Genomic DNA, 64,603 nt, shown 5'->3' on the forward strand with positions numbered 1-64,603 from the left:
TCCCAGCGGTATACGAGGGGCTGTCCCAGTGGGATACGAGGGCAGATATGAGGGGCTGTCCCAGCGGTATACGAGGGCTGTCCCAGCAGGATACGAGGGGCTGTCCCAGCGGTATACGAGGGGCTGTCCCAGCAGGATACGAGGGGCTGTCTCAGCGGTATACGAGGGGCTGTCCCAGCGGTATACGAGGGGCAGATACGAGGGGCTGTCCCAGCGGTATACGAGGGGCTGTCCCAGCGGTATACGAGGGGCTGTCCCAGCAGGATACGAGGGGCTGTCTCAGCGGTATACGAGGGGCTGTCTCAGCGGTATACGAGGGGCTGTCTCAGCGGTATACGAGGGGCTGTCTCAGCGGTATACGAGGGGCTGTCCCAGCGGTATACGAGGGGCTGTCCCAGCGGTATACGAGGGGCAGATATGAGGGGCTGTCTCAGCGGTATACGAGGGGCTGGCCCATAACAGTATGTATTCTCTGTTCTCGCTCCATAGACCCAGGAGGATGGCAGTGCTGCCAACCCGTATGTCCTGTCTAACCCCGTGACCCCTGCTCTGCCAGCCTTCCCCGGGTCACCAACACCTACGGCTCCTACCAGGATGCCAACATCCCCTTCCCTCGTACCTCCGGGGCTCGCTTCTGTGGCACCGGCTGCTTGGTGTACTTCACAAGACCCATCACTATGCACGCTCGGTACCACCCACTGAACCCACACCCAGGTACACTTTATACTGCTGCACTCATTCATGTGTGTGTGTTGACCTGTTATCTGTGTGTGTTGACTTGTGTGTGTGTGTGTTAACCTGCCTCTGTGTGTCCCCCAGGTCCCTGTCGGCCCTGTCTGCGTACCACGTTGGGGTCCTTGTTAACCTGCCTCTATGTGTCCCCCAGGTCCCTGTCGGCCCTGTCTGCGTACCACGGTGGGGTCCTTGTTAACCTGCCTCTGTCCCCCAGGTCCCTGTCGGCCCTGTCTGCGTACCACAGTGGGGTCCTGACTCCTATGAAGATGCGTAGTGAGTCTCAGAGCTCTCTGAGGCTGTACAGTGGCAGCCCCACCCACACGGACAAGGACCATGTCTCCATATCATCATTCTACTACAAAGAACGGGTGAGACACACACTGGGGAGCGAAGGACACACACTGGGGAGCGAAGGACACACCCTGGGGAGCGAAGGACACACACTGGGGAGCGAAGGACACACACTGGGGAGTGTAGGACACACACTGGGGAGTGTAGGACACACACTGGGGAGTGTAGGACACACACTGGGGAGTGTAGGACACACCCTGGGGAGTGTAGGACACACCCTGGGGAGTGTAGGACACACACTGGGGAGTGTAGGACACACCCTGGGGAGTGTAGGACACACACTGGGGAGTGTAGGACACACACTGGGGAGTGTAGGACACACACTGGGGAGTGTAGGACACACACTGGGGAGTGAAGGACACACACTGGGGAGTGTAGGACACACACTGGGGAGTGTAGGACACACACTGGGGAGTGTAGGACACACTGGGGAGTGTAGGACACACACTGGGGAGCGAAGGACACACTGGGGAGTGTAGGACACACACTGGGGAGCGAAGGACACACACTGGGGAGTGTAGGACACACACTGGGGAGTGTAGGACACACACTGGGGAGTGTAGGACACACACTGGGGAGTGTAGGACACACACTGGGAGTGTAGGACACACTGGGGAGTGTAGGACACACTGGGGAGTGTAGGACACACACTGGGGAGTGTAGGACACACACTGGGGAGTGTAGGACACACCCTGGGGAGTGTAGGACACACCCTGGGGAGTGTAGGACACACCCTGGGGAGTGTAGGACACACACTGGGGAGTGTAGGACACACACTGGGGAGCGAAGGACACACACTGGGGAGTGTAGGACACACACTGGGGAGCGTAGGACACACACTGGGGAGCGTAGGACACACACTGGGGAGCGTAGGACACACACTGGGGAGCGTAGGACACACACTGGGGAGCGTAGGACACACTGGGGAGCGTAGGACACACTGGGGAGCGTAGGACACACACTGGGGAGCGAAGGACACACACTGGGAGCGAAGGACACACTGGGGAGCGTAGGACACACTGGGGGAGCGTAGGACACACACTGGGAGCGAAGGACACACACTGGGGAGCGTAGGACACACACTGGGGAGTGTAGGACACACACTGGGGAGTGTAGGACACACACTGGGGAGTGTAGGACACACACTGGGGAGTGTAGGACACACACTGGGGAGTGTAGGACACACACTGGGGAGTGTAGGACACACCCTGGGGAGTGTAGGACACACACTGGGGAGTGTAGGACACACCCTGGGAGTGTAGGACACACACACACTGGGAGTGTAGGACACACACTGGGGAGTGTAGGACACACACTGGGGAGTGTAGGACACACACAACACACACACTGGGGAGTGTAGGACACTGGGGAGTGTAGGACACACACACAACACACACTGGGAGCGAAGGACACACACTGGGAGTGTAGGACACACTGGGAGTGAAGGACACACTGGGGAGTGTAGGACACACACTGGGGAGTGTAGGACACACACTGGGGAGTGTAGGACACACACTGGGAGTGTAGGACACACACTGGGGAGTGTAGGACACACACAACACACACTGGGGAGTGTAGGACACACACTGGGGAGTGTAGGACACACACTGGGGAGTGAAGGACACACACTGGGGAGTGTAGGACACACACTGGGGAGTGTAGGACACACACTGGGGGAGTGTAGGACACACACTGGGGAGTGTAGGACACACTGGGGAGTGAAGGACACACTGGGGAGCGAAGGACACACACTGGGGAGTGTAGGACACACCCTGGGGAGTGTAGGACACACACTGGGGAGTGTAGGACACACACTGGGGAGTGTAGGACACACACTGGGGAGTGTAGGACACACACTGGGGAGTGTAGGACACACACTGGGGAGTGTAGGACACACACTGGGGAGTGTAGGACACACACTGGGGAGTGTAGGACACACACTGGGGAGTGTAGGACACACACTGGGGAGTGTAGGACACACACTGGGGAGTGTAGGACACACACTGGGGAGCGAAGGACACACACTGGGGAGTGTAGGACACACACTGGGGAGCGTAGGACACACACTGGGGAGCGTAGGACACACACTGGGGAGCGTAGGACACACACTGGGGGCGTAGGACACACACTGGGGAGCGTAGGACACACTGGGGAGCGTAGGACACACTGGGGAGCGTAGGACACACACTGGGGAGCGAAGGACACACTGGGGAAGGACACACTGGGAAGGACACACTGGGGACTAGGGAGCGAAGGACACACACTGGGGAGCGTAGGACACACACTGGGGAGTGTAGGACACACACTGGGGAGTGTAGGACACACTGGGGAGTGTAGGACACACACTGGGGAGTGTAGGACACACACTGGGGAGTGTAGGACACACACTGGGAGTGTAGGACACACCCTGGGAGTGTAGGACACACACTGGGGAGTGTAGGACACACCCTGGGGAGTGTAGGACACACACTGGGGAGTGTAGGACACACACTGGGGAGTGTAGGACACACACTGGGGAGTGTAGGACACACACAGCACACACTGGGGAGTGTAGGACACACACTGGGGAGTGTAGGACACACACAACACACACTGGGGAGCGAAGGACACACCCTGGGGAGCGAAGGACACACCCTGGGGAGCGAAGGACACACCCTGGGGAGCGAAGGACACACCCTGGGGAGCGAAGGACACACCCTGGGAGCGAAGGACACACCCTGGGAGCGAAGGACACACCCTGGGGAGCGAAGGACACACACTGGGAGCGAAGGACACACACTGGGGAGCGAAGGACACACTGGGGAGCGAAGGACACACACTGGGGAGCGAAGGACACACACTGGGGAGTGTAGGACACACCCTGGGGAGTGTAGGACACACACTGGGGAGTGTAGGACACACACTGGGGAGTGTAGGACACACACTGGGGAGTGTAGGACACACACTGGGGAGTGTAGGACACACACTGGGGAGCGAAGGACACACACTGGGGAGCGAAGGACACACACTGGGGAGTGTAGGACACACACTGGGGAGTGTAGGACACACACTGGGGAGCGTAGGACACACACTGGGGAGCGTAGGACACACACTGGGGAGCGTAGGACACACACTGGGGAGCGTAGGACACACACTGGGAGCGTAGGACACACACTGGGGAGCGTAGGACACACACTGGGGAGCGTAGGACACACACTGGGGAGCGTAGGACACACTGGGGAGTGAAGGACACCCTGGGGAGTGTAGGACACACCCTGGGGAGTGTAGGACACACACTGGGGAGTGTAGGACACACACTGGGGAGCGTAGGACACACTCTGGGGAGCGTAGGACACACACTGGGAGCGTAGGACACACACTGGGGAGCGTAGGACACACCCTGGGAGCGTAGGACACACACTGGGGAGTGAAGGACACACTGGGGAGTGAAGGACACACACTGGGGAGTGAAGGACACACACTGGGGAGTGAAGGACACACACTGGGAGTGTAGGACACACTCTGGGGAGTGTAGGACACACACCGGGAGTGTAGGACACACACTGGGGAGTGAAGGACACACACTGGGGAGTGTAGGACACACTCTGGGGAGTGTAGGACACACCCTGGGGAGCGTAGGACACACACTGGGGAGCGTAGGACACACACTGGGGAGCGTAGGACACACACTGGGGAGTGAAGGACACACACTGGGGAGTGTAGGACACACACTGGGGAGTGTAGGACACACACTGGGGAGTGTAGGACACACACTGGGGAGTGAAGGACACACACTGGGGAGTGAAGGACACACACTGGGGAGTGTAGGACACACACTGGGGAGTGTAGGACACACACTGGGAGTGTAGGACACACACTGGGGAGTGAAGGACACACACTGGGGAGTGTAGGACACACCCTGGGGAGTGTAGGACACACACAACACACACTGGGAGCGAAGGACACACACTGGGGAGAGCGTAGGACACACACTGGGGAGCGTAGGACACACACTGGGAGTGTAGGACACACACTGGGGAGCGTAGGACACACACTGGGGAGTGTAGGACACACACTGGGGAGCGAAGGACACACACTGGGGAGCGAAGGACACACACTGGGAGCGTAGGACACACACAACACACACTGGGGAGTGTAGGACACACACTGGGGAGTGTAGGACACACTCTGGGGAGCGAAGGACACGCACTGGGGAGCGAAGGACACGCACTGGGGAGCGAAGGACACGCACTGGGGAGCGTAGGACACACACTGGGGAGCGTAGGACACACACTGGGGAGCGTAGGACACACACTGGGGAGCGTAGGACACACACTGGGGAGTGTAGGACACACACTGGGGAGCGTAGGACACACACTGGGGAGTGTAGGACACACACTGGGGAGTGTAGGACACACACTGGGGAGCGTAGGACACACACTGGGAGCGTGGGACACACACTGGGGAGTGTAGGACACATTGGGGAGTGTAGGACACACACTGGGGAGTGTAGGACACACACTGGGGAGTGTAGGACACACACTGGGGAGCGAAGGACACACACTGGGAGCGAAGGACACACACTGGGGAGCGTAGGACACACACAACACACACTGGGGAGCGTAGGACACACACTGGGGAGTGTAGGACACACACTGGGGAGCGTAGGACACACTGGGGAGCGTAGGACACACACTGGGAGCGAAGGACACACACTGGGGAGCGAAGGACACACACTGGGGAGCGAAGGACACACCCTGGGGAGTGTAGGACACACCCTGGGGAGTGTAGGACACACACTGGGGAGTGTAGGACACACACTGGGGAGCGAAGGACACACACTGGGGAGTGTAGGACACACACTGGGGAGTGTAGGACACACACTGGGGAGTGTAGGACACACACTGGGGAGTGTAGGACACACACTGGGGAGTGTAGGACACACACTGGGGAGTGTAGGACACACCCTGGGGAGTGTAGGACACACCCTGGGGAGTGTAGGACACACCCTGGGGAGTGTAGGACACACACTGGGGAGTGTAGGACACACCCTGGGGAGTGTAGGACACACACTGGGGAGTGTAGGACACACACTGGGGAGTGTAGGACACACACTGGGGAGTGTAGGACACACACTGGGGAGTGAAGGACACACCCTGGGGAGCGAAGGACACACACTGGGGAGCGAAGGACACACACTGGGGAGCGAAGGACACACACTGGGGAGCGAAGGACACACACTGGGGAGCGAAGGACACACACTGGGGAGCGAAGGACACACACTGGGGAGTGTAGGACACACCCTGGGGAGTGTAGGACACACCCTGGGGAGTGTAGGACACACACTGGGGAGCGAAGGACACACCCTGGGGAGTATAGGACACACACTGGGGAGTGTAGGACACACTGGAGAGTGTAGGACACTGGGGAGTGTAGGACACACCCTGGGGAGTGTAGGACACACACTGGGGAGTGTAGGACACACCCTGGGGAGTGTAGGACACACACTGGGGAGTGAAGGACACACACTGGGGAGTGTAGGACACACACTGGGGAGTGTAGGACACACACTGGGGAGTGTAGGACACACCCTGGGGAGTGTAGGACACACCCTGGGGAGTGTAGGACACACCCTGGGGAGTGTAGGACACACTGGGGAGTGTAGGGAGTGTAGGACACACACTGGGGAGTGTAGGACACACACTGGGGAGCGTAGGACACACCCTGGGGAGTGTAGGACACACCCTGGGGAGTGAAGGACACACCCTGGGGAGTGAAGGACACACACTGGGGAGCGAAGGACACACAACACACACTGGGGAGTGTAGGACACACACTGGGAGCGAAGGACACACACAACACACACTGGGGAGTGTAGGACACACACTGGGGAGTGTAGGACACACACTGGGGAGTGTAGGACACACACTGGGGAGTGTAGGACACACTGGGGAGTGTAGGACACACACTGGGGAGTGTAGGACACACACTGGGAGTGTAGGACACACACTGGGGAGTGTAGGACACACACTGGGGAGTGTAGGACACACACTGGGGAGTGTAGGGACACACTGGGGAGTGTAGGACACACACTGGGGAGTGAAGGACACACACTGGGGAGTGTAGGACACACACTGGGGAGTGTAGGACACACACACTGGGGAGTGTAGGACACACAACTGGGGACACACACTGGGGAGCGAAGGACACACACACTGGGGAGCGAAGGACACACACACTGGGGAGTGTAGGACACACACTGGGGAGTGTAGGACACACACACTGGGGAGTGTAGGACACACACACTGGGGAGTGTAGGACACACACACTGGGGAGTGTAGGACACACACTGGGGAGTGTAGGACACACACTGGGGAGCGAAGGACACACCCTGGGGAGCGAAGGACACACCCTGGGGAGCGAAGGACACACCCTGGGGAGCGAAGGACACACACTGGGGAGCGAAGGACACACACTGGGGAGCGAAGGACACACACTGGGGAGCGAAGGACACACACTAGGACACACACTGGGGAGTGTAGGACACACACTGGGGAGTGAAGGACACACACTGGGGAGCGAAGGACACACACTGGGGAGTGTAGGACACACACTGGGGAGTGTAGGACACACACTGGGGAGTGTAGGACACACCCTGGGGAGTGTAGGACACACTGGGGAGTGTAGGACACACACTGGGGAGTGTAGGACACACCCTGGGGAGTGTAGGACACACACTGGGGAGCGAAGGACACACACTGGGAGTGTAGGACACACACTGGGGAGTGTAGGACACACCCTGGGAGTGTAGGACACACCCTGGGAGTGTAGGACACACCCTGGGGAGTGTAGGACACACCCTGGGGAGTGTAGGACACACACTGGGGAGTGTAGGACACACACTGGGGAGTGTAGGACACACACTGGGGAGCGTAGGACACACCCTGGGAGTGTAGGACACACCCTGGGAGTGAAGGACACACCCTGGGGAGTGAAGGACACACACTGGGAGTGTAGGACACACACTGGGGAGCGAAGGACACACACAACACACACTGGGGAGTGTAGGACACACACTGGGGAGTGTAGGACACACACTGGGGAGTGTAGGACACACACTGGGGAGTGTAGGACACACACTGGGGAGTGTAGGACACACACTGGGGAGTGTAGGACACACTGGGGAGTGTAGGACACACACTGGGGAGTGTAGGACACACACTGGGGAGTGTAGGACACACACTGGGGAGTGTAGGACACACACTGGGGAGTGTAGGACACACACTGGGAGTGAAGGACACACACTGGGAGTGTAGGACACACACTGGGAGTGTAGGACACACACACTGGGAGCGAAGGACACACTGGGGAGCGAAGGACACACACACTGGGAGCGAAGGACACACACTGGGGAGTGTAGGACACACACACTGGGGAGTGTAGGACACACACACTGGGGAGTGTAGGACACACACTGGGGAGTGTAGGACACACACACTGGGGAGTGTAGGACACACACTGGGGAGTGTAGGACACACACTGGGGAGCGAAGGACACACACTGGGGAGCGAAGGACACACCCTGGGGAGCGAAGGACACACACTGGGGAGTGTAGGACACACCCTGGGGAGTGTAGGACACACACTGGGGAGCGAAGGACACACACTGGGGAGTGTAGGACACACACTGGGGAGCGAAGGACACACACTGGGGGAGCAGTTCCTGTCAAGGCAGCAGCTACTCTTCCTGGGGTTTATTATGGATCCCCATTAGTTCCTGTCAAGGCAGCAGCTACTCTTCCTGGGGTTTATTATGGATCCCCATTAGTTCCTGTCAAGGCAGCAGCTACTCTTCCTGGGGTTTATTATGGATCCCCATTAGTTCCTGTCAAGGCAGCAGCTACTCTTCCTGGGGTTTATTATGGATCCCCATTAGTTCCTGTTGCCAAGGCAGCAGCTACTCTTCCTGGGGTTTATTATGGATCCCCATTAGTTCCTGCCAAGACAGCAGCTACTCTTCCTGGGGTTTATTATGGATCCCCATTAGTTCCTGCCAAGGCAGCAGCTACTCTTCCTGGGGTTTATTATGGATCCCCATTAGTTCCTGCCAAGGCAGCAGCTACTCACTGGGGTTTATTATGGATCCCCATTAGTTCCTGGGAGGCAGAAGCTGCTCTTCCTGGAGTTTATTATGGATCCCCATTAGTTCCTGCCAAGGCAGCAGCTACTCTTCCTGGGGTTTATTATGGACCCCCATTAGTTCCTGCCAAGGCAGCAGCTGCTCTTCCTGGGGTTTATTATGGATCCCCATTAGTTCCTGCCAAGGCAGCAGCTACTCTTCCTGGGTTTTATTATGGATCCCCATTAGTTCCTGTCAAGGCAGCAGCTACTCTTCCTGGGGTTTATTATGGATCCCCATTAGTTCCTGCCGAGGCAGAAGCTGCTCTTCCTGGGGTTTATTATGGATCCCCATTAGTTCCTGCCAAGGCAGCAGTTACTCTTCCTGGGGTTTATTATGGATCCCCATTAGTTCCTGCCGAGGCAGAAGCTGCTCTTCCTGGGTTTATTATGGATCCCCATTAGTTCCTGCCAAGGCAGCAGCTACTCTTCCTGGGGTTTATTATGGATCCCCATTAGTTCCTGCCAAGGCAGCAGCTGCTCTTCCTGGGGTTTATTATGGATCCCCATTAGTTCCTGCCAAGGCAGCAGCTAGTCTTCCTGGGGTTTATTATGGATCCCCATTAGTTCCTGCCAAGGCAGCAGCTACTCTTCCTTTGGTTTATTATGGATCCCCATTAGTTCCTGTTGCCAAGGCAGCAGCTACTCTTCCTGGGGTTTATTATGGATCCCCATTAGTTCCTGCCAAGGCAGCAGCTACTCTTCCTGGGGTTTATTATGGATCCCCATTAGTTCCTGCCAAGGCAGCAGCTACTCTTCCTGGGGTTTATTATGGATCCCCATTAGTTCCTGCCAAGGCAGCAGCTACTCTTCCTGGGGTTTTTATGGATCCCCATTAGTTCCTGCCAAGGCAGCAGCTACTCTTCCTGGGGTTTATTATGGATCCCCATTAGTTCCTGCCAAGGCAGCAGCTGCTCTTCCTGGGATTTATTATGGATCCCCATTAGTTCCTGCCGAGGCAGAAGCTGCTCTTCCTGGGGTCCAAACACATTAAGGCACATACATTACATATAAAACAGTACATCATATAACATTATGACACTACTACATATCTACAATACTAAATGGTTAATACCACCATATCTCTGAAACTCACTTAGATAATACGTTGGATGACACAGTGGTAGCAATACATGGTTATAACATCTACAGAAAAGACAGGAATGCCAATGGTGGAGGTGCTGCTGTTTTTATATTCAGAACCACATTCCTGTAAATATTAGAGAGGATCTCATGATAAATACTGTTGTAGTAATATGGCTACAGGTTCATCTGCCTCACCTAAAGCCCATTCTGGTGGGGAGCTGCTATAGACCACCAAGTGATAACAGTCAGTATCTGGATAATGTTAAATACTGTTGAAGTCATCTGGCTACAGGTTCATCTGCCTCCCCTAAAGCCCATTATGATGGGAAGCTGCTATAGACCACCAAGTGTTAACAGTCACGATCTGGATAATGTTAAATACTGTTGTAGTAATATGGCTACAGGTTCATCTGTCTCACCTAAAGCCCATTCTGGTGGGAAGCTGCTATAGACCACCAAGTGTTAACAGTCAGTATCTGGATAATATGTGTGAAATGGTTATATGATACCCACAGGGAGGTATATTTTCTGGGTGATTTAAATATTGACCTACATTCATCAAGCTGCCCACTCAAGGGAAAGCTTCAAACTGTAACCAGTGCCTGCAACCTGGTTCAGGTTATCAGTCAAACCTACCAGGGTCGTTACAAACAGCACAGGAATGAAATCATCAACATGTATTGATCACATCTTTACTAATGCTGCAGACATCTGCTCTAAAGTAGTATTCAGATCCATAGGATGTAGTGATCACAATATAGTAGCCGTATCTAGGAAAACCACAGTTCCAAAGGCTGGGCCTAATATAGTGTATAAGAGGTCAGGCTGGGCCTAATATAGTGTATAAGAGGTCAGGCTGGGCCTAATATAGTGTATAAGAGGTCAGGCTGGGCCTAATATAGTGTATAAGAGGTCAGGCTGGGCCTAATATAGTGTATAAGAGGTCAGGCTGGGCCTAATATAGTGTATAAGAGGTCAGGCTGGGCCTAATATAGTGTATAAGAGGTCAGGCTGGGCCTAATATAGTGTATAAGAGGTCAGGCTGGGCCTAATATAGTGTATAAGAGGTCAGGCTGGGCCTAATATAGTGTATAAGAGGTCAGGCTGGGCCTAATATAGTGTATAAGAGGTCAGGCTGGGCCTAATATAGTGTATAAGAGGTCAGGCTGGGCCTAATATAGTGTATAAGAGGTCAGGCTGGGCCTAATATAGTGTATAAGAGGTCAGGCTGGGCCTAATATAGTGTATAAGAGGTCAGGCTGGGCCTAATATAGTGTATAAGATGTCAGGCTGGGCCTAATATAGTGTATAAGAGGTCAGGCTGGGCCTAATATAGTGTATAAGAGGTCAGGCTGGGCCTAATATAGTGTATAAGAGGTCAGGCTGGGCCTAATATAGTGTATAAGAGGTCAGGCTGGGCCTAATATAGTGTATAAGAGGTCAGGCTGGGCCTAATATAGTGTATAAGAGGTCAGGCTGGGCCTAATATAGTGTATAAGAGGTCAGGCTGGGCCTAATATAGTGTATAAGAGGTCAGGCTGGGCCTAATATAGTGTATAAGAGGTCAGGCTGGGCCTAATATAGTGTATAAGAGGTCAGGCTGGGCCTAATATAGTGTATAAGAGGTCAGGCTGGGCCTAATATAGTGTATAAGAGGTCAGGCTGGGCCTAATATAGTGTATAAGAGGTCAGGCTGGGCCTAATATAGTGTATAAGAGGTCAGGCTGGGCCCAATATAGTGTATAAGAGGTCAGGCTGGGCCCAATATAGTGTATAAGAGGTCAGGCTGGGCCCAATATAGTGTATAAGAGGTCAGGCTGGGCCTAATATAGTGTATAAGAGGTCAGGCTGGGCCTAATATAGTGTATAAGAGGTCAGGCTGGGCCTAATATAGTGTATAAGAGGTCAGGCTGGGCCTAATATAGTGTATAAGAGGTCAGGCTGGGCCTAATATAGTGTATAAGAGGTCAGGCTGGGCCTAATATAGTGTATAAGAGGTCAGGCTGGGCCTAATATAGTGTATAAGAGGTCATACAATAAGTTCTGTAGTGATTCATATGTTGATGATGTAAAGAATATTTGCTGGTCCGTGGTGTGTAATGAGGAGCAACCAGACGCTGCTGGTCTGTGGTGTGTAATGAGGAGCAACCAGAAGCTGCTGGTCTGTGGTGTGTAACGAGGAGCAACCAGACGCTGCTGGTCTGTGGTGTGTAATGAGGAGCAACCAGTCGCTGCTGGTCTGTGGTGTGTAATGAGGAGCAACCAGACGCTGCTGGTCTGTGGTGTATACTGAGGAGCAACCAGACGCTGCTGGTCTGTACTGAGGAGCAACCAGACGCTGCTGGTCTGTGGTGTGTAATGAGGAGCAACCAGACGCTGTTGGTCTGTGGTGTGTAATGAGGAGCAACCAGACGCTGCTGGTCTGTGGTGTGTAATGAGGAGCAACCAGACGCTGCTGGTCTGTGGTGTGTAATGAGGAGCAACCAGACGCTGCTGGTCTGTGGTGTGTAATGAGGAGCAACCAGACGCTGCTGGTCTGTGGTGTGTAATGAGGAGCAACCAGTCGCTGCTGGTCTGTGGTGTGTAATGAGGAGCAACCAGACGCTGCTGGTCTGTGGTCTGTACTGAGGAGCAACCAGACGCTGCTGGTCTGTACTGAGGAGCAACCAGACGCTGCTGGTCTGTGGTGTGTAATGAGGAGCAACCAGACGCTGCTGGTCTGTGGTGTTTAATGAGGAGCAACCAGACGCTGCTGGTCTGTGGTCTGTACTGAGGAGCAACCAGACGCTGCTGGTCTGTGGTGTGTAATGAGGAGCAACCAGACGCTGCTGGTCTGTGGTGTGTAATGAGGAGCAACCAGACGCTGCTGGTCTGTGGTGTGTAATGAGGAGCAACCAGACGCTGCTGGTCTGTGGTGTTTAATGAGGAGCAACCAGACGCTGCTGGTCTGTGGTGTGTAACGAGGAGCAACCAGACGCTGCTGGTCTGTGGTGTGTAACGAGGAGCAACCAGACGCTGCTGGTCTGTGGTGTGTAACGAGGAGCAACCAGACGCTGCTGGTCTGTGGTGTGTAACGAGGAGCAACCAGACGCTGTACTGGACACATTTATGAAATTGCCAACTACTTTAATGACTTTTTAATTTGCTGAGGATAATTGCGGACAATATTGCCACTCCTATTTGGCAGATTCTAGTAGGGTTAAATTTAAGATGTGGCAATATTGTCCGCTATTCTCCTCAGGCCTGGAGGGAAGCTAAAGTCATTCCACTACCCAAGAATAGTAAAGCCCCTTTGACTGGCTCAAATAGCCGACCAATCAGCCTGTCACCAACCCTTAGTAAACTTCTGGGAAAAAAATGGTTGACCAGATACAATGTTATTTCACAGTAAACAAATTGACAACAGACTTTCAGCACGCTTATAGGGAAGGACCTTCAACAAGCACAGCAAATTACTGATGATTGGTTGAGAGAAATTGTGGGGGCTGTTTTGTTAGATTTCAGTGTCGCTTTTGACTATGATCGATAATGGAATTCCCCAGGGTAGCTGTTTAGGCTCCTTGCTTCAATCTTTCTAATGACATACCACTGCCTTAACAACCCTATCAACGAGGCAGTCTCAACAGTGAAGAGGCGACTCCGGGATGCTGGCCTTCTAGGCAGAGTTCCTCTGTCCAGTCTCAACGTCAACAGTGAAGAGGCGACTCTGGGATGATGGCCTTCTAGGCAGAGTTCCTCTGTCCAGTCTCAACGTCAACAGTGAAGAGGAGACTCTGGGATGATGGCCTTCGAGGCAGAGTTCCTCTGTCCAGTCTCAACGTCAACAGTGAAGAGGCGACTCCGGGATGCCTGCCTTCTAGGCAGAGTTCCTCTGTCCAGTCTCAACGTCAACAGTGAAGAGGCGACTCCTGGATGCCTGCCTTCTAGGCAGAGTTCCTCTGTCCAGTCTCAACATCAACAGTGAAGAGGTGACTCCGGGATGCAGGCCTTCTAGTCCAGTCTCAACGTCAACAGTGAAGAGGTGACTCCGGGATGCTGGCCTTCTAGTCCAGTCTCAACGTCAACAGTGAAGAGGAGACTCCTGGATGCTGGCCTTCAAGGCAGAGTTCCTTTGTCCAGTCTCAACGTCAACAGTGAAGAGGCGACTCCGGGAAGCAGGCCTTCTAGGCAGAGTTCCTCTGTCCAGTGTCTATGTTCTTTTGCCCATCTTAAACTTTTCTTTTTATTGGCCAGTCTGAGATATGGCTAGAAGGCCAGCATCCCGGAGTCTTCTCTTCTTCTATATGGCTAACCCTAACCCTAACCCTACATTTTGTGCTGTTCTGTGAAGGGAGTAGACTGATGAGTTTCAAAATAAAGTTATTTGTTTCTGGCCATTTTGAGCCTGTAATCGAACCCACAAATGCTGATGCTCCAGATACTCAACTAGTCTAAAAGTAATTAATTATACCTATAAACTATAACTAGTAACGACTAGGTCATTCATTATACTGTAGCTATAACTAGTAACTACTAGGTCATTAATTATACTGTAGCTATAACTAGTAACTACTAGGTCATTAATCATACTGTAGCTATAACTAGTAAGTACCTAGGTCATTCATTATACTATAGCTATAACTAGTAACTACTAGGTCATTCATTATACTGTAGCTATAACTAGTAACTACTAGGTCATTAATTATACTGTAGCTATAACTAGTAAGTACCTAATTATACTATAGCTATAACTAGTATCTACCTAGGTCATTAATTATACTGTAGCTATAACTAGTAACTACTAGGTCATTAATTATACTGTAGCTATAACTAGTAACTACTAGGTCATTAATTATACTATAGCTATAACTAGTAACTACTAGGTCATTAATTATACTATAGCTATAACTAGTAACTACTAGGTCATTAATTATACTATAGCTATAACTAGTAACTACTAGGTCATTAATTATACTGTAGCTATAACTAGTATCTACCTAGGTCATTAATTATACTATAGCTATAACTAGTATCTACCTAGGTCATTAATTATACTATAGCTATAACTAGTAACTACTAGGTCATTAATTATACTGTAGCTATAACTAGTAACTACTAGGTCATTAATTATACTATAGCTATAACTAGTAACTACTAGGTCATTAATTATACTATAGCTATAACTAGTAACTACTAGGTCATTAATTATACTGTAGCTATAACTAGTAACTACTAGGTCATTAATTATACTGTAGCTATAACTAGTAACTACTAGGTCATTAATTATACTATAGCTATAACTAGTAACTACTAGGTCATTAATTATACTATAGCTATAACTAGTAACTACTAGGTCATTAATTATACTGTAGCTATAACTAGTAACTACTAGGTCATTAATTATACTGTAGCTATAACTAGTAACTACTAGGTCATTAATTATACTATAGCTATAACTAGTAACTACTAGGTCATTAATTATACTATAGCTATAACTAGTATCTACCTAGGTCATTAATTATACTATAGCTATAACTAGTAACTACTAGGTCATTAATTATACTATAGCTATAACTAGTAACTACTAGGTCATTAATCATACTGTAGCTATAACTAGTATCTACTAGGTAATTAATTATACTGTAGCTATAACTAGTAACTACTAGGTCATTAATCATACTGTAGCTATAACTAGTAACTACTAGGTCATTAATTATACTATAGCTATAACTAGTAACTACTAGGTCATTAATTATACTGTAGCTATAACTAGTAACTACTAGGTCATTAATCATACTGTAGCTATAACTAGTAAGTACCTAATTATACTATAGCTATAACTAGTAACTACTAGGTCATTAATTATACTATAGCTATAACTAGTAACTACTAGGTAATTAAATATACTATAGCTATAACTAGTATCTACCTAGGTCATTAATTATACTATAGCTGTAACTAGTAACTACTAGGTCATTAATTATACTGTAGCTATAACTAGTAACTACTAGGTCATTAATTATACTATAGCTATAACTAGTAACTACTAGGTCATTAATTATACTGTAGCTATAACTAGTAACTACTAGGTCATTCATTCCCATTCTGTTGTGGTTGATGTGTTTACCTTGTGGGTTGTTTTGTGTTTACCTTCATGGTTGTTTTGTGTCCCTCCTCTCCCTCCTCTCCCCCCTCCCTCCTCCCTCCTCTCCCTCCCTCCTCTCCTCTCCCTCCCTCCTCTCCTCCCTCCCTCCTCCCTCCTCTCCCTCCTCTCACATCCCTCCTCTCTTCTCCCTCCTCTCCTCTCCCTCCCTCCTCTCCTCTCCCTTCCCTCCTCTCCCTCCTCTCCCCTCCCTCCCTCTCCTCTCCCTCCTCTCCTCTCCCATCCCTCCTCTCCTCTCCCTCCTCTCCTCTCCCTCCTCTCCTCTCCCTTCCCTCCTCTCCCCCTCTCCCTCCTCTCCCTCCTCTCCTCTCCCTCCCCTCCCTCCTCTCCTCTCCCTCCTCTCCTCTCCCATCCCTCCTCTCCCCTCCCTCCTCTCCCCTCCCTTCCCTCCTCTCCCCTCCCTTCCCTCCTCTCCCCTCCTCTCCCCTCCCTCCTCTCCTCTCCCTTCCCTGTGTGTTGGCTGTCCCGCTGACTGGCATGCCTCCCCTGGCCCGCCCCCTCCTCCCATCTCTGTGCTGTGGTTGGTCCACTCTATCTCCACCAATCAGAAGCCTCCTCAGTCTGGCCTTCGCCGCTGGTCCATTCATGACTGCCCGGTATTTGGTTTCCACGCCCTCCTTCCCGTCCATCCCTCTCTCCGCCTCTCTCTCCGCCTCTCCTCTTGGGCTTTCTTCAGAGACTCTCCTGTCTCTATCCGCCTCTCTCTCCGCCTCTCTCCTCTTGGGCTTTCTTCAGGGTCTCTCCTGTCTCTATCCGCCTCTCTCTCCGCCTCTCTCCTCTTGGGCTTTCTTCAGGGTCTCTCCTGTCTCTCTCTGTGTCTCTCTCTCCACCTCTCTCCTCTTGGGCTTTTTTCAGGGTCTCTGCTGTCTCTCTCTCTCCGCCTCTCTCCTCTTGGGCTTTCTTCAGGGTCTCTCCTGTCTCTCTCTGTGTCTCTCTCTCCACCTCTCTCCTCTTGGGCTTTTTTCAGGGTCTCTGCTGTCTCTCTGTTCTCCTCTCTGGACCCTGCATGATGTCACTAAGTCAATATAACCTGTATGGATAACCATGTTTTATCATGACTCAACCTCTCTCTCTGTCGTTGTTTCTCTCTCTCCTCTCTCTATCTCCTCTCTCTCTCTCCTCTCTCCTCTCTCCTCTCTGTCTCTCTTCAATGATGGCAAAGTCTGTTACTTACAAACTCTTAACACTTGAGGTAAGGTTGTGTGATCGCTGGCAACAACATTAACAAATGTTCAAATTCCTAAGTAACTGACATCAATAATTGTTCACCATTTCAGAAACGTAAAAGACATTAGTCAACATGAGGGATGAGTTCAAGCTCCCAGTAATGTAGCTTTAGGCCTGTTGGCCTCTCACAAATTCTCACCACAATGCCTTCCAGTCCTGGGGAGGAGGTCTAGTGTCTATACCTGACCTGGGGAGGAGGTCTAGAGTCTACAGCAGACCTGGGGAGGAGGTCTAGAGTCTATACCAGACCTGGGGAGGAGGTCTAGAGTCTATACCAGACCTGGGGAGGAGGTCTAGAGTCTATACCAGACCTGGGGAGGAGGAGGTCTGACCTGGGGAGTCTACACCAGACCTGGGGGGAGGGAGGTCTAAACCTGGGGTCTATACCAGACCTGGGGAGGAGGTCTAAAGTCTACACCAGACCTGGGGAGGAGGTCTAAAGTCTACACCAGACCTGGGGAGGAGGTCTAGAGTCTATACCTGACCTGGGGAGGAGGTCTAGAGTCTATACCAGACCTGGGGAGGAGGTCTAGAGTCTACACCAGACCTGGGGAGGAGGTCTAGAGTCTATACCAGACCTGGGGAGGAGGTCTAGAGTCTATACCAGACCTGGGGAGGAGGTCTAGAGTCTATACCTGACCTGGGGAGGAGGTCTAGAGTCTACACCAGACCTGGGGAGGAGGTCTAGAGTCTATACCAGACCTGGGGAGGAGGTCTAGAGTCTACACCAGACCTGGGGAGGAGGTCTAGAGTCTACACCAGACCTGGGGAGGAGGTCTAGAGTCTACACCAGACCTGGGGAGGAGGTCTAGAGTCTACACCAGACCTGGGGAGGAGGTCTAGAGTCTATACCAGACCTGGGGAGGAGGTATAGAGTCTACACCAGACCTGGGGAGGAGGTCTAGAGTCTATACCTGACCTGGGGAGGAGGTCTAGAGTCTATACCAGACCTGGGGAGGAGGTCTAGAGTCTATACCAGACCTGGGGAGGAGGTCTAGAGTCTACACCAGACCTGGGGAGGAGGTCTAGAGTCTATACCAGACCTGGGGAGGAGGTCTAGAGTCTACACCAGACCTGGGGAGGAGGTCTAGAGTCTATACCAGACCTGGGGAGGAGGTCTAGAATCTATACCAGACCTGGGGAGGAGGTCTAGAGTCTATACCAGACCTGGGGAGGAGGTCTAGAGTCTATACCAGACCTGGGGAGGAGGTCTAGAGTCTATACCAGACCTGGGGAGGAGGTCTAGAGTCTATACCAGACCTGGGGAGGAGGTCTAGAATCTACAGCAGACCTGTGGAGGAGGTCTAGTGTCTATACCAGACCTGGGGAGGAGGTCTAGTGTCTATACCAGACCTGGGGAGGAGGTCTAGAGTCTATACCAGACCTGGGTTCAGATCCTATTTGAAATCTTTCAAATACTTTCAGCGTTTGCTCTAGACTGTCTGGAGTTCCAGGTGGGCGTGGTTTGCCATTTTGGGACTAATCTATTGGTCCATTTAGCCAGGCGCCCTCAATCACCCACAGATAAAGTACATTCAATTATTTGCAGTACTGTTTGAACCCAGGGTGTCTATAGCCCTGATCTATGGTCAGTTCTGTCTGGTCTCACTACAACACCAGGGTGTCTATAGCTCTGATCTATGGTCAGTTCTGTCTGGTCTCACTACAACACCAGGGTGTCTATAGCCCTGATCTATGGTCAGTTCTGTCTGGTCTCACTACAACACCAGGGTGTCTATAGCCCTGATCTATGGTCAGTTCTGTCTGGTCTCACTACAACACCAGGGTGTCTATAGCCCTGATCTATGGTCAGTTCTGTCTGGTCTCACTACAACACCAGGGTGTCTATAGCCCTGATCTATGGTCAGTTCTGTCTGGTCTCACTACAACACATTTACATTTTACATTTAAGTCATTTAGCAGACGCTCTTATCCAGAGCGACTTACAAATTGGTGCATTCACCTTATGACATCCAGTGGAACAGTCACTTTACAATAGTGCATCTAAATCTTTTTAGGGGTGGGGGGTGAGAAGGATTACTTATCCTATCCTAGGTATTCCTTAAAGATGTGGGGTTTCAGGTGTCTCCGGAAGGTGGTGATTGACTCCGCTGTCCTGGCGTCGTGAGGGAGTTTGTTCCACCATTGGGGGCCAGAGCAGCGAACAGTTTTGACTGGGCTGAGCGGGAACTGTACTTCCTCAGTGGTAGGGAGGCAAGCAGGCCAGAGGTGGATGAACGCAGTGCCCTTGTTTGGGTGTAGGGCCTGGTCAGAGCCTGGAGGTACTGAGGGGCCGTTCCCCTCACAGCTCCGTAGGCAAGCACCATGGTCTTGTAGCAGATGCGAGCTTCAACTGGAAGCCAGTGGAGAGAGCGGAGGAGCGGGGTGACGTGAGAGAACTTGGGAAGGTTGAACACCAGACGGGCTGCGGCGTTCTGGATGAGTTGTAGGGGTTTAATGGCACAGGCAGGGAGCCCAGCCAACAGCGAGTTGCAGTAGTCCAGACGGGATGACAAGTGCCTGGATTAGGACCTGCGCCGCTTCCTGTGTGAGGCAGGGTCGTACTCTGAGGATGTTGTAGAGCATGAACCTACAGGAACGGGCCACCGCCTTGATGTTAGTTGAGAACGACAGGGTGTTGTCCAGGATCACGCCAAGGTTCTTAGCGCTCTGGGAGGAGGACACAATGGAGTTGTCAACCGTGATGGCGAGATCATGGAACGGGCAGTCCTTCCCGGGAGGAAGAGCAGCTCCGTCTTGCCGAGGTTCAGCTTGAGGTGGTGATCCGTCATCCACACTGATATGTCTGCCAGACATGCAGAGATGCGATTCGCCACCTGGTCATCAGAAGGGGGAAAGGAGAAGATTAATTGTGTGTCGTCTGCATAGCAATGATAGGAGAGACCATGTGAGGTTATGACAGAGCCAAGTGACTTGGTGTATAGCGAGAATAGGAGAGGGCCTAGAACAGAGCAATAGCTGGCTAGCTAACCTAGAAAATCGCTCTAGACTACACAATTGTCTTTGATACAAAGACGGCTATGTAGCTAGCTACGATCAAACAAATCAAACCGTTGTACTGTAATGAAATTAAATGAAAATGTGATACTACCTGTGGAGCGAAGCGGAATGCGACCGGGTTGTTGAGTGCAGAAGTTCTATTCGGAAGACGTTGGCTAGCTGTTGGCTAGCTAGCAGTGTCTCCTACGTTAAGGACGACAAATAGCTGGCTAGCTAACCTCGGTAAATTAAGATAATCACTCTAAGACTACACACCAGGGTGTCTATAGCCCTGATCTATGGTCAGTTCTGTCTGGTCTCACTACAACACCAGGGTGTCTATAGCCCTGATCTATGGTCAGTTCTGTCTGGTCTCACTACAACACCAGGGTGTCTATAGCCCTGATCTATGGTCAGTTCTGTCTGGTCTCACTACAACACCAGGGTGTCTATAGCCCTGATCTACGGTCAGTTCTGTCTGGTCTCACTACAACACCAGGGTGTCTATAGCCCTGATCTATGGTCAGTTCTGTCTGGTCTCACTACAACACCAGGGTGTCTATAGCCCTGATCTATGGTCAGTTCTGTCTGGTCTCACTACAACACCAGGGTGTCTATAGCCCTGATCTATGGTCAGTTCTGTCTGGTCTCACTACAACACCAGGGTGTCTATAGCCCTGATCTATGGTCAGTTCTGTCTGGTCTCACTACAACACCAGGGTGTCTATAGCCCTGATCTATGGTCAGTTCTGTCTGGTCTCACTACAACACCAGGGTGTCTATAGCCCTGATCTATGGTCAGTTCTGTCTGGTCTCACTACAACACCAGGGTGTCTATAGCCCTGATCTATGGTCAGTTCTGTCTGGTCTCACTACAACACCAGGGTGTCTATAGCCCTGATCTATGGTCAGTTCTGTCTGGTCTCACTACAACACCAGGGTGTCTATAGCCCTGATCTATGGTCAGTTCTGTCTGGTCTCACTACAACACCAGGGTGTCTATAGCCCTGATCTATGGTCAGTTCTGTCTGGTCTCACTACAACACCAGGGTGTCTATAGCCCTGATCTATGGTCAGTTCTGTCTGGTCTCACTACAACACCAGGGTGTCTATAGCCCTGATCTATGGTCAGTTCTGTCTGGTCTCACTACAACACCAGGGTGTCTATAGCCCTGATCTATGGTCAGTTCTGTCTGGTCTCACTACAACACCAGGGTGTCTATAGCCCTGATCTATGGTCAGTTCTGTCTGGTCTCACTACAACACCAGGGTGTCTATAGCCCTGATCTATGGTCAGTTCTGTCTGGTCTCACTACAACACCAGGGTGTCTATAGCCCTGATCTATGGTCAGTTCTGTCTGGTCTCACTACAACACCAGGGTGTCTATAGCCCTGATCTATGGTCAGTTCTGTCTGGTCTCACTACAACACCAGGGTGTCTATAGCCCTGATCTATGGTCCTGTCTGGTCTCACTACAACACCAGGGTGTCTATAGCCCTGATCTATGGTCAGTTCTGTCTGGTCTCACTACAACACCAGGGTGTCTTAGCCCTGATCTATGGTCAGTTCTGTCTGGTCTCACTACAACACATTTACATTTTACATTTAAGTCATTTAGCAGACGCTCTTATCCAGAGCGACTTACAAATTGGTGCATTCACCTTATGACATCCAGTGGAACAGTCACTTTACAATAGTGCATCTAAATCTTTTTAGGGGGGTGAGAAGGATTACTTATCCTATCCTAGGTATTCCTTAAAGATGTGGGGTTTCAGGTGTCTCCGGAAGGTGGTGATTGACTCCGCTGTCCTGGCGTCGTGAGGGAGTTTGTTCCACCATTGGGGGCCAGAGCAGCGAACAGTTTTGACTGGGCTGAGCGGGAACTGTACTTCCTCAGTGGTAGGGAGGCAAGCAGGCCAGAGGTGGATGAACGCAGTGCCCTTGTTTGGGTGTAGGGCCTGGTCAGAGCCTGGAGGTACTGAGGGGCCGTTCCCCTCACAGCTCCGTAGGCAAGCACCATGGTCTTGTAGCAGATGCGAGCTTCAACTGGAAGCCAGTGGAGAGAGCGGAGGAGCGGGGTGACGTGAGAGAACTTGGGAAGGTTGAACACCAGACGGGCTGCGGCGTTCTGGATGAGTTGTAGGGGTTTAATGGCACAGGCAGGGAGCCCAGCCAACAGCGAGTTGCAGTAGTCCAGACGGGATGACAAGTGCCTGGATTAGGACCTGCGCCGCTTCCTGTGTGAGGCAGGGTCGTACTCTGAGGATGTTGTAGAGCATGAACCTACAGGAACGGGCCACCGCCTTGATGTTAGTTGAGAACGACAGGGTGTTGTCCAGGATCACGCCAAGGTTCTTAGCGCTCTGGGAGGAGGACACAATGGAGTTGTCAACCGTGATGGCGAGATCATGGAACGGGCAGTCCTTCCCCGGGAGGAAGAGCAGCTCCGTCTTGCCGAGGTTCAGCTTGAGGTGGTGATCCGTCATCCACACTGATATGTCTGCCAGACATGCAGAGATGCGATTCGCCACCTGGTCATCAGAAGGGGGAAAGGAGAAGATTAATTGTGTGTCGTCTGCATAGCAATGATAGGAGAGACCATGTGAGGTTATGACAGAGCCAAGTGACTTGGTGTATAGCGAGAATAGGAGAGGGCCTAGAACAGAGCAATAGCTGGCTAGCTAACCTAGAAAATCGCTCTAGACTACACAATTGTCTTTGATACAAAGACGGCTATGTAGCTAGCTACGATCAAACAAATCAAACCGTTGTACTGTAATGAAATTAAATGAAAATGTGATACTACCTGTGGAGCGAAGCGGAATGCGACCGGGTTGTTGAGTGCAGAAGTTCTATTCGGAAGACGTTGGCTAGCTGTTGGCTAGCTAGCAGTGTCTCCTACGTTAAGGACGACAAATAGCTGGCTAGCTAACCTCGGTAAATTAAGATAATCACTCTAAGACTACACACCAGGGTGTCTATAGCCCTGATCTATGGTCAGTTCTGTCTGGTCTCACTACAACACCAGGGTGTCTATAGCCCTGATCTATGGTCAGTTCTGTCTGGTCTCACTACAACACCAGGGTGTCTATAGCCCTGATCTATGGTCAGTTCTGTCTGGTCTCACTACAACACCAGGGTGTCTATAGCCCTGATCTATGGTCAGTTCTGTCTGGTCTCACTACAACACCAGGGTGTCTATAGCCCTGATCTATGGTCAGTTCTGTCTGGTCTCACTACAACACCAGGGTGTCTATAGCCCTGATCTATGGTCAGTTCTGTCTGGTCTCACTACAACACCAGGGTGTCTATAGCCCTGATCTATGGTCAGTTCTGTCTGGTCTCACTACAACACCAGGGTGTCTATAGCCCTGATCTATGGTCAGTTCTGTCTGGTCTCACTACAACACCAGGGTGTCTATAGCCCTGATCTATGGTCAGTTCTGTCTGGTCTCACTACAACACCAGGGTGTCTATAGCCCTGATCTAGTTCTGTCTGGTCAGTTCTGTCTGGTCTCACTACAACACCAGGGTGTCTATAGCCCTGATCTATGGTCAGTTCTGTCTGGTCTCACTACAACACCAGGGTGTCTATAGCCCTGATCTATGGTCAGTTCTGTCTGGTCTCACTACAACACCAGGGTGTCTATAGCCCTGATCTATGGTCAGTTCTGTCTGGTCTCACTACAACACCAGGGTGTCTATAGCCCTGATCTATGGTCAGTTCTGTCTGACTACAACACCAGGGTGTCTATAGCCCTGATCTATGGTCAGTTCTGTCTGGTCTCACTACAACACCAGGGTGTCTATAGCCCTGATCTATGGTCAGTTCTGTCTGGTCTCACTACAACACCAGGGTGTCTATAGCCCTGATCTATGGTCAGTTCTGTCTGGTCTCACTACAACACCAGGGTGTCTATAGCCCTGATCTATGGTCAGTTCTGTCTGGTCTCACTACAACACCAGGGTGTCTATAGACCTGATCTATGGTCAGTTCTGTCTGGTCTCATCAACCCAGGGGGAGACCATCTATGGTCAGTTCTGTCTGGTTCATACAACACCAGGGTGTCTATAGCCCTGATCTATGGTCAGTTCTGTCTGGTCTCATCAACACCAGGGTGTATAGCCCTGATCTATGGTCAGTTCTGTCTGGTGTCACTACAACACCAGGGTGTCTATAGCCCTGATCTATGTTCTGTCTGGTTCATCACACCAGGGTGAGACCTGATCTATGGTCAGTTCTGTCTGGTCTCACTACAACACCAGGGTGTCTATAGCCCTGATCTATGGTCAGTTCTGTCTGGTTCACTCAACACCAGGGTGTCTATAGCCCTGATCTATGGTCAGTTCTGTCTGGTTCACTCAACACCAGGGTGTCTATAGCCCTGATCTATGGTCAGTTCTGTCTGGCCTCACTACAACACCAGGGTGTCTATAGCCCTGATCTATGGTCAGTTCTGTCTGGTCTCACTACAACACCAGGGTGTCTATAGCCCTGATCTATGGTCAGTTCTGTCTGGTCTCACTACACACCAGGGTGTCTATAGCCCTGATCTATGGTCAGTTCTGTGATTTTGGTGTCTTTTTCTGTCTGTCCAGAAGTCCCGGTTCAAGACGAAGCGCGGGGGAGACATACAGATGCTGAGGGAAAATCATCATCCAGGAGATATCCTGTCTGCTGCCTGTTCATCAAAGCCCTGGGGAGACATACATGTGAGTTCATCACCCTGGGGGGAGACATGCATGTGAGTTCATCACCCTGGGGAGACATACATGTGAGTTCATCACCCTGGGGGAGACATACATGTGAGTTCATCACCCTGGGGGAGACATACATGTGAGTTCATCACCCTGGGGGAGACATACATGTGAGTTCATCACCCTGGGGAGACTACATGTGAGTTCATCACCCTGGGGAGACATACATGTGAGTTCATCACCCTGGGGAGACATACATGTGAGTTCATCACCCTGGGGAGACATACATGTGAGTTCATCACCCTGGGGGAGACATACATGTGAGTTCATCACCCTGGGGAGACATACATGTGAGTTCATCACCCTGGGGAGACATACATGTGAGTTCATCACCCTGGGGGAGACATACATGTGAGTTCATCACCCTGGGGGAGACATACATGTGAGTTCATCACCCTGGGGAGACATACATGTGAGTTCATCACCCTGGGGAGACATGCATGTGAGTTCATCACCCTGGGGAGACATACATGTGAGTTCATCACCCTGGGGAGACATACATGTGAGTTCATCACCCTGGGGAGACATACATGTGAGTTCATCACCCTGGGGGAGACATACATGTGAGTTCATCACCCTGGGGGAGACATACATGTGAGTTCATCACCCTGTGGGGAGACATACATGTGAGTTCATCACCCTGGGGAGACATGCATGTGAGTTCATCACCCTGGGGAGACATACATGTGAGTTCATCACCCTGGGGAGACATACATGTGAGTTCATCACCCTGGGGAGACATACATGTGAGTTCATCACCCTGGGGGAGACATACATGTGAGTTCATCACCCTGGGGGAGACATACATGTGAGTTCATCACCCTGGGGAGACGCACATGTGAGTTCATCACCCTGGGGAGACATACATGTGAGTTCATCACCCTGGGGGAGGCCTATATGTGAGTTCATCACCCTGGGGAGACATACATGTGAGTTCATCACCCTGGGGAGACATACATGTGAGTTCATCACCCTGGGGAGACATACATGTGAGTTCATCACCCTGGGGGAGACATACATGTGAGTTCATCACCCTGGGGAGACATACATGTGAGTTCATCACCCTGGGGGAGACGTACATGTGAGTTCATCACCCTGGGGAGACACACATGTGAGTTCATCACCCTGGGGAGACGTACATGTGAGTTCATCACCCTGGGGAGACATACATGCGAGTTCATCACCCTGGGGAGACGTACATGTGAGTTCATCACCCTGGGGAGACATACATGTGAGTTCATCACCCTGGGGAGACACACATGTGAGTTCATCACCCTGGGGGAGGCCTATATGTGAGTTCATCACCCTGGGGAGACATACATGTGAGTTCATCACCCTGGGGGAGACATACATGTGAGTTCATCACCCTGGGGGGGAGACATACATGTGAGTTCATCACCCTGGGGAGACATACATGTGAGTTCATCACCCTGGGGAGACATGCATGTGAGTTCATCACCCTGGGGGAGACATACATGTGAGTTCATCACCCTGGGGGAGACGTACATGTGAGTTCATCACCCTGGGGAGACATACATGTGAGTTCATCACCCTGGGGGAGACATACATGTGAGTTCATCACCCTGGGGAGACGTACATGTGAGTTCATCACCCTGGGGGAGACGTACATGTGAGTTCATCACCCTGGGGAGACATACATGTGAGTTCATCACCCTGGGGGAGACGTACATGTGAGTTCATCACCCTGGGGAGACGTACATGTGAGTTCATCACCCTGGGGAGACACACATGTGAGTTCATCACCCTGGGGAGACATACATGTGAGTTCATCACCCTGGGGGAGACGCACATGTGAGTTCATCACCCTGGGGGAGACATACATGTGAGTTCATCACCCTGGGGAGACATACATGTGAGTTCATCACCCTGGGGAGACATACATGCGAGTTCATCACCCTGGTGGAGACATACATGTGAGTTCATCACCCTGGGGGAGACATACATGTGAGTTCATCACCCTGGGGGAGACATACATGTGAGTTCATCACCCTGGGGGAGACATACATGTGAGTTCATCACCCTGGGGGAGACACACATGTGAGTTCATCACCCTGGGGAGACGTACATGCGAGTTCATCACCCTGGGGAGACACACATGTGAGTTCATCACCCTGGGGAGACATACATGTGAGTTCATCACCCTGGGGGAGACATACATGCGAGTTCATCACCCTGGGGAGACGTACATGCGAGTTCATCACCCTGGGGGAGACGTACATGTGAGTTCATCACCCTGGGGAGACGTACATGTGAGTTCATCACCCTGGTGGAGACGTACATGTGAGTTCATCACCCTGGTGGAGACACATGTGAGTTCATCACCCTGGGGGAGACATACATGTGAGTTCATCACCCTGGGGGAGACGTACATGCGAGTTCATCACCCTGGGGGAGACATACATGTGAGTTCATCACCCTGGGGGAGACACACATGTACCTGGCTCAATACATCTTAATATTGTAATATAATGCTGTACCTGGCTCTGTTTGTCCCCCAACATGTTGAAACATCTGTAATGTCTGTTTGTCCCCCAACATGTTGAAACATCTGTAATGTCTGTTTGTCCCCCAACATGTTGAAACATCTGTAATGAGCTGTCTGTTTGTCCCTCAACATGTTGAAACATCTGTAATGTCTGTTTGTCCCCCAACATGTTGAAACATCTGTGCTGTCTGTTTGTCCCCCAACATGTTGAAACATCTGTGCTGTCTGTTTGTCCCCCAACATGTTGAAACATCTGTGCTGTCTGTTTGTCCCCCAACATGTTGAAACATCTGTGCTGTCTGTTTGTCCCCCAACATGTTGAAACATCTGTGCTGTCTGTTTGTCCCCCAACATGTTGAAACATCTGTGCTGTCTGTTTGTCCCTCAACATGTTGAAACATCTGTAATGTCTGTTTGTCCCCCAACATGTTGAAACATCTGTGCTGTCTGTTTGTCCCCCAACATGTTGAAACATCTGTGCTGTCTGTTTGTCCCCCAACATGTTGAAACATCTGTAATGTCTGTTTGTCCCTCAACATGTTGAAACATCTGTGCTGTCTGTTTGTCCCCCAACATGTTGAAACATCTGTGCTGTCTGTTTGTCCCTCAACATGTTGAAACATCTGTGCTGTCTGTTTGTCCCCCAACATGTTGAAACATCTGTAATGTCTGTTTGTCCCCCAACATGTTGAAACATCTGTAATGTCTGTTTGTCCCCCAACATGTTGAAACATCTGTGCTGTCTGTTTGTCCCCCAACATGTTGAAACATCTGTGCTGTCTGTTTGTCCCTCAACATGTTGAAACATCTGTAATGTCTGTTTGTCCCCCAACATGTTGAAACATCTGTGCTGTCTGTTTGTCCCTCAACATGTTGAAACATCTGTGCTGTCTGTTTGTCCCCCAACATGTTGAAACATCTGTAATGTCTGTTTGTCCCCCAACATGTTGAAACATCTGTGCTGTCTGTTTGTCCCTCAACATGTTGAAACATCTGTAATGTCTGTTTGTCCCTCAACATGTTGAAACATCTGTAATGTCTGTTTGTCCCCCAACATGTTGAAACATCTGTAATGTCTGTTTGTCCCCCAACATGTTGAAACATCTGTGCTGTCTGTTTGTCCCCCAACATGTTGAAACATCTGTGCTGTCTGTTTGTCCCCCAACATGTTGAAACATCTGTGCTGTCTGTTTGTCCCCCAACATGTTGAAACATCTGTAATGTCTGTTTGTCCCTCAACATGTTGAAACATCTGTGCTGTCTGTTTGTCCCCCAACATGTTGAAACATCTGTGCTGTCTGTTTGTCCCTCAACATGTTGAAACATCTGTAATGTCTGTTTGTCCCCCAACATGTTGAAACATCTGTAATGTGCTGTCTGTTTGTCCCCCAACATGTTGAAACATCTGTAATGTCTGTTTGTCCCCCAACATGTTGAAACATCTGTGCTGTCTGTTTGTCCCCCAACATGTTGAAACATCTGTGCTGTCTGTTTGTCCCCCAACATGTTGAAACATCTGTGCTGTCTGTTTGTCCCCCAACATGTTGAAACATCTGTGCTGTCTGTTTGTCCCCCAACATGTTGAAACATCTGTAATGTCTGTTTGTCCCCCAACATGTTGAAACATCTGTAATGTCTGTTTGTCCCCCAACATGTTGAAACATCTGTGCTGTCTGTCTGTCCCTCAACATGTTGAAACATCTGTAATGTCTGTTTGTCCCCCAACATGTTGAAACATCTGTAATGTCTGTCTGTCCCCCAACATGTTGAAACATCTGTGCTGTCTGTTTGTCCCCCAACATGTTGAAACATCTGTGCTGTCTGTTTGTCCCTCAACATGTTGAAACATCTGTAATGAGCTGTCTGTTTGTCCCCCAACATGTTGAAACATCTGTGCTGTCTGTTTGTCCCCCAACATGTTGAAACATCTGTGCTGTCTGTTTGTCCCCCAACATGTTGAAACATCTGTGCTGTCTGTCTGTCCCCCAACATGTTGAAACATCTGTGCTGTCTGTTTGTCCCCCAACATGTTGAAACATCTGTAATGTCTGTTTGTCCCCCAACATGTTGAAACATCTGTAATGTCTGTTTGTCCCTCAACATGTTGAAACATCTGTGCTGTCTGTTTGTCCCCCAACATGTTGAAACATCTGTGCTGTCTGTTTGTCCCCCAACATGTTGAAACATCTGTGCTGTCTGTTTGTCCCCCAACATGTTGAAACATCTGTGCTGTCTGTTTGTCCCCCAACATGTTGAAACATCTGTAATGTCTGTTTGTCCCCCAACATGTTGAAACATCTGTAATGTCTGTTTGTCCCCCAACATGTTGAAACATCTGTGCTGTCTGTTTGTCCCCCAACATGTTGAAACATCTGTGCTGTCTGTTTGTCCCCCAACATGTTGAAACATCTGTGCTGTCTGTTTGTCCCTCAACATGTTGAAACATCTGTGCTGTCTGTTTGTCCCTCAACATGTTGAAACATCTGTGCTGTCTGTTTGTCCTCAACATGTTGAAACATCTGTGCTGTCTGTTTGTCCCTCAACATGTTGAAACATCTGTGCTGTCTGTTTGTCCCTCAACATGTTGAAACATCTGTGCTGTCTGTTTGTCCCTCAACATGTTGAAACATCTGTGCTGTCTGTTTGTCCCTCAACATGTTGAAACATCTGTAATGTCTGTTTGTCCCTCAACATGTTGAAACATCTGTGCTGTCTGTTTGTCCCTCAACATGTTGAAACATCTGTGCTGTCTGTTTGTCCTCAACATGTTGAAACATCTGTGCTGTCTGTTTGTCCCTCAACATGTTGAAACATCTGTAATGTCTGTTTGTCCCTCAACATGTTGAAACATCTGTGCTGTCTGTTTGTCCCCCAACATGTTGAAACATCTGTAATGTCTGTTTGTCCCCCAACATGTTGAAACATCTGTAATGTCTGTTTGTCCCCCAACATGTTGAAACATCTGTGCTGTCTGTTTGTCCCCCAACATGTTGAAACATCTGTAATGTCTGTTTGTCCCCCAACATGTTGAAACATCTGTGCTGTCTGTTTGTCCCCCAACATGTTGAAACATCTGTAATGTCTGTTTGTCCCTCAACATGTTGAAACATCTGTGCTGTCTGTTTGTCCCTCAACATGTTGAAACATCTGTGCTGTCTGTTTGTCCCTCAACATGTTGAAACATCTGTAATGTCTGTTTGTCCCTCAACATGTTGAAACATCTGTGCTGTCTGTTTGTCCCCCAACATGTTGAAACATCTGTGCTGTCTGTTTGTCCCCCAACATGTTGAAACATCTGTGCTGTCTGTTTGTCCCCCAACATGTTGAAACATCTGTGCTGTCTGTTTGTCCCTCAACATGTTGAAACATCTGTAATGAGCTGTCTGTTTGTCCCTCAACATGTTGAAACATCTGTGCTGTCTGTTTGTCCCCCAACATGTTGAAACATCTGTGCTGTCTGTTTGTCCCTCAACATGTTGAAACATCTGTGCTGTCTGTTTGTCCCTCAACATGTTGAAACATCTGTACTGTCTGTTTGTCCCTCAACATGTTGAAACATCTGTGCTGTCTGTTTGTCCCTCAACATGTTGAAACATCTGTAATGTCTGTTTGTCCCCCAACATGTTGAAACATCTGTGCTGTCTGTTTGTCCCTCTGCAGTCTGAATGTGAACGACATACAGGACACGTGTCAGAAGAATGCAGCAGCAGCTCTGGTGGTGGGACGCAGAGACGTGGCTAAGGTAGGACTGATCAGAGAGACGTGGCTAAGGTAGGACTGATCAGAGAGACGTGGCTAAGGTAGGACTGATCAGAGACCGTGGCTAAGGTAGGACTGATCAGAGAGACGTGGCTAAGGTAGGACTGATCAGAGGCGTGGCTAAGGTAGGACTGATCAGAGACCGTGGCTAAGGTAGGACTGATCAGAGAGCGTGGCTAAGGTAGGACTGCGTGGCTAAGGTAGGACTGATCAGAGGCGTGGCTAAGGTAGGACTGATCAGAGGCGTGGCTAAGGTAGGACTGATCAGAGACCGTGGCTAAGGTAGGACTGATCAGAGACCGTGGCTAAGGTAGGACTGATCAGAGACCGTGGCTAAGGTAGGACTGATCAGAGACCGTGGCTAAGGTAGGACTGATCAGAGGCGTGGCTAAGGTAGGACTGATCAGAGCCGTGGCTAAGGTAGGACTGATCAGAGCCGTGGCTAAGGTAGGACTGATCAGAGGCGTGGCTAAGGTAGGACTGATCAGAGACCGTGGCTAAGGTAGGACTGATCAGAGCCGTGGCTAAGGTAGGACTGATCAGAGACCGTGGCTAAGGTAGGACTGATCAGAGAGCGTGGCTAAGGTAGGACTGATCAGAGACCGTGGCTAAGGTAGGACTGATCAGAGACCGTGGCTAAGGTAGGACTGATCAGAGGCGTGGCTAAGGTAGGACTGATCAGAGAGCGTGGCTAAGGTAGGACTGATCAGAGAGCGTGGCTAAGGTAGGACTGATCAGAGAGCGTGGCTAAGGTAGGACTGATCAGAGAGACGTGGCTAAGGTAGGACTGATCAGAGAGACGTGGCTAAGGTAGGACTGATCAGAGGCGTGGCTAAGGTAGGACTGATCAGAGGCGTGGCTAAGGTAGGACTGATCAGAGGCGTGGCTAAGGTAGGACTGATCAGAGGCGTGGCTAAGGTAGGACTGATCAGAGGCGTGGCTAAGGTAGGACTGATCAGAGGCGTGGCTAAGGTAGGACTGATCAGAGGCGTGGCTAAGGTAGGACTGATCAGAGACCGTGGCTAAGGTAGGACTGATCAGAGACCGTGGCTAAGGTAGGACTGATCAGAGGCGTGGCTAAGGTAGGACTGATCAGAGGCGTGGCTAAGGTAGGACTGATCAGAGAGACGTGGCTAAGGTAGGACTGATCAGAGACCGTGGCTACGGTAGGACTGATCAGAGAGACGTGGCTAAGGTAGGACTGATCAGAGAGACATGGCTAAGGTAGGACTGATCAGAGAGACATGGCTAAGGTAGGACTGATCAGAGAGACATGGCTAAGGTAGGACTGATCAGAGAGACATGGCTAAGGTAGGACTGATCAGAGACCGTGGCTAAGGTAGGACTGATCAGAGACCGTGGCTAAGGTAGGACTGATCAGAGACCGTGGCTAAGGTAGGACTGATCAGAGAGACGTGGCTAAGGTAGGACTGATCAGAGAGACATGGCTAAGGTAGGACTGATCAGAGAGACATGGCTAAGGTAGGACTGATCAGAGAGACATGGCTAAGGTAGGACTGATCAGAGAGACATGGCTAAGGTAGGACTGATCAGAGACCGTGGCTAATGTAGGACTGCTCAGAGACCGTGGCTAAGGTAGGACTGATCAGAGACCGTGGCTAAGGTAGGACTGATCAGAGAGACGTGGCTAAGGTAGGACTGATCAGAGACCGTGGCTACGGTAGGACTGATCAGAGAGATGGCTAAGGTAGGACTGATCAGAGAGACATGGCTAAGGTAGGACTGATCAGAGAGCGTGGCTACGGTAGGACTGATCAGAGACCGTGGCTAATGTAGGACTGCTCAGAGACCGTGGCTAAGGTAGGACTGATCAGAGGCGTGGCTAAGGTAGGACTGATCAGAGAGACAGAGAGGTGACTAGAGGTAGAGGACTGATCAGAGAGACAGAGACATGGCTAAGGTAGGACTGATCAGAGAGGTTATTAACTCTGTGTACTGTAGGACCCTGTACTTAACTCTGTGTACTGTAGGACCCTGTATTAACTCTGTGTACTGTAGGACCCTGTATTAACTCTGTGTACTGTAGGACCCTGTATTAACTCTGTGTACTGTAGGGCCCTGTATTAACTCTGTGTACTGTAGGACCCTGTATTAACTCTGTGTACTGTAGGACCCTGTATTAACTCTGTGTACTGTAGGACCCTGTATTAACTCTGTGTACTGTAGGACCCTGTATTAACTCTGTGTACTGTAGGACCCTGTATTAACTCTGTGTACTGTAGGACCCTGTATTAACTCTGTGTACTGTAGGACCCTGTATTAACTCTGTGTACTGTAGGACCCTGTATTAACTCTGTGTACTGTAGGACCCTGTATTAACTCTGTGTACTGTAGGACCCTGTATTAACTCTGTGTACTGTAGGACCCTGTATTAACTCTGTGTACTGTAGGACCCTGTATTAACTCTGTGTACTGTAGGACCCTGTATTAACTCTGTGTACTGTAGGACCCTGTATTAACTCTGTGTACTGTAGGACCCTGTATTAACTCTGTGTACTGTAGGACCCTGTATTAACTCTGTGTACTGTAGGACCCTGTATTAACTCTGTGTACTCTAGGTGTGGGCCCTGTATTAACTCTGTGTACTCTAGGTGTGGGCCCTGGCCTCGGCTGCCACCAGCCTAGAACTCAGTCCTGACTCTGACCCTGATGCAGACGCTCCCTGGGCCAGACATCCGTTTGGGCGCCACCTGCTGGAGACTCTGTGAGTAGCAGGCAAATATACTACACTGTATATACTGTACTGATGTACACTGAGTGAACAAAACATTATGAACACCTGCTGACATGACATAGACTGATTCAATATTAGGAAGGTGTTCTTAATGTTTTGTATACTCAATAATTGGACAAAATATCAGTTTTGGCAAAGCCCAGCAGGAACAAACCGGACCCGCCAGGAATTGAGTTTGACCAGGGGGTGTCCTGGTACATCAAGCTGTCTCACTACAGAAACAGGAGATAGACTAGTGTCCTGTCCAGGGGGTGTACTGTACATCAAGCTGTCTCACTACAGAAACAGGAGATAGACTAGTGTCCTGTCCAGGGGGTGTCCTGGTACATCAAGCTGTCTCACTACAGAAACAGGAGATAGACTAGTGTCCTGTCCAGGGGGTGTCCTGTACATCAAGCTGTCTCACTACAGAAACAGGAGATAGACTAGTGTCCTGACCAGGGGGTGTCCTGTACATTAGTCATTGTGGCTGGTACAAGGCTACTTACTGTATATACTGTAGGGATTAGGACACTGTCTGTCTCTGTCCCCTCCTCCCAGTCTGGACCACTCCAGTCTGATGAGTGATGTCCAGACTCTAGCCATGCTGTGTAGTGTGTTCAGGACTCCTCTGTCCTCTCCTCCCAGTCTGATGAGTGATGTCCAGACTCTAGCCATGCTGTGTAGTGTGTTCAGGACTCCTCTGTCCTCTCCTCCCAGTCTGATGAGTGATGTCCAGACTCTAGCCATGCTGTGTAGTGTTCAGGACTCCTCTGTCCCCTCCTCCCAGTCTGATGAGTGATGTCCAGACTCTAGCCCTGCTGTGTAGTGTGTTCAAGGCCTCCTCTGTCCTCTCCTCCCAGTCTGATGAGTGATGTCCAGACTCTAGCCATGCTGTGTAGTGTTCAGGACTCCTCTGTCCCCTCCTCCCAGTCTGATGAGTGATGTCCAGACTCTAGCCATGCTGTGTAGTGTGTTCAGGACTCCTCTGTCCTCTCCTCCCAGTCTGATGAGTGATGTCCAGACTCTAGCCATGCTGTGTAGTGTTTTCAGGACTCCTCTGTCCCCTCCTCCCCAGTCTGATGAGTGATGTCCAGACTCTAGCCATGCTGTGTAGTGTGTTCAGGACTCCTCTGTCCCCTCCTCCCCAGTCTGGACCACTACAGTCTGATGAGTGATGTCCAGACTCTAGCCATGCTGTGTAGTGTGTTCAGGACTTCTCTGTCCTCTCCTCCCAGTCTGATGAGTGATGTCCAGACTCTAGCCATGCTGTGTAGTGTGTTCAGGACTCCTCTGTCCTCTCCTCCCCAGTCTGATGAGTGATGTCCAGACTCTAGCCATGCTGTGTAGTGTGTTCAGGACTCCTCTGTCCTCTCCTCCCAGTCTGATGAGTGATGTCCAGACTCTAGCCATGCTGTGTAGTGTGTTCAGGACTCCTCTGTCCTCTCCTCCCCAGTCTGATGAGTGATGTCCAGACTCTAGCCATGCTGTGTAGTGTTCAGGACTCCTCTGTCCCCTCCTCCCCAGTCTGATGAGTGATGTCCAGACTCTAGCCATGCTGTGTAGTGTGTTCAGGACTCCTCTGTCCCCTCCTCCCCAGTCTGATGAGTGATGTCCAGACTCTAGCCATGCTGTGTAGTGTGTTCAGGACTCCTCTGTCCCCTCCTCCCAGTCTGATGAGTGATGTCCAGACTCTAGCCATGCTGTGTAGTGTGTTCAGGACTCCTCTGTCCCCTCCTCCCAGTCTGATGAGTGATGTCCAGACTCTAGCCATGCTGTGTAGTGTGTTCAGGACTCCTCTGTCCTCTCCTCCCAGTCTGATGAGTGATGTCCAGACTCTAGCCATGCTGTGTAGTGTGTTCAGGACTCCTCTGTCCTCTCCTCCCCAGTCTGATGAGTGATGTCCAGACTCTAGCCATGCTGTGTAGTGTGTTCAGGACTCCTCTGTCCTCTCCTCCCAGTCTGATGAGTGATGTCCAGACTCTAGCCATGCTGTGTAGTGTGTTCAGGACTCCTCTGTCCCCTCCTCCCCAGTCTGATGAGTGATGTCCAGACTCTAGCCATGCTGTGTAGTGTGTTCAGGACTCCTCTGTCCTCTCCTCCCCAGTCTGGACCACTACAGTCTGATGAGTGATGTCCAGACTCTAGCCATGCTGTGTAGTGTGTTCAGGACTCCTCTGTCCCCTCCTCCCCAGTCTGATGAGTGATGTCCAGACTCTAGCCATGCTGTGTAGTGTGTTCAGGACTCCTCTGTCCCCTCCTCCCCAGTCTGGACCACTACAGTCTGATGAGTGATGTCCAGACTCTAGCCATGCTGTGTAGTGTGTTCAGGACTCCTCTGTCCTCTCCTCCCAGTCTGATGAGTGATGTCCAGACTCTAGCCATGCTGTGTAGTGTGTTCAGGACTCCTCTGTCCTCTCCTCCCAGTCTGATGAGTGATGTCCAGACTCTAGCCATGCTGTGTAGTGTGTTCAGGACTCCTCTGTCCCCTCCTCCCAGTCTGATGAGTGATGTCCAGACTCTAGCCATGCTGTGTAGTGTTCAGGACTCCTCTGTCCTCTCCTCCCCAGTCTGGACCACTACAGTCTGATGAGTGATGTCCAGACTCTAGCCATGCTGTGTAGTGTGTTCAGGACCCAGGGCTGTTCCCAGGACTACTTCTCTCTGTATGGACAGCAACGCTCTTCTCTGTTTCCCCCTCATCACTCCCGATACGTAAGTCAAAGTTTATATCCTCAACGTGGGTAACCTTGGTTACTGTTTTCCCTGGTCTGGCATATGGAGCCATTCCTTTTTCTGAAAATGTTTTTTAAATCTCCTCTCCTCTCCTCTCCTCTCCTCTCCTCTCCTCTCCTCTCCTCTCCTCTCCTCTCCTCTCCTCTCCTCTCCCTCTCCTCTCCTCTCCTCTCCTACTCTCTCCTCTCCCTCCCTCCCCCCTCCCATACTCTCCTCTCCTTTCCTCTCCTCTCTTCTCCCCTCCTCTCCCTCCCTCCCCTCCTCCCATACTCTCCTCTCCTCTCCTCTCCCTCCCTCCCTGCCCCTCCTCTCCTCTCCTCGCCTCCTCTTCTCCCCTCTACCCTCCCCTTCTCCTCTCCTCGCCTCCTCTTCTCCCCTCTACCCTCCCCTTCTCCTCTCCTCGCCTCCTCTTCTCCCCTCTACCCTCCCCTCCCTCCCTGTCTCTCCCTCTCCTCTCCTCTCCTCTCCTCTCCTCTCCTCTCCTCTCCCTCTCCTCTCCTCCCCTTCTCCTCTACCCTCTCCTCTACCCTCCCCCTCTCCTCTCCTCCCCTTCTCCTCTACCCTCCCCCTCTCCTCTCCTCTCCTCTCCTCCCCTTCTCCTCTACCCTCCCCTCTCCTCACCTCCCTTCTCCTCTACCCTCCCCCTCTCCTCTACTCCCCTTCTCCTCTACCCTCCCCCCTCTCTCCTCTCCTCTCCTCTTCCCCTCTACCCTCTCCTCTCCTCTCGCCTCCTTTCCTCTCCTCTCCTCCCCTTCTCCTCTACCCTCCCCCTCTCCTCCCCTTCTCCTCTACCCTCCCCCTCTCCTCTCCTCCAGCCCAGCTACACATCCAGCTCTGTGTCGTCAGGCTCCTGTTACAGCACCTCAGACTCCACCACCACCACCACCACCTGGAGCATCGGTATGTAACCTGGGATGGGAATAAAAGGCTGTTTATGGTATGAACTCAGTGACCCCAGAAGAGGCCAGCGCCAAGACCCAACTAGCACCCTGTTCACTAGTACACTACATGACCCAAGAGTATGTGGACACCTGCTCATCCAACACCTCATTCAAAAAGGATGGGCATTAATATGGAGTTGGTCCCCCCTTTGCTGCTATAACAGCCTCCATCCACTCTTCTGGGAAGGCTTCCCACCACTCTACTGCCAATGTTTGTCTATGGAGATTGCGTGGCTTGTGTGCTCAATTTTATATACCTGTCAGCAACGCGTGTGGCTGAAATAGCCAAATCCACTAATATGAAGGGGTGTCCACATACTGCTGAATAAATAGTGCACTACTTTAGGTCAGAGCCTACACCCTAATCCTTAGAATGAAGTACACTATTTTTGTCCTGATGAGTTTCTGACCTAAAGAAGTGTCCTAGTCACCAGTCGACTTCATAACTGTTAGGGAACATGGGACAGTCATGATTTAATCTGACCTGCTGCTTCCTGTGGAACACACAGTCTAACCTGCTGCTTCCTGTGGAACATACAGTCTAACCTGCTGCTTCCTGTGGAACATACAGTCTAACCTGCTGCTTCCTGTGGAACATACAGTTTAACCTGCTGCTTCCTGTGGAACATACAGTCTAACCTGCTGCTTCCTGTGGAACATACAGTCTAACCTGCTACTTCCTGTGGAACATACAGTCTAACCTGCTACTTCCTGTGGAACATACAGTCTAACCTGCTACTTCCTGTGGAACATACAGTCTAACCTGCTGCTTCCTGTGGAACATACAGTCTAACCTGCTGCTTCCTGTGGAACATACAGTCTGACATGCTGCTTCCTGTGGAACATACAGTCTAACCTGCTGCTTCCTGTGGAACATACAGTCTAACCTGCTGCTTCCTGTAGAACATACAGTCTAACCTGCTGCTTCCTGTGGAACATACAGTCTAACCTGCTGCTTCCTGTGGAACATACAGTCTAACCTGCTGCTTCCTGTGGAACATACAGTCTAACCTGCTGCTTCCTGTGGAACATACAGTCTAACCTGCTGCTTCCTGTGGAACATACAGTCTAACCTGCTGCTTCCTGTGGAACATACAGTCTAACCTGCTGCTTCCTGTGGATCATACAGTCTAACCTGCTGCTTCCTGTGGAACACACAGTCTAACCTGCTGCTTCCTGTGGAACATACAGTCTAACCTGCTGCTTCCTGTGGAACACACAGTCTAACCTGCTGCTTCCTGTGGAACACACAGTCTAACCTACTGCTTCCTGTGGAACACACAGTCTAACCTGCTGCTTCCTGTGGAACATACAGTCTAACCTGCTGCTCCCTGTGGAACATACAGTCTAACCTGCTGCTTCCTGTGGAACATACAGTCTAACCTGCTGCTTCCTGTGGAACATACAGTCTAACCTGCTGCTTCCTGTGGAACATACAGTCTAACCTGCTGCTTCCTGTGGAACATACAGTCTAACCTGCTGCTTCCTGTGGAACATACAGTCTAACCTGCTGCTTCCTGTGGAACATACAGTCTAACCTGCTGCTTCCTGTGGAACATACAGTTTAACCTGCTGCTTCCTGTGGAACATACAGTCTAACCTGCTGCTTCCTGTGGAACATACAGTCTAACCTGCTACTTCCTGTGGAACATACAGTCTAACCTGCTACTTCCTGTGGAACATACAGTCTAACCTGCTACTTCCTGTGGAACATACAGTCTAACCTGCTGCTTCCTGTGGAACATACAGTCTAACCTGCTGCTTCCTGTGGAACATACAGTCTGACATGCTGCTTCCTGTGGAACATACAGTCTAACCTGCTGCTTCCTGTGGAACATACAGTCTAACCTGCTGCTTCCTGTAGAACATACAGTCTAACCTGCTGCTTCCTGTGGAACATACAGTCTAACCTGCTGCTTCCTGTGGAACATACAGTCTAACCTGCTGCTTCCTGTGGAACATACAGTCTAACCTGCTGCTTCCTGTGGAACATACAGTCTAACCTGCTGCTTCCTGTGGAACATACAGTCTAACCTGCTGCTTCCTGTGGAACATACAGTCTAACCTGCTGCTTCCTGTGGAACATACAGTCTAACCTGCTGCTTCCTGTGGAACACACAGTCTAACCTGCTGCTTCCTGTGGAACATACAGTCTAACCTGCTGCTTCCTGTGGAACACACAGTCTAACCTGCTGCTTCCTGTGGAACACACAGTCTAACCTACTGCTTCCTGTGGAACACACAGTCTAACCTGCTGCTTCCTGTGGAACATACAGTCTAACCTGCTGCTTCCTGTGGAACATACAGTCTAACCTGCTGCTTCCTGTGGAACATACAGTCTAACCTGCTGCTTCCTGTGGAACATACAGTCTAACCTGCTGCTTCCTGTGGAACATACAGTCTAACATGCTGCTTCCTGTGGAACATACAGTCTAACCTGCTGCTTCCTGTGGAACATACAGTCTAACCTGCTGCTTCCTGTGGAACATACAGTCTAACATGCTGCTTCCTGTGGAACATACAGTCTAACATGCTGCTTCCTGTGGAACATACAGTCTAACCTGCTGCTTCCTGTGGAACATACAGTCTAACCTGCTGCTTCCTGTGGAACATACAGTCTAACCTGCTGCTTCCTGTGGAACATACAGTCTAACCTGCTGCTTCCTGTGGAACATACAGTCTAACCTGCTGCTTCCTGTGGAACATACAGTCTAACCTGCTGCTTCCTGTGGAACACACAGTCTAACCTGCTGCTTCCTGTGGAACACACAGTCTAACCTGCTGCTTCCTGTGGAACACACAGTCTAACCTGCTGCTTCCTGTGGAACATACAGTCTAACCTGCTGCTTCCTGTGGAACATACAGTCTAACCTGCTGCTTCCTGTGGAACATACAGTCTAACCTGCTGCTTCCTGTGGAACATACAGTCTAACCTGCTGCTTCCTGTGGAACACACAGTCTAACCTGCTGCTTCCTGTGGAACATACAGTCTAACCTGCTGCTTCCTGTGGAACATACAGTCTAACCTGCTGCTTCCTGTGGAACATACAGTCTAACCTGCTGCTTCCTGTGGAACATACAGTCTAACCTGCTGCTTCCTGTGGAACATACAGTCTAACCTGCTGCTTCCTGTGGAACATACAGTCTAACCTGCTACTTCCTGTGGAACATACAGTCTAACCTGCTGCTTCCTGTGGAACATACAGTCTAACCTGCTGCTTCCTGTGGAACATACAGTCTGACCTGCTGCTTCCTGTGGAACACACAGTCTAACCTGCTGCTTCCTGTGGAACACATAGTCTAACCTGCTGCTTCCTGTGGAACACACAGTCTAACCTGCTGCTTCCTGTGGAACATACAGTCTAACCTGCTGCTTCCTGTGGAACATACAGTCTAACCTGCTGCTTCCTGTGGAACACACAGTCTAACCTGCTGCTTCCTGTGGAACATACAGTCTAACCTGCTGCTTCCTGTGGAACACACAGTCTAACCTGCTGCTTCCTGTGGAACACACAGTCTAACCTGCTGCTTCCTGTGGAACACACAGTCTAACCTGCTGCTTCCTGTGGAACATACAGTCTAACATGCTGCTTCCTGTGGAACATACAGTCTAACCTGCTGCTTCCTGTGGAACATACAGTCTAACCTGCTGCTTCCTGTGGAACATACAGTCTAACATGCTGCTTCCTGTGGAACATACAGTCTAACCTGCTGCTTCCTGTGGAACATACAGTCTAACCTGCTGCTTCCTGTGGAACATACAGTCTAACCTGCTGCTTCCTGTGGAACATACAGTCTAACCTGCTGCTTCCTGTGGAACATACAGTCTAACCTGCTGCTTCCTGTGGAACATACAGTCTAACCTGCTGCTTCCTGTGGAACATACAGTCTAACCTGCTGCTTCCTGTGGAACACACAGTCTAACCTGCTGCTTCCTGTGGAACACACAGTCTAACCTGCTGCTTCCTGTGGAACACACAGTCTAACCTGCTGCTTCCTGTGGAACATACAGTCTAACCTGCTGCTTCCTGTGGAACATACAGTCTAACCTGCTGCTTCCTGTGGAACATACAGTCTAACCTGCTGCTTCCTGTGGAACATACAGTCTAACCTGCTGCTTCCTGTGGAACACACAGTCTAACCTGCTGCTTCCTGTGGAACATACAGTCTAACCTGCTGCTTCCTGTGGAACATACAGTCTAACCTGCTGCTTCCTGTGGAACATACAGTCTAACCTGCTGCTTCCTGTGGAACATACAGTCTAACCTGCTGCTTCCTGTGGAACATACAGTCTAACCTGCTGCTTCCTGTGGAACATACAGTCTAACCTGCTGCTTCCTGTGGAACATACAGTCTGACCTGCTGCTTCCTGTGGAACATACAGTCTGACCTGCTGCTTCCTGTGGAACACACAGTCTAACCTGCTGCTTCCTGTGGAACACACAGTCTAACCTGCTGCTTCCTGTGGAACATACAGTCTAACCTGCTGCTTCCTGTGGAACATACAGTCTAACCTGCTTCCTGCTTCCTGCTTCCTGGAACACACAGTCTAACCTGCTGCTTCCTGTGGAACATACAGTCTAACCTGCTGCTTCCTGTGGAACACACAGTCTAACCTGCTTCCTGTGGAACACACAGTCTAACCTGCTGCTTCCTGTGGAACATACAGTCTAACCTGCTTTCCTGTGGAACACACATAACCTGCTGCTTCCTGTGGAAACACAGTCTAACCTGCTGCTTCCTGTGGAACACACCTAACTGCTTCCTGTGGAACACAGTCTAACCAGCTGCTTCCTGTGGAACATACAGTCTAACCTGCTGCTTCCTGCTGCTTCCTGTGGAACACACAGTCTAACCTGCTGCTTCCTGTGGAACACACAGTCTAACCTGCTGCTTCCTGTGGAACACACAGTCTAACCTGCTGCTTCCTGTGGAACACACAGTCTAACCTGCTGCTTCCTGTGGAACACACAGTCTAACCTGCTGCTTCCTGTGGAACACACAGTCTAACCTGCTGCTTCCTGTGGAACACACAGTCTAACCTGCTGCTTCCTGTGGAACATACAGTCTAACCTGCTGCTTCCTGTGGAACACACAGTCTAACCTGCTGCTTCCTGTGGAACACACAGTCTAACCTGCTGCTTCCTGTGGAACACACAGTCTAACCTGCTGCTTCTCCATGGAACAGTGTCTAACCTGCTGCTTCCTGTGGAACAACAGTCTGTCTGCTGCTTCCTAGGTGGAACATACAGTTTAACCTGCTGCTTCCTGTGGAACATACAGTTTAACCTGCTGCTTCCTGTGGAACATACAGTGAATAACCTGCTGCTTCCTGTGGAACACACAGACAACCTGTTTGCTTCCTGTGGAACAACACAGTCTAACCTGCTGCTTCCTGTGGAACAAACAGTCTAACCTGCTGCTTCCTGTGGAACATACAGTCTAACCTGCTGCTTCCTGTGGAACATACAGTCTCTAACCTGCTGCTTCCTGTGGAACACACAGTCTAACCTTTAATATTCTCCATAGATACCCAGTGTCAATGACGTGTAGCCATCTGTGTAAAAGGAGGATCTGTCTATTTCATTAGGTGAGACCGGAGCAGGTCCCTCCCTTGGGGGAGTCTCGCCTGATAGACTATCGCTACGCCAACCAGATGTACACAGACCCTAGATAGATGCAGGGTGAGAGAGAGAACAACACGACATGAATAAAAGGTCATTGAGTGGTGAGTTTAGAAAAAACACACGTGAACAAAGACAAGCCAATGTTTTCTTCATAGACATACACACGAGAAACAACAAGAGAGGCTGATGTCTGCGTCAGAATGGACCAAACATGTCGGCCATCTTACCTAGGTCCGGTCCTGAACATGGTGCAGTCTCTTATCTGTTCTAGATCTGCGGTTCTCTCTCTCTTTCTCTCTACCCTCTCAGGCTGCTGGACCCAGCCAACACCATGCAGTTTGATGACTTTAAGAAGTGTTACCAGGGGAGATCCTCCTAGATAGATCGATGGGGTCTGAAGGACCAGGGTGAGTCTCCTAGATAGAGAGTGAGTCCTAGATAGATGGTACCAGGATGAGTCTCCTAGTAGATACATCCTGTCCTCCTAGATAGATGGTATACCAGGGTGAGTCTCCTAGATAGATGGTATACCAGGGTGAGTCTCCTAGATAGATGGTATCCCAGGGTGAGTCTCCTAGATAGATGGTATCCCAGGGTGAGTCTCCTAGATAGATGGTATACCAGGGTGAGTCTCCTAGATAGATGATACCAGGGTGAGTCTCCTAGATAGATGGTATACCAGGGTGAGTCTCCTAGATAGAGATGGTGAGTCTCCTAGATAGATGGTATACCAGGGTGAGTCTCCTAGATAGATGGTGAGTCTCCTAGATAGATGGTATACCAGGGTGAGTCTCCTAGATAGATGGTATACCAGGGTGAGTCTCCTAGATAGATGGTATACCAGGGTGAGTCTCCTAGATAGATGGTATACCAGGGTGAGTCTCCTAGATAGATGGTGAGTCTCCTAGATAGATGGTATACCAGGGTGAGTCTCCTAGATAGATGGTATACCAGGGTGAGTCTCCTAGATAGATGGTGAGTCTCCTAGATAGATGGTATACCAGGGTGAGTCTCCTAGATAGATGGTATACCAGGGTGAGTCTCCTAGATAGATGGTATACCAGGGTGAGTCTCCTAGATAGATGGTATACCAGGGTGAGTCTCCTAGATAGATGGTATACCAGGGTGAGTCTCCTAGATAGATGGTATACCAGGGTGAGTCTCCTAGATAGATGGTATACCAGGGTGAGTCTCCTAGATAGATGGTATCCCAGGGTGAGTCTCCTAGATAGATGGTATACCAGGGTGAGTCTCCTAGATAGATGGTATACCAGGGTGAGTCTCCTAGATAGATGGTATCCCAGGGTGAGTCTCCTAGATAGATGGTATACCAGGGTGAGTCTCCTAGATAGATGGTATACCAGGGTGAGTCTCCTAGATAGATGGTATACCAGGGTGAGTCTCCTAGATAGATGGTGAGTCTCCTAGATAGATGGTATCCCAGGGTGAGTCTCCTAGATAGATGGTGAGTCTCCTAGATAGATGGTGAGTCTCCTAGATAGATGGTATACCAGGGTGAGTCTCCTAGATAGATGGTATACCAGGGTGAGTCTCCTAGATAGATGGTATACCAGGGTGAGTCTCCTAGATAGATGGTATACCAGGGTGAGTCTCCTAGATAGATGGATGGTGTGCCTCCTAGATAGATGGTATCCCAGGGTGAGTCTCCTAGATAGATGGTATCCCAGGGTGAGTCTCCTAGATAGATGGTATACCAGGGTGAGTCTCCTAGATAGATGGTATACCAGGGTGAGTCTCCTAGAGATAGGGTGATCCTAGATAGATGGTCCCAGGGTGAGTAGATAGATAGTATGGTGAGTCCTAGATAGATGGTATACCAGGGTGAGTCTCCTAGATAGATGGTATCCCAGGGTGAGTCTCCTAGATAGATGGTATCCCAGGGTGAGTCTCCTAGATAGATGGTATACCAGGGTGAGTCTCCTAGATAGATGGTGAGTCTCCTAGATAGATGGTATACCAGGGTGAGTCTCCTAGATAGATGGTGAGTCTCCTAGATAGATGGTATACCAGGGTGAGTCTCCTAGATAGATGGTGAGTCTCCTAGATAGATGGTATACCAGGGTGAGTCTCCTAGATAGATGGTAGGGTGACCGAGATAGATGGTGAGTCTCCTAGATAGATGGTGAGTCTCCTAGATAGATGGTATACCAGGGTGAGTCTCCTAGATAGATGGTGAGTCTCCTAGATAGATGGTATACCAGGGTGAGTCTCCTAGATAGATGGTATACCAGGGTGAGTCTCCTAGATAGATGGTGAGTCTCCTAGATAGATGGTATACCAGGGTGAGTCTCCTAGATAGATGGTATACCAGGGTGAGTCTCCTAGATAGATGGTATACCAGGGTGAGTCTCCTAGATAGATGGTATCCCAGGGTGAGTCTCCTAGATAGATGGTATACCAGGGTGAGTCTCCTAGATAGATGGTAGGGTGAGTCTCCTAGATAGATGGGGTGAGTCTCCTAGATAGATGGTATAGATGGTATACCAGGGTGAGTCTCCTAGATAGATGGTATACCAGGGTGAGTCTCCTAGATAGATGGTATCCCAGGGTGAGTCTCCTAGATAGATGGTATCCCAGGGTGAGTCTCCTAGATAGATGGTGAGTCTCCTAGATAGATGGTATCCCAGGGTGAGTCTCCTAGATAGATGGTGAGTCTCCTAGATAGATGGTATACCAGGGTGAGTCTCCTAGATAGATGGTATACCAGGGTGAGTCTCCTAGATAGATGGTATACCAGGGTGAGTCTCCTAGATAGATGGTATCCCAGGGTGAGTCTCCTAGATAGATGGTATATTAGGGTGAGTCCTAGATAGAGTATATTGGTGAGTCTCCTAGATAGATGGTATATTAGGGTGAGTCTCCTAGATAGATGGTATACCAGGGTGAGTCTCCTAGATAGATGGTATACCAGGGTGAGTCTCCTAGATAGATGGTGAGTCCCTAGAGGGTGAGTCTCCTAGATAGATGGTATCCCAGGGTGAGTCTCCTAGATAGATGGTATACCAGGGTGAGTCTCCTAGATAGATGGTATCCCTAGATAGATGGTATACCAGGGTGAGTCTCCTAGATAGATGGTAGATACCAGGGTGAGTCTCCTAGATAGATGGTATACCAGGGTGAGTCTCCTAGATAGATGGTATATCAGGGTGAGTCTCCTAGATAGATGGTATATCAGGGTGAGTCTCCTCGATAGAGATGGTGAGTCTCCTAGATAGATGGTATCCCAGGGTGAGTCTCCTAGATAGATTGTATTATTACTGACTCCATTTGGTTCCTCTCTCCATCCAACCCCCTCTCCTCCTCCTCTCTCCTCTCTCCATCCAACCCCTCTCCTCCTCCTCCTCCCTCTCCATTCAAACCCTCTCTCTCCTTCTCCCATCCACCCCTCCTCCTCCTCCCCTCCTCTCTCCTCCCCTCTCCTCCTCCCCCTCTCTCCATCCACCCCTCTCCTCCTCCTCCTCTCTCCCCACCCCTCTCCTCTTCCTCCTCCTCTCCATCCACCCCCCCTCCTCCTCCTCCTCCTCCATCCTCCTCCCTCCTCCTCTCCCTCTCCCCTCCTCCTCCCCTCTCCTCCATCTCCACCCCCTCTCCCTCCACCCCTCTCTCCTCCTCCCTCCTCTCTCCATCCACCCCCTCCCCCTCCTCCTCCTCCATCTACCCCCTCTTCTCTCCCTACCCTCTCCTCCTCCCTCCTCTCCTCCTACCCCCTCCCCTCCTTCCATCCCCTCTCTCTCCTCCTCCCCCTCTCCTCTACCCCCTCCCCCTCTCTCCATCCTCCCTCCTCTCTCCATCTACCCCCCCCCTCCTCCCCTCTTCCTCCCCTCTACCCCCACCTCCTCCATCTACCCCTCTCCTCCTCCTCCCCCTCTCCATCTACCCCCCTCCTCCTCCTCCCCTCTCTCCATCCTACCCCCTCTCCTCCTCCCCTCTCCTCCTCCCCCCCCCTCCCCTTCCTCCTCCTCCCTCTCCACCACCATCTACCCCCCCCTCCTCCTCCTCCCTCCTCCTTCCATCTCCTCCCCATCTACCCCCTCCTCCTCCCCACCTCCTCTCCCCTCCTCCCTCCTCCCCTCTCTCTCCTACCCCTCCCCTCCCCTCTCTCCATCCATCTACCCCCTCTCCTCCTCCTCCCCCCTCCTCACCACCACCACCTCCTCCCCCCTCTCTCCATCCACCCCCTCTCCCCCTCTCTCCACCACCACCACTCTCCCCTCCCCTTTCCTCCCTCCTCCCCCTTCTTCTCCTCCTCCTCCCCCTCTGTCCACCACCCCCTCTCTCCTTCTCAGAGTTTGGTGTGTACTGCTGCCATTGTCGAAGCCAGGTGCGGGGGACTCAGTGTGCTGTGTGTAAGCGCTTCACCTTCCAGTGTGCCATCTGTCACGTGGCTGTCCGAGGCTCCTCTAACTTCTGTCTGAGTTGTGGTCACGGGGGCACACCTCCCACATGATGGAGTGGTTCAGAACACAGGACGAATGTCCCACAGGCTGCGGCTGCCACTGTCTGCTACAGAGCACCTTCTGAGAGAGACGCTGGGACACAGACTGATGCACACACACACACACACACACACACACACACACACACACACACACACACACACACACATATACACACACACACACATATACTCACACACACACACACACATATACTCACTCACACACACACACATATACTCACTCACACACACACACACACACACACACACACACACACACACACACACACACATATATATATATATATACACACACACACACACACAAATACTCACACACACACACACACACACACACACACACACACACACACACACACACACACACACACAGCAGTCCATTCATTTAGTCCTGGAACGCTGTCTAAAAGCAGGGGTCTGGATTGTATAATGAGGTAGAGGTTGTTATGAAGGCCTTAATAGATGTTCCCCCACACAATAAACATCTGATTGAATATTTGAATACAAACTGTTGTGTGTCTGAAACTCTTTGCTGTCACTTAACAACAAATGAAAGGTCAACCACAGTAACTGCGACCAAGATAAAGCAAAGCAGTGCAACGACCGTATGGTGCAGATGGATGGCAGATAGATTCATGCCATAATCACATCTGATTTTATGGCCGGGCCACAGGAGGTGTTTCCTCCGACACGTTGCGGCTTGGATGCGCGCGTCTTTACTATTATAATTAAGACAGTAGATCTAGCTGGTCTGCCATAATATAATAGAGACAGTAGATCTAGCTGGTCTGTCATAATATAATAGAGACAGTAGATCTAGCTGGTCTGCCATAATATAATAGAGACAGTAGATCTAGCTGGTCTGTCATAATATAATTAAGACAGTAGATCTAGCTGGTCTGCCATAATATAATTAAGACAGTAGATCTAGCTGGTCTGCCATAATATAATAGAGACAGTAGATCTAGCTGGTCTGTCATAATATAATTAGGACAGTAGATCTAGCTGGTCTGTCATAATATAATAGAGACAGTAGATCTAGCTGGTATAATAGAGGCAGTAGATCTAGCTGGTCTGTCATAATATAATAGAGACAGTAGATCTAGCTGGTCTGTCATATATAATAGAGACAGTAGATCTAGCAGGTCTGTCATAATATAGAGACAGTAGATCTAGCTGGTCTGTCATAATATAATAGACAGTACATCTAGCTGGTCTGTCATATTATAATAGAGACAGTAGATCTAGCTGGTCTGTCATAATATAATAGAGACAGTAGATCTAGCTGGTCTGTCATAATACAATAGAGACAGTAGATCTAGCTGGTCTGTCATAATATAATAGAGACAGTAGATCTAGCTGGTCTGTCATAATATAATAGAGACAGTAGATCTAGCTGGTCTGTCATAATATAATAGAGACAGTAGATCTAGCTGGTCTGTCATAATATAATTGAGGCAGTATATCTAGCTGGTCTGTCATAATATAATAGAGACAGTAGATCTAGCTGGTCTGTCATAATATAATAGAGACAGTAGATCTAGCTGGTCTGTCATAATATAATTGAGGCAGTATATCTAGCTGGTCTGTCATAATACAATAGAGACAGTAGATCTAGCTGGTCTGTTATGTTATAATTGAGGCAGTAGATCTAGCTGGTCTGTTATGTTATAATTGAGGCAGTAGATCTAGCTGGTCTGTCATAATATAATAGAGACAGTAGATCTAGCTGGTCTGTCATAATATAATAGAGACAGTAGATCTAGCTGGTCTGTCATAATATAATAGAGACAGTAGATCTAGCTGGTCTGTCATAATATAATAGAGACAGTAGATCTAGCTGGTCTGTCATAATATAATAGAGACAGTAGATCTAGCTGGTCTGTCATATTATAATTGAGGCAGTAGATCTAGCTGGTCTGTCATAATATAATAGAGACAGTAATAGCTGGTCTGTCATAATATAATAGAGACAGTAGATCTAGCTGGTCTGTCATAATATAATAGAGACAGTAGATCTAGCTGGTCTGTCATAATATAATAGAGACAGTAGATCTAGCTGGTCTGTCATAATATAATAGAGACAGTATAGCTGGTCTGTCATAATATAATAGAGACAGTAGATCTAGCTGGTCTGTCATAATATAATAGAGACAGTAGATCTAGCTGGTCTGTCATAATATAATAGAGACAGTAGATCTAGCTGGTCTGTCATAATATAATAGAGACAGTAGATCTAGCTGGTCTGTCATAATATAATAGAGACAGTAGATCTAGCTGGTCTGTCATAATATAATAGAGACAGTAGATCTAGCTGGTCTGTCATAATATAATAGAGACAGTAGATCTAGCTGGTCTGTCATAATATAATAGAGACAGTAGATCTAGCTGGTCTGTCATAATATAATAGAGACAGTAGATCTAGCTGGTCTGTCATAATATAATGAGACAGTAGATCTAGCTGGTCTGTCATAATATAATAGAGACAGTAGATCTAGCTGGTCTGTCATAATATAATAGAGACAGTAGATCTAGCTGGTCTGTCATAATATAATAGAGACAGTAGATCTAGCTGGTCTGTCATAATATAATAGAGACAGTAGATCTAGCTGGTCTGTCATAATATAATAGAGACAGTAGATCTAGCTGGTCTGTCATAATATAATAGAGACAGTAGATCTAGCTGGTCTGTCATAATATAATAGAGACAGAGACAGCTGGTCTAGATCTAGCTGGTCTGTCATAATATAATAGAGACAGTAGATCTAGCTGGTCTGTCATAATATAATAGAGACAGTAGATCTAGCTGGTCTGTCATAATATAATAGAGACAGTAGATCTAGCTGGTCTGTCATAATATAATAGAGACAGTAGATCTAGCTGGTCTGTCATAATATAATAGAGACAGTAGATCTAGCTGGTCTGTCATAATATAATAGAGACAGTAGATCTAGCTGGTCTGTCATAATATAATAGAGACAGTAGATCTAGCTGGTCTGTCATAATATAATAGAGACAGTAGATCTAGCTGGTCTGTCATAATATAATAGAGACAGTAGATCTAGCTGGTCTGTCATAATATAATAGAGACAGTAGATCTAGCTGGTCTGTCATAATATAATAGAGACAGTAGATCTAGCTGGTCTGTCATAATATAATAGAGACAGTAGATCTAGCTGGTCTGTCATAATATAATAGAGACAGTAGATCTAGCTGGTCTGTCATAATATAATAGAGACAGTAGATCTAGCTGGTCTGTCATAATATAATAGAGACAGTAGATCTAGCTGGTCTGTCATAATATAATAGAGGCAGTAGATCTAGCTGGTCTGTCATAATACAATAGAGACAGTAGATCTAGCTGGTCTGTAATGTTATAATTGAGTCAGTAGATCTAGCTGGTCTGTCATGTATATAATAGAGGCAGTAGATCTAGCTGGTCTGTCATAATATAATAGAGACAGTAGATCTATAATAGAGCTGGATCTAGCTGGTCTGTCATAATATAATAGAGACAGTAGATCTAGCTGGTCTGTCATAATATAATAGAGGCAGTAGATCTAGCTGGTCTGTCATAATATAATAGAGACAGTAGATCTAGCTGGTCTGTCATAATATAATAGAGACAGTAGATCTAGCTGGTCTGTCATAATATAATAGAGGCAGTAGATCTAGCTGGTCTGTCATAATATAATAGAGACAGTAGATCTAGCTGGTCTGTCATAATATAATAGAGACAGTAGATCTAGCTGGTCTGTCATAATATAATAGAGACAGTAGATCTAGCTGGTCTGTCATAATATAATAGAGACAGTAGATCTAGCTGGTCTGTCATAATATAATAGAGACAGTAGATCTAGCTGGTCTGTCATAATATAATAGAGACAGTAGATCTAGCTGGTCTGTCATAATATAATAGAGACAGTAGATCTAGCTGGTCTGTCATAATATAATAGAGACAGTAGATCTAGCTGGTCTGTCATAATATAATAGAGACAGTAGATCTAGCTGGTCTGTCATAATATAATAGAGACAGTAGATCTAGCTGGTCTGTCATAATATAATAGAGACAGTAGATCTAGCTGGTCTGTCATAATATAATAGAGACAGTAGATCTAGCTGGTCTGTCATAATATAATAGAGACAGTAGATCTAGCTGGTCTGTCATAATATAATAGAGACAGTAGATCTAGCTGGTCTGTCATAATATAATAGAGACAGTAGATCTAGCTGGTCTGTCATAATATAATAGAGACAGTAGATCTAGCTGGTCTGTCATAATATAATAGAGACAGTAGATCTAGCTGGTCTGTCATAATATAATAGAGACAGTAGATCTAGCTGGTCTGTCATAATATAATAGAGACAGTAGATCTAGCTGGTCTGTCATAATATAATAGAGACAGTAGATCTAGCTGGTCTGTCATAATATAATAGAGACAGTAGATCTAGCTGGTCTGTCATAATATATAATAGAGACAGTAGATCTAGCTGGTCTGTCATATTATAATAGAGACAGTAGATCTAGCTGGTCTGTCATAATATAATAGAGACAGTAGATCTAGCTGGTCTGTCATAATATAATAGAGACAGTAGATCTAGCTGGTCTGTCATAATATAATAGAGACAGTAGATCTAGCTGGTCTGTCATAATATAATAGAGACAGTAGATCTAGCTGGTCTGTCATAATATAATAGAGACAGTAGATCTAGCTGGTCTGTCATAATATAATAGAGACAGTAGATCTAGCTGGTCTGTCATAATATAATAGAGACAGTAGATCTAGCTGGTCTGTCATAATATAATAGAGACAGTAGATCTAGCTGGTCTGTCATAATATAATAGAGACAGTAGATCTAGCTGGTCTGTCATAATATAATAGAGACAGTAGATCTAGCTGGTCTGTCATAATATAATAGAGACAGTAGATCTAGCTGGTCTGTCATAATATAATAGAGACAGTAGATCTAGCTGGTCTGTCATAATATAATAGAGACAGTAGATCTAGCTGGTCTGTCATAATATAATAGAGACAGTAGATCTAGCTGGTCTGTCATAATATAATAGAGACAGTAGATCTAGCTGGTCTGTCATAATATAATAGAGACAGTAGATCTAGCTGGTCTGTCATAATATAATAGAGACAGTAGATCTAGCTGGTCTGTCATAATATAATAGAGACAGTAGATCTAGCTGGTCTGTCATAATATAATAGAGACAGTAGATCTAGCTGGTCTGTCATAATATAATAGAGACAGTAGATCTAGCTGGTCTGTCATAATATAATAGAGACAGTAGATCTAGCTGGTCTGTCATAATATAATAGAGACAGTAGATCTAGCTGGTCTGTCATAATATAATAGAGACAGTAGATCTAGCTGGTCTGTCATAATATAATAGAGACAGTAGATCTAGCTGGTCTGTCATAATATAATAGAGACAGTAGATCTAGCTGGTCTGTCATAATATAATAGAGACAGTAGATCTAGCTGGTCTGTCATAATATAATAGAGACAGTAGATCTAGCTGGTCTGTCATAATATAATAGAGACAGTAGATCTAGCTGGTCTGTCATAATATAATAGAGACAGTAGATCTAGCTGGTCTGTCATAATATAATAGAGACAGTAGATCTAGCTGGTCTGTCATAATATAATAGAGACAGTAGATCTAGCTGGTCTGTCATAATATAAGTAGATCTAGCTGGTCTGTCATAATATAATAGAGACAGTAGATCTAGCTGGTCTGTCATAATATAATAGAGACAGTAGATCTAGCTGGTCTGTCATAATATAATAGAGACAGTAGATCTAGCTGGTCTGTCATAATATAATAGAGACAGTAGATCTAGCTGGTCTGTCATAATATAATAGAGACAGTAGATCTAGCTGGTCTGTCATAATATAATAGAGACAGTAGATCTAGCTGGTCTGTCATAATATAATAGAGACAGTAGATCTAGCTGGTCTGTCATAATATAATAGAGACAGTAGATCTAGCTGGTCTGTCATAATATAATAGAGACAGTAGATCTAGCTGGTCTGTCATAATATAATAGAGACAGTAGATCTAGCTGGTCTGTCATAATATAATAGAGACAGTAGATCTAGCTGGTCTGTCATAATATAATAGAGACAGTAGATCTAGCTGGTCTGTCATAATATAATAGAGACAGTAGATCTAGCTGGTCTGTCATAATATAATAGAGACAGTAGATCTAGCTGGTCTGTCATAATATAATAGAGACAGTAGATCTAGCTGGTCTGTCATAATATAATAGAGACAGTAGATCTAGCTGGTCTGTCATAATATAATAGAGACAGTAGATCTAGCTGGTCTGTCATAATATAATAGAGACAGTAGATCTAGCTGGTCTGTCATAATATAATAGAGACAGTAGATCTAGCTGGTCTGTCATAATATAATAGAGACAGTAGATCTAGCTGGTCTGTCATAATATAATAGAGACAGTAGATCTAGCTGGTCTGTCATAATATAATAGAGACAGTAGATCTAGCTGGTCTGTCATAATATAATAGAGACAGTAGATCTAGCTGGTCTGTCATAATATAATAGAGACAGTAGATCTAGCTGGTCTGTCATAATATAATAGAGACAGTAGATCTAGCTGGTCTGTCATAATATAATAGAGACAGTAGATCTAGCTGGTCTGTCATAATATAATAGAGACAGTAGATCTAGCTGGTCTGTCATAATATAATAGAGACAGTAGATCTAGCTGGTCTGTCATATTATAATAGAGACAGTAGATCTAGCTGGTCTGTCATAATATAATAGAGACAGTAGATCTAGCTGGTCTGTCATAATATAATAGAGACAGTAGATCTAGCTGGTCTGTCATAATATAATAGAGACAGTAGATCTAGCTGGTCTGTCATAATATAATAGAGACAGTAGATCTAGCTGGTCTGTTATGTTATAATTGAGGCAGTAGATCTAGCTGGTCTGTCATAATATAATAGAGACAGTAGATCTAGCTGGTCTGTCATATTATAATAGAGGCAGTAGATCTAGCTGGTCTGTCATAATATAATAGAGACAGTAGATCTAGCTGGTCTGTCATAATATAATAGAGACAGTAGATCTAGCTGGTCTGTCATAATATAATAGAGACAGTAGATCTAGCTGGTCTGTCATAATATAATAGAGACAGTAGATCTAGCTGGTCTGTCATAATATAATAGAGACAGTAGATCTAGCTGGTCTGTCATAATATAATAGAGACAGTAGATCTAGCTGGTCTGTCATAATATAATAGAGACAGTAGATCTAGCTGGTCTGTCATAATATAATAGAGACAGTAGATCTAGCTGGTCTGTCATAATATAATAGAGACAGTAGATCTAGCTGGTCTGTCATAATATAATAGAGACAGTAGATCTAGCTGGTCTGTCATAATATAATAGAGACAGTAGATCTAGCTGGTCTGTCATAATATAATAGAGACAGTAGATCTAGCTGGTCTGTCATAATATAATAGAGACAGTAGATCTAGCTGGTCTGTCATAATATAATAGAGACAGTAGATCTAGCTGGTCTGTCATAATATAATAGAGACAGTAGATCTAGCTGGTCTGTCATAATATAATAGAGACAGTAGATCTAGCTGGTCTGTCATAATATAATAGAGACAGTAGATCTAGCTGGTCTGTCATAATATAATAGAGACAGTAGATCTAGCTGGTCTGTCATAATATAATAGAGACAGTAGATCTAGCTGGTCTGTCATAATATAATAGAGACAGTAGATCTAGCTGGTCTGTCATAATATAATAGAGACAGTAGATCTAGCTGGTCTGTCATAATATAATAGAGACAGTAGATCTAGCTGGTCTGTCATAATATAATAGAGACAGTAGATCTAGCTGGTCTGTCATAATATAATAGAGACAGTAGATCTAGCTGGTCTGTCATAATATAATAGAGACAGTAGATCTAGCTGGTCTGTCATAATATAATAGAGACAGTAGATCTAGCTGGTCTGTCATAATATAATAGAGACAGTAGATCTAGCTGGTCTGTCATAATATAATAGAGACAGTAGATCTAGCTGGTCTGTCATAATATAATAGAGACAGTAGATCTAGCTGGTCTGTCATAATATAATAGAGACAGTAGATCTAGCTGGTCTGTCATAATATAATAGAGACAGTAGATCTAGCTGGTCTGTCATAATATAATAGAGACAGTAGATCTAGCTGGTCTGTCATAATATAATAGAGACAGTAGATCTAGCTGGTCTGTCATAATATAATAGAGACAGTAGATCTAGCTGGTCTGTCATAATATAATAGAGACAGTAGATCTAGCTGGTCTGTCATAATATAATAGAGACAGTAGATCTAGCTGGTCTGTCATAATATAATAGAGACAGTAGATCTAGCTGGTCTGTCATAATATAATAGAGACAGTAGATCTAGCTGGTCTGTCATAATATAATAGAGACAGTAGATCTAGCTGGTCTGTCATAATATAATAGAGACAGTAGATCTAGCTGGTCTGTCATAATATAATAGAGACAGTAGATCTAGCTGGTCTGTCATAATATAATAGAGACAGTAGATCTAGCTGGTCTGTCATAATATAATAGAGACAGTAGATCTAGCTGGTCTGTCATAATATAATAGAGACAGTAGATCTAGCTGGTCTGTCATAATATAATATAATAGAGACAGTAGATCTAGCTGGTCTGTCATAATATAATAGAGACAGTAGATCTAGCTGGTCTGTCATAATATAATAGAGACAGTAGATCTAGCTGGTCTGTCATAATATAATAGAGACAGTAGATCTAGCTGGTCTGTCATAATATAATAGAGACAGTAGATCTAGCTGGTCTGTCATAATATAATAGAGACAGTAGATCTAGCTGGTCTGTCATAATATAATAGAGACAGTAGATCTAGCTGGTCTGTCATAATATAATAGAGACAGTAGATCTAGCTGGTCTGTCATAATATAATAGAGACAGTAGATCTAGCTGGTCTGTCATAATATAATAGAGACAGTAGATCTAGCTGGTCTGTCATAATATAATAGAGACAGTAGATCTAGCTGGTCTGTCATAATATAATAGAGACAGTAGATCTAGCTGGTCTGTCATAATATAATAGAGACAGTAGATCTAGCTGGTCTGTCATAATATAATAGAGACAGTAGATCTAGCTGGTCTGTCATAATATAATAGAGACAGTAGATCTAGCTGGTCTGTCATAATATAATAGAGACAGTAGATCTAGCTGGTCTGTCATAATATAATAGAGACAGTAGATCTAGCTGGTCTGTCATAATATAATAGAGACAGTAGATCTAGCTGGTCTGTCATAATATAATAGAGACAGTAGATCTAGCTGGTCTGTCATAATATAATAGAGACAGTAGATCTAGCTGGTCTGTCATAATATAATAGAGACAGTAGATCTAGCTGGTCTGTCATAATATAATAGAGACAGTAGATCTAGCTGGTCTGTCATAATATAATAGAGACAGTAGATCAGTATATCTAGAGACAGTAGCTGGTCTGTCATAATATAATAGAGACAGTAGATCTAGCTGGTCTGTCATAATATAATAGAGACAGTAGATCTAGCTGGTCTGTCATAATATAATAGAGACAGTAGATCTAGCTGGTCTGTCATAATATAATAGAGACAGTAGATCTAGCTGGTCTGTCATAATATAATAGAGACAGTAGATCTAGCTGGTCTGTCATAATATAATAGAGACAGTAGATCTAGCTGGTCTGTCATAATATAATAGAGACAGTAGATCTAGCTGGTCTGTCATAATATAATAGAGACAGTAGATCTAGCTGGTCTGTCATAATATAATAGAGACAGTAGATCTAGCTGGTCTGTCATAATATAATAGAGACAGTAGATCTAGCTGGTCTGTCATAATATAATAGAGACAGTAGATCTAGCTGGTCTGTCATAATATAATAGAGACAGTAGATCTAGCTGGTCTGTCATAATATAATAGAGACAGTAGATCTAGCTGGTCTGTCATAATATAATAGAGACAGTAGATCTAGCTGGTCTGTCATAATATAATAGAGACAGTAGATCTAGCTGGTCTGTCATAATATAATAGAGACAGTAGATCTAGCTGGTCTGTCATAATATAATAGAGACAGTAGATCTAGCTGGTCTGTCATAATATAATAGAGACAGTAGATCTAGCTGGTCTGTCATAATATAATAGAGACAGTAGATCTAGCTGGTCTGTCATAATATAATAGAGACAGTAGATCTAGCTGGTCTGTCATAATATAATAGAGACAGACAGCTGGTCTGTCATATATAATAGAGCAGTAGATCTGGTCTGTCATAATATAATAGAGACAGTAGATCTAGCTGGTCTGTCATAATATAATAGAGACAGTAGATCTAGCTGGTCTGTCATAATATAATAGAGACAGTAGATCTAGCTGGTCTGTCATAATATAATAGAGACAGTAGATCTAGCTGGTCTGTCATAATATAATAGAGACAGTAGATCTAGCTGGTCTGTCATAATATAATAGAGACAGTAGATCTAGCTGGTCTGTCATAATATAATAGAGACAGTAGATCTAGCTGGTCTGTCATAATATAATAGAGACAGTAGATCTAGCTGGTCTGTCATAATATAATAGAGACAGTAGATCTAGCTGGTCTGTCATAATATAATAGAGACAGTAGATCTAGCTGGTCTGTCATAATATAATAGAGACAGTAGATCTAGCTGGTCTGTCATAATATAATAGAGACAGTAGATCTAGCTGGTCTGTCATAATATAATAGAGACAGTAGATCTAGCTGGTCTGTCATAATATAATAGAGACAGTAGATCTAGCTGGTCTGTCATAATATAATAGAGACAGTAGATCTAGCTGGTCTGTCATAATATAATAGAGACAGTAGATCTAGCTGGTCTGTCATAATATAATAGAGACAGTAGATCTAGCTGGTCTGTCATAATATAATAGAGACAGTAGATCTAGCTGGTCTGTCATAATATAATAGAGACAGTAGATCTAGCTGGTCTGTCATAATATAATAGAGACAGTAGATCTAGCTGGTCTGTCATAATATAATAGAGACAGTAGATCTAGCTGGTCTGTCATAATATAATAGAGACAGTAGATCTAGCTGGTCTGTCATAATATAATAGAGACAGTAGATCTAGCTGGTCTGTCATAATATAATAGAGACAGTAGATCTAGCTGGTCTGTCATAATATAATAGAGACAGTAGATCTAGCTGGTCTGTCATAATATAATAGAGACAGTAGATCTAGCTGGTCTGTCATAATATAATAGAGACAGTAGATCTAGCTGGTCTGTCATAATATAATAGAGACAGTAGATCTAGCTGGTCTGTCATAATATAATAGAGACAGTAGATCTAGCTGGTCTGTCATAATATAATAGAGACAGTAGATCTAGCTGGTCTGTCATAATATAATAGAGACAGTAGATCTAGCTGGTCTGTCATAATATAATAGAGACAGTAGATCTAGCTGGTCTGTCATAATATAATAGAGACAGTAGATCTAGCTGGTCTGTCATAATATAATAGAGACAGTAGATCTAGCTGGTCTGTCATAATATAATAGAGACAGTAGATCTAGCTGGTCTGTCATAATATAATAGAGACAGTAGATCTAGCTGGTCTGTCATAATATAATAGAGACAGTAGATCTAGCTGGTCTGTCATAATATAATAGAGACAGTAGATCTAGCTGGTCTGTCATAATATAATAGAGACAGTAGATCTAGCTGGTCTGTCATAATATAATAGAGACAGTAGATCTAGCTGGTCTGTCATAATATAATAGAGACAGTAGATCTAGCTGGTCTGTCATAATATGGTCTGAGACAGTAGATCTAGCTGGTCTGTCATAATATAATAGAGACAGTAGATCTAGCTGGTCTGTCATAATATAATAGAGACAGTAGATCTAGCTGGTCTGTCATAATATAATAGAGACAGTAGATCTAGCTGGTCTGTCATAATATAATAGAGACAGTAGATCTAGCTGGTCTGTCATAATATAATAGAGGCAGTAGATCTAGCTGGTCTGTCATAATATAATAGAGACAGTAGATCTAGCTGGTCTGTCATAATATAATAGAGACAGTAGATCTAGCTGGTCTGTCATAATATAATAGAGACAGTAGATCTAGCTGGTCTGTCATAATATAATAGAGACAGTAGATCTAGCTGGTCTGTCATAATATAATAGAGACAGTAGATCTAGCTGGTCTGTCATAATATAATAGAGACAGTAGATCTAGCTGGTCTGTCATAATATAATAGAGACAGTAGATCTAGCTGGTCTGTCATAATATAATAGAGACAGTAGATCTAGCTGGTCTGTCATAATATAATAGAGACAGTAGATCTAGCTGGTCTGTCATAATATAATAGAGACAGTAGATCTAGCTGGTCTGTCATAATATAATAGAGACAGTAGATCTAGCTGGTCTGTCATAATATAATAGAGACAGTAGATCTAGCTGGTCTGTCATAATATAATAGAGACAGTAGATCTAGCTGGTCTGTCATAATATAATAGAGACAGTAGATCTAGCTGGTCTGTCATAATATAATAGAGACAGTAGATCTAGCTGGTCTGTCATAATATAATAGAGACAGTAGATCTAGCTGGTCTGTCATAATATAGAGACAGAGATCTAGCTGGTCTGTCATAATATAATAGAGATCAGTAGATCTAGCTGGTCTGTCATAATATAATAGAGACAGTAGATCTAGCTGGTCTGTCATAATATAATAGAGACAGTAGATCTAGCTGGTCTGTCATAATATAATAGAGACAGTAGATCTAGCTGGTCTGTCATAATATAATAGAGACAGTAGATCTAGCTGGTCTGTCATAATATAATAGAGACAGTAGATCTAGCTGGTCTGTCATAATATAATAGAGACAGTAGATCTAGCTGGTCTGTCATAATATAATAGAGACAGTAGATCTAGCTGGTCTGTCATAATATAATAGAGACAGTAGATCTAGCTGGTCTGTCATAATATAATAGAGACAGTAGATCTAGCTGGTCTGTCATAATATAATAGAGACAGTAGATCTAGCTGGTCTGTCATAATATAATAGAGACAGTAGATCTAGCTGGTCTGTCATAATATAATAGAGACAGTAGATCTAGCTGGTCTGTCATAATATAATAGAGACAGTAGATCTAGCTGGTCTGTCATATTATAATAGAGACAGTAGATCTAGCTGGTCTGTCATAATATAATAGAGACAGTAGATCTGCTGGTCTGTCATAATATAATAGAGACAGTAGATCTAGCTGGTCTGTCATAATATAATAGAGACAGTAGATCTAGCTGGTCTGTCATAATATAATAGAGACAGTAGATCTAGCTGGTCTGTCATAATATAATAGAGACAGTAGATCTAGCTGGTCTGTCATAATATAATAGAGACAGTAGATCTAGCTGGTCTGTCATAATATAATAGAGACAGTAGATCTAGCTGGTCTGTCATAATATAATAGAGACAGTAGATCTAGCTGGTCTGTCATAATATAATAGAGACAGTAGATCTAGCTGGTCTGTCATAATATAATAGAGACAGTAGATCTAGCTGGTCTGTCATAATATAATAGAGACAGTAGATCTAGCTGGTCTGTCATAATATAATAGAGACAGTAGATCTAGCTGGTCTGTCATAATATAATAGAGACAGTAGATCTAGCTGGTCTGTCATAATATAATAGAGACAGTAGATCTAGCTGGTCTGTCATAATATAATAGAGACAGTAGATCTAGCTGGTCTGTCATAATATAATAGAGACAGTAGATCTAGCTGGTCTGTCATAATATAATAGAGACAGTAGATCTAGCTGGTCTGTCATAATATAATAGAGACAGTAGATCTAGCTGGTCTGTCATAATATAATAGAGACAGTAGATCTAGCTGGTCTGTCATAATATAATAGAGACAGTAGATCTAGCTGGTCTGTCATAATATAATAGAGACAGTAGATCTAGCTGGTCTGTCATAATATAATAGAGACAGTAAATCTAGCTGATCTGTCATAATATAATAGAGACAGTAGATCAAGCTGGTCTGTCATAATATAATAGAGACAGTAGATCTAGCTGGTCTGTCATAATATAATAGAGGAAGTAGATTTAGCTGGTCTGTCATAATATAATAGAGACAGTAGATCTAGCTGGTCTGTCATATTATAATAGAGACAGTAGATCTGGTCTGTCATAATATAATAGAGACAGTAGATCAAGCTGGTCTGTCATAATATAATAGAGACAGTAGATCTAGCTGGTCTGTCATAATATAATAGAGGAAGTAGATTTAGCTGGTCTGTCATAATATAATAGAGACAGTAGATCTAGCTGGTCTGTCATAATATAATAGAGACAGTAGATCTAGCTGGTCTGTCATAATATAATAGAGACAGTATATCTAGCTGGTCTGTCATAATATAATAGAGACAGTAGATCTAGCTGGTCTGTCATAATATAATAGAGACAGTAGATCTAGCTGGTCTGTCATAATATAATAGAGACAGTAGATCTAGCTGGTCTGTCATAATATAATAGAGACAGTAGATCTAGCTGGTCTGTCATAATATAATAGAGACAGTAGATCTAGCTGGTCTGTCATAATATAATAGAGACAGTAGATCTAGCTGGTCTGTCATAATATAATAGAGACAGTAGATCTAGCTGGTCTGTCATAATATAATAGAGACAGTAGATCTAGCTGGTCTGTCATAATATAATAGAGACAGTAGATCTAGCTGGTCTGTCATAATATAATAGAGACAGTAGATCTAGCTGGTCTGTCATAATATAATAGAGACAGTAGATCTAGCTGGTCTGTCATAATATAATAGAGACAGTAGATCTAGCTGGTCTGTCATAATATAATAGAGACAGTAGATCTAGCTGGTCTGTCATAATATAATAGAGACAGTAGATCTAGCTGGTCTGTCATAATATAATAGAGACAGTAGATCTAGCTGGTCTGTCATAATATAATAGAGACAGTAGATCTAGCTGGTCTGTCATAGCTGGTCTGTTATATAATAGAGACAGTAGATCTAGCTGGTCTGTCATAATATAATAGAGACAGTATCTAGCTGGTCTGTCATAATATAATAGAGACAGTAGATCTAGCTGGTCTGTCATAATATAATAGAGACAGTAGATCAGCTGGTCTGTCATAATATAATAGAGACAGTAGATCTAGCTGGTCTGTCATAATATAATAGAGACAGTAGATCTAGCTGGTCTGTCATAATATAATCATAATATAATAGAGACAGTAGATCTAGCTGGTCTGTCATAATATAATAGAGACAGTAGATCTAGCTGGTCTGTCATAATATAATAGAGACAGTAGATCTAGCTGGTCTGTCATAATATAATAGAGACAGTATATCTAGCTGGTCTGTCATAATATAATAGAGACAGTAGATCTAGCTGGTCTGTCATAATATAATAGAGACAGTAGATCTAGCTGGTCTGTCATAATATAATAGAGACAGTAGATCTAGCTGGTCTGTCATAATATAATAGAGACAGTAGATCTAGCTGGTCTGTCATAATATAATAGAGACAGTAGATCTAGCTGGTCTGTCATAATATAATAGAGACAGTAGATCTAGCTGGTCTGTCATAATATAATAGAGACAGTAGATCTAGCTGGTCTGTCATAATATAATAGAGACAGTAGATCTAGCTGGTCTGTCATAATATAATAGAGACAGTAGATCTAGCTGGTCTGTCATAATATAATAGAGACAGTAGATCTAGCTGGTCTGTCATAATATAATAGAGACAGTAGATCTAGCTGGTCTGTCATAATATAATAGAGACAGTAGATCTAGCTGGTCTGTCATAATATAATAGAGACAGTAGATCTAGCTGGTCTGTCATAATATAATAGAGACAGTAGATCTAGCTGGTCTGTCATATTATAATAGAGGCAGTAGATCTAGCTGGTCTGTCATAATATAATAGAGACAGTAGATCTAGCTGGTCTGTCATAATATAATAGAGACAGTAGATCTAGCTGGTCTGTCATAATATAATAGAGACAGTAGATCTAGCTGGTCTGTCATAATATAATAGAGACAGTAGATCTAGCTGGTCTGTCATAATATAATAGAGACAGTAGATCTAGCTGGTCTGTCATAATATAATAGAGACAGTAGATCTAGCTGGTCTGTCATAATATAATAGAGACAGTATATTGAGCTGGTCTGTCATAATATAATAGAGACAGTAGATCTAGCTGGTCTGTCATAATATAATAGAGACAGTATATCTTGCTGCTCTGTCATAATATA

At 47.0% G+C, this 64,603-nt stretch overlaps 1 protein-coding gene and 3 long non-coding RNA genes across 10 annotated transcripts; 3 read left to right on the top strand and 1 right to left on the bottom strand.

Moving 5' to 3' along the window:
• The first annotated feature begins 682 nt into the window (after positions 1-682).
• On the top strand, positions 683-17,067 carry LOC127926271 (uncharacterized). Of its 2 annotated transcripts, none has more exons than XR_008123676.1 (3): positions 683-714; positions 950-1,103; positions 17,019-17,067. It is a non-coding gene; the product is annotated as an uncharacterized LOC127926271 (long non-coding RNA). The 2 variants fall into 2 exon arrangements; XR_008123675.1 differs by having other exon boundaries at positions 684-714; positions 887-1,103.
• An 851-nt stretch (positions 17,068-17,918) lies between these two features.
• LOC127926270 (uncharacterized) lies at positions 17,919-19,392 on the bottom strand. Of its 6 annotated transcripts, XR_008123673.1 has the most exons (6): positions 18,834-19,392; positions 18,648-18,802; positions 18,431-18,585; positions 18,245-18,275; positions 18,152-18,213; positions 17,919-18,008 (listed from the first exon to the last, which is right to left on the bottom strand). It is a non-coding gene; the product is annotated as an uncharacterized LOC127926270 (long non-coding RNA). The 6 variants fall into 6 exon arrangements; XR_008123671.1 differs by lacking the exon at positions 18,152-18,213 and having other exon boundaries at positions 18,245-18,523; positions 18,648-18,709; positions 18,741-18,802; XR_008123669.1 differs by lacking the exon at positions 18,431-18,585 and having other exon boundaries at positions 18,245-18,337; positions 18,586-18,802.
• An 8,241-nt stretch (positions 19,393-27,633) lies between these two features.
• Positions 27,634-44,142, top strand: LOC127926273 (GATOR complex protein WDR59-like). The gene is made up of 7 exons (XM_052511679.1): positions 27,634-27,659; positions 27,823-27,879; positions 31,623-31,704; positions 34,334-34,446; positions 37,026-37,170; positions 38,007-38,091; positions 44,069-44,142. The coding sequence occupies exons 1-7, from the start codon at positions 27,634-27,636 to the stop codon at positions 44,140-44,142; spliced, it is 582 nt and encodes a 193-aa protein (XP_052367639.1).
• Positions 31,970-33,345, top strand: LOC127926272 (uncharacterized). The gene is made up of 6 exons (XR_008123677.1): positions 31,970-32,031; positions 32,169-32,195; positions 32,251-32,306; positions 32,390-32,776; positions 33,033-33,116; positions 33,318-33,345. It is a non-coding gene; the product is annotated as an uncharacterized LOC127926272 (long non-coding RNA).
• Positions 44,143-64,603: the final 20,461 nt, after the last annotated feature.

This window comes from Oncorhynchus keta, unplaced genomic scaffold, assembly GCF_023373465.1.
Source record: "Oncorhynchus keta strain PuntledgeMale-10-30-2019 unplaced genomic scaffold, Oket_V2 Un_contig_7269_pilon_pilon, whole genome shotgun sequence".
Lineage (NCBI taxonomy): Eukaryota > Metazoa > Chordata > Actinopteri > Salmoniformes > Salmonidae > Oncorhynchus > Oncorhynchus keta.

Bases quoted from the DNA above. Each gene is read 5' to 3' on its own strand.
- LOC127926273 (XM_052511679.1), top strand. From the start codon at position 27,634: ATGCGAGTTCATCACCCTGGGGAGAC. The intron at 27,660-27,822 runs GTACATGCGAGT...CATACATGTGAG, and splicing joins GTTCATCACCCTGGGGAGAC to TTCATCACCCTGGGGGAGAC. The intron at 27,880-31,622 runs GTGAGTTCATCA...GTCCCTCTGCAG, and splicing joins ACCCTGGGGGAGACATACAT to TCTGAATGTGAACGACATAC.